Source organism: Falco biarmicus, chromosome 11 (assembly GCF_023638135.1).
Source record: "Falco biarmicus isolate bFalBia1 chromosome 11, bFalBia1.pri, whole genome shotgun sequence".
Classification (NCBI taxonomy): Eukaryota; Metazoa; Chordata; class Aves; order Falconiformes; family Falconidae; genus Falco; species Falco biarmicus.
The window spans coordinates 20,395,820-20,467,207 of NC_079298.1; the positions used below are offsets into that span (position 1 = coordinate 20,395,820).

A 71,388-nucleotide genomic window follows, 5' to 3' on the forward strand; every position below is an offset into this window, starting at 1 on the left:
TTACAGTCATTTAGACCAGAGAGTCTGATTAAAAATGCATCTGCAAATACAGAGGGGAGATTCTCAGTCTTTAAAGAGCCATAAAGCTGTTTTGAACAAGCACCTAAGGATCATTTCCCATCTCCTCCAGTTCCTAGAAACCATGGGAATGAAGCAAACTGGGAAGAAGACGAGCCAGTATTTTTTTTTTAATTCCATTCTTGATGAAGTTCAATATAGTTTCAGAAGTAACAGGTTACTCAGTGCTAGTTAACCCCGCACACACAACCCAGATCTGGTCACTCGTCCGGTCAGCGTTCAACCAAGGCTTCAGGATATTGGTGCCCTTTCAGTTACAGGAGAAAAAACAAGTTTCCCGTGGATTTTGGAGTGAGGACGGGGTTCAGTTCGGCCCCTTCCCCCGCCTGCGGGGCGGCGGCGGCGGGATGGCCCCGTGCGCTCCCCCCCGGCCGCCGCTGCAGCCGCCTGGAGCTGCCCGCTCCCCCCAGCGGCTCGGGCACACGCAACAGAACTGACTTTTCCTCCCAACACTTTATATCGTTAGAACGCATCACTGGAACGTGTCGCTGTTTTGTTTACCTCACGCACCACACTTCGTTCACCTGCACCAGGAGAAGCGGCCATCGATGGCTTTGCTAGCCTGAGCGCGCCCTGCAGCGTCGGCTGCGCCCTGCAGACACGGCCCGATGCCTCAGGCAACCCCCGCGCGGGGCTTCGCTCGGGCCGCGCAGGCCGCCGTGCCCCGCAGTACCGGGCCGAGCCCCGGTCCAGGCAGCGGCCAGCGGGGCGCGGCGGCCCGCAGGCACCTGAGCGCGGCGGCTGCGCGGGGGGCGAGCGGGCGGGGCCGGCCCGGCCCGGCCCTCACATGCGCGGCGCCGCGGGAGCCATTGGCCGCCGCCGGGCCGCGGGGCCGGCCCTCGCCGGCAGCCGGTGCTGTCCGTGCGCCGAGCCATGCGGGTGCGCGCCGCATACGGAGAGCGCGCTGCAGGGCGCTGCTAGGAGCCGAGCCCGCCCGGCCCGGCCTCCCCCTCCCCTCCGAGCCCGCCGCCGCCCGCATGGCAGCGCCGCGGGAGTGACCGCCCCGGAGAAGGTCTGCGTCCCCGCGGCACGGCACGGCCCGGCGTGGCGCGGCCGGGCGGCTTTCGGGGTCCCTCAGCCCGCGGGGCCGTCCCTGAGGTGAGCCGCGCGCGGGGCCGGCGGGGAGGGGGCGGCATCGACACCGGCCCCGGCCCCCCCGCCTCTCCCCGCGCTCTCCCCGCGCCCTCCGTGGCCCTCGCCTACTGGTTTTTTTTTTCCGCCTTCAAACCGGCCTGGGTCGGTTCGCTCGCTGGCTGCCGGCGCCGGTGTGCCCGGGGCGCCTCCGAGCCTGGGCGCCGCCGCCGGGACCCCCCGCCGTGCTTTCGCCTCGGGGCGCGCACCCCGCGGGCCGTGCCGCCGTGCCCCGTGCCGGGCCGTGCCGGGCGGCGGGGCTGGGAGCACGGCGTGCCGGTGGGAACGCGGCGGAGAAAAGCGAGCCCCGTCCCGGGGCCGGCGGTGCGAGCTCCGGGCGGGTGGCGCCAGCCGGGTGCCCTTTGTGTGGGGCCAACCGTGCCGGGGGCTGCAACGCGCGGGTTCAAGGGGCCTAAACCTGTCAATAGAACCCATCCCGGGGGCAACGCCAGCCCTTGCCGGAGGATCGCCCCTGGCTTCCCGAGGCACGTATCCTCCCAGCTCCCCAGTACGTGGCCATATCGACTCCTGCTCCTTGAGGATCCCCGAGCCTGGCACGGCAGCTCCTCTGTCTTGCAACCTCCGTTCCCCCCCGCCCCGTCCCCGTTACAAGTGCCGCCACTGCTGTTAAACAAACACCAATTCAGGCACAGAAAGCTTGTGACTTGCCCAGCATCCTTCAGGGAAGCTGGTCTGCGGTCGGGGGGATGCAGGCTGTGGGTTTCCAGCACGCCAGCAGCCCGTGGCAGTTTCTTCTCTGGATGCTCCCAGTGTGTAAGAGCCATGAGGTAGGTTACTCAGACTTGAAAATGGAGGACGGTAGTGGTAACCACCCTGTTGTTTGGTGGAATAATTCTCAGCAGTACTTCCTGTAATGGTGGTGCTGAAAGTGATGTTTTACTTGGTTTAGCTGCTGGTGCAGAGAGCAAAACATCTCCGGTACTAGCTTTGGGGTACCTGCTACTCATAAGCATTGTCAGTTACAGCTTTTTTTCTAATAGCCTAGAGAAGTATTTTGATTTTTTTCAGCATTATGTCTGTCAGCCATGGTAGGGAAGGATCATCTTTTCTCCTCTAAAACTGAAGGTGGAGAATGGCTATGCCCTCTTGTTTGGAAGAGCGGGCTTTAGGATGTGAGAAATTTGCAGGAACAGCACTGAGATTTTGATCCCGCAGCTCTGAGCTATTAAAAAAGCACTCTCATCCCAGATGGGGTGGCTAAATTCCTTTCTCTGTGCCTTTTTTTTAAATTTTTTTCCCCCTTTCTTCCTCCTCAGTCTTCCTGGTGGCAGAGGAAACCCCTTTTCTTCAAACTTAGGGTAAGGATTGGTGGTATAGAAGGCTAGTGTTACGTTATTTGCTCTTGATTGCCATCTTAAATTAATTCACCAAGGCTTGCTCAGAGGTCAGGATCCTACTCATTCTTTGTGATTTACAAATCCCCTATAAACCTTTTATTGTTAGCTGAAACTGATTTATAAGGTCCTGACCTAGGAATATGCTACTCTGGCTATGTTTTTTTGTGCTGTACACCATTTTCTTCCGTGTTTCTGAGCAAGCATTGCCTTTATAATAAACTCATTTGTTGCTTTGCCTGTGTCTTGCTCGACGTGGAAAACACTAGTCTGTTATGTCTGCTGTATCTGTTTTGCACATAATAAGCAGGGAATATTTAAATATAGATACTGTTATTTGCAGTCAAGATGACTTTGATAAAGATCCAAAGTTTACAAAGGCTATGTGAGGTAACAGGGGGAAGGGAGCAGCATTAAGCAGTAATTTATTTTGTAAGATCCAGGTGTGGGCAATAGACATCTGCTCCAGTCCTGACACCTTTGAGGGGACAGTAGTCTGTCCAGTGTGTTCAGACCTGGAGGAGGCATTGTAAAGCAGCAGCACCAACGGGGAAAGTCTGCGTGCAGCCGTCACGGGAAGGTAATTATTAATAGGAACAAACCAGTACAATAATGATGCGAAGAGAGCGAAAGCATTTAGGTGCTTGCTGTGGAAAGATTAACTAGTGTATGTTGTGCTAACACATAACTGCACATGTAAAATACAGTTCTTGTATTCTGGTTCTATAGCCCAGTATTCCTGTTGCCTCAGACGAGCCCCTTTCTCTTCTGTAGCCGTAGGTAGGTGGTGGTATGGAGATGTCACAACTGTATGTTGTGTGTGGACAGCTTTCTTGATTGCGTGTGCCTGGAGAGTGAGAAAAAAGCGAATGTTGTGGGTGATATGGCTGCAATAGGTCCTGCCAGTGACAGGAGGGTTATAAAATAAAGGCTAGTGAAGAAAAGGTTGTGTATGTCCCTGTGGTCAAAAGCACTTGTGACCATGTGTGTTGTGGCTTGGTGCAGTTTTATAAGAAGTAACTGTACTGAAATTTCCTGCCTTGAAGTTAGTTCTTCTAATTTCTCCAAGTCTTCCTGTTCCTTTTGTGTATTGAGGTCCCATTCAAAATCTGTTGAAGCCAGTCAGTGGGAGTAAGTGGATTTTGAACTGGGGGTCCTGTACCACTGGCTGAGTTTCTTTTCCTCCTTGTGTTCTCGATGCCACTGGCCACTGTGTCGGTTCCTCCTTTTGCTGCATACCAGTGGGTTGGCTTGGGACATCTGGCGGGCAGAGCACTGACTCAGTCCTCAGCCCAAGGTCTCCTTTGCTTTCTTCTCCACCTCTAAGAGCCAGAGGGGAGTTTTGATGCCGTGACATGGACGCTGTGATCACTGAGGATGAATTAGTCGTGAGGCTTAAAGCATTTAATCGGTGTGGGGCAGCTTTACTGAGAAGTAGCTTGAGTCACAAATGGTGTCATGGGGGAATGCAGTGAACTAGCTTGTCAACTAGATGTAAACAAAAGGGAGTTCCGGTGTTAGTATTTTACCAAATAATGAACTCTGAAGGTTTTTCATTTCTTTTCAAAAAAACAATCCGTATCTTCCAGTTAATTCATAATTGTTGTAGATCCCTAAATATTTATAAAACACAACTAGCAGTATTTATGTTATACCCAAATGTTAACATATAAAGTGGAACGAACCAAACGTGCTATTTCAGTTTCTGCTGTTTAAATGTCCCCATTTCTTGCTTAGCACTGAAACAAGACTACACAATTCTCCTTTTGTTTTTTTTCTCTCTTTTCTTTCTGTTTTATTTATTCATTTATTGTCTCTTGTGGTGGGAAGATTATATCGTAGAAAAAAAAGCTATTGATGTATTAAGGAAAATGGCAATAATTTTCCCCAGAAACCTTACATTTAGATAAAGGCTTGTCTGTGCTTTTGCATAACTGACATTTTAAACATCTTTTTATAACAAGCAGTGAAAAGTCTGTGGACTTCACCATGCAAAGACTTGTGCACATGACTAATTTTCCACACATGTATAGGCTCATGAGGACAACGCATGCATGCATGAGGCTCTCTGGGGTCATGGTAAAAGTGCTTGAACTTGAAAGTTTATTCTTGGCTGTGATACTGAGGTTCTGTGGGCCTACGCTTGTAAGTATTTGCCAGACAAGGGCTGAAATACAGAGAAGGATGTTTGTCAAATGCAGTTTTCTAGCAGGTACCAGCGTTATATTTGTAAAACTGATTGTAATTAGTGTTTCAAAGCTACTCTGTACCTCTTGCCTTGAGAACACTTTGAGCTATGTGTTTTCAAAGTCTGACTTGCTTGTGTTGGGGATGGGTTTGGCTCAAGATCTTTTGGTCTAAGCAAATTGAGTGCAATTTTCTTTTAACCATATAACAAAGAATAGGTATTGATTGCTTGCCAAACAATTTTTCCCCTCAGAGATTCCAAAAAAAATTTAGGGAAGAACAAAGCCAGTATTTCTAGTGTTTAACTTCTTGAGAATCATCTTGAGTTTTGGCATGTTAAAAGGGAAAGTGCGTCACAAGTCAAGTTGGCATTTTCTAATACCATCAGTAATACTCATTTCCACATCATTAATTTTAACTGACACTGCTTCAGCCTTTCTCTTGCCACAAATTTCTTTTTAATTAAAAGAATTGAAGCTCTTTTCACTTATTTCTATATCCTGCTCAGCTTTATTCTTCCAGTCTTGCCAGAACTGGTTCCTGTCTCCCTTCAGGAAATGAGATAGGAAGAGAAGCTCAAAGAAATACCTTCCCTTTTCTTCTTCCTCTTCTGCAAGTATAAATCAGGATATGAAAACACAGTTGTTTGTGTAGTCTCAAAACTGTTGCTACCTGTAATTTTCCTTCTTTCCACTTGAGCTTTTTCCTCAGAAGTGATTTATTCTAAGACTGAAGTAGTTGTGATATTCCAGACTTCAGAAACAATCATGATGTAACATACAGCTACTCTTAGGGGAGGAGGAAAGTTATTTGTTCCTTAATTTTTTTTTTTCTTTCAGAGACCCTTTTCTTGGTGAAGGTAACTGATGAAGCAGCAGTAAAACCAACCAGGTTGAAAGCATGTGGCAGCCAGCAGTGGGTGAGGGTAGCCATTACCTTATTCACAGTGGTCCTGCATTTTGTATTATGTATGCAAAATATATATATATCTAAATAGAAAAAGAAATGCTCTGATTTTTGTGATCTGCCTTGCTCCTTGTTAGTGTTAAAAAAAGAATCTTCTCTGTATGTGGTCTTTTAATTAAAAGTTAGGCATCTCAGGTGTTCTGTCTTATGAAGCTCTCCTTTGAAGACTAGGAAAATGCCATCAATGGAAGATTTCTCAGACCCAAGGGGTAGGCATGACTGCTGCTGTTGCTACCTTTTCCTATCAAACATCTCTTCAAACTGTTTGCTGTGCATTTAAATGTGAAAAAATGGCACTATTCCAAAAACTGGAGTTTTAAAATCCCTTTCTATTCACTTGCTCAGGATTTTTCTGTCTTGAGTCACATCTCCTGATGTTTTCCCCTGTATATTGAGACCATAGGTGGGGCCACCTAAATACAGGTGTCTATTGCAGGATGTCTTATCTGCAGTACTTGCATGGAGCTGGTAAATGGAATCATAGAATCATATTGGTTGGAAAAGGCCTTTAAGATCATCAAGTCCAACCATAAATGGAGACCTACAACAAATGTCCTGAAGCATCTGCTGGAGACCCGCGATGCTCCAGATGGACCCCTTCCCTAGATCCATTATGTAAAGATATACACACAGAAAGGAAAAAATCAGACACAAAGGCTCTTTATAGCCCTCGCAGTGAAGCAGCGAGGCAGGCTGCTACCCGCCCCCGTGCAACCTAATGGCTGCAGAGCCACAGCCAAGATACAGGGTGGTGGTTTCCCGCTACCCCCCCACTCCCTCCTTGGACTTCATTCTTTACAAGTCAGCACTGGGATAAGTTTCTCTAAAAAAGGTGTTCTTGATCGCCCTTGGGTTCTACAGAAGCCAAGGCTGCTGCACCTCTAGTGTTTTTAAGTGTGGCCAATGCCACAGATACCAACATGCCCGCTAAAAGCAGCATTGTTTGTTTTTTTTTTGGGTGGACTTTGTTTGAAGCACTTTTCTTGCTGCAGTGATCTTCCAACTTGGGATTATAGTTTTAAGGAGAAAACAAGTGCATAGGATGTGTGTATGAATATGATGTCTGAATAGCTATCTGTTCTTCAGCCATTGTTAGGTACTTTCAGCTGGTGTGAGAACTTGTACAAAGAACACCCACGCCTGGAATAACCCTAGTGCAGGCGTGCTGAAGCTGTGTGTGCTAGAGATGGAGGCAGTTCTGTAATTTTGCAGTACCTTAAGGTCAAAAGAAAAGCTGGTAAACGCAGGGAGATCTTTCATCTAGCTTGATATGTGCACACGCAAAGTTGATTTTATTTTGTGAGCAAAAACTATAGTTTATCAGTCTTAAATGCAGTGATTAAAAAACCCCAAGCTTATACAACGCTAATTTGCTAATCATTGAAAATAGCCTTTCGGTTGAAAAGCTGCTTCTGCGAATATTAATATTTTAGACAGAAGTATTATGTAATAGACATTTTGTCGCCTTTGCAGTCCTGCACAGAGGAACACATTGTTAAGCTGATGTCATTTGGATTGTTCAATATAAATTTGTCCACTAAACCAATGCAAATGTCAGTGAATGATTAAAAAAAAAAGTCCATCTTGCATATTTGCACATAGTGGTTTGTGTACAGATTGTGGAAAGGGAGGATAGGAATTATTTTGGTCTGATAGTCTCTGTATTAAAATTTGAGTGAGAAGTGTGCAAGGTAGTGAACTAGCTTGCTTTGTTTTCAAGTACTGCTATGGTCACAAATGCTTTCCACATGCATTAGCAATTGCCTTCATCAAAAATGCACGGAGGAACCAGACTTCACGCTTAATCTGACTGGTGTTTAAAAATACAAACTGAGAAGCCTATATGCAGGGTTCCTCTCAATGGCTGCCATCCAGAAACTTTAATGTACTTGCTTTCTGTCTAATTAAATTAAGAAATAAAGCCTAAACTACCTAGCTTAGAGGAGGAACTGACAAAAGAGGAATGAAACTTTTTATGCACTTGAGTTTTTTTAAAGTAACATTTGCTGGTTTATAACCCATACTAAATTTCTTCACTGTTTTACCTCCTTAGCATTGTTAGCAGGCAGAAGGGGAAGACTGTGCTTGATAGTTTGGGTCCTCTCCTTTTCTGTCCTTCTGACAAAAAATCTGTTGACTCTTGAAATGAGGAAGTGGAGGAATGCAGATACACAAATGCTTGTTGGTGCAGCAGGAATTGTGACCTTGGTCAGTGCTAGTGCCCCCATGGAACGCGGGTAGGAAAGTGTCTAACAGGAGAACGATGGGAGAAGAGTGGTTCTTGGAAAAAAAGAGTGGACCAAGAATGAGACAGAATTGTACTAATAATAAATCAGGAAAATGAAAAATGCAGTGGTTTGGACAAGACTCTTATTTCCAGTGGTTAAAATTTGTGGTTACGCTTTGTTTATTTTTACTGTGATTTGATTTAGGATGTACCTAGATTGAAAGGTGAATTTAAGAGTGTCCTTGTTAGCATCAATCAGTCTAATCAAAACAGATTTTAAAGAAAGAAACTGCTGGGGCCAGAGTTACAGGAGAACAAAAGTAGTAAAGCAGGTAGGAAAGCCAGAAAATAAAAACGAGAGGCATGCGAAAATACAAAAGAAAATAGTAACACTGTGGCAAAGAAAAGGAGTTAACAAAACCATTGAGATAAGTGTGAATGTGTATAAAATAAAATCTTAAAACTCGAAGTTGTATGTGCTCTGCATGTGGAAAGTGTATGAAACTTGTTAGTTTGATGGAGGGAGTCTCATCTCCAGAAACAAGATTTTCATGCTCACAGCGGAATGGCAAGGTTCTCCCAGTTTGCAATCAGCTTGAAAGCATGTTGCAGAGGAATACGCATGTCCACGCAGGGATCTGTATTAATTACAGTAAATTTAATGAGCACCTATAAACTTACTTGTTGCATTGGTGCAGGCCTGGTTTTGGTCGAATAGTTTTGCACCTGTCTGATTTGTGTTGTAAAATCGTGGTCTGTCCACGTGCACAGTGGCCCAGAGCACCCGGTCACAACCAGTGTGCAGCTGGTCAGTGTGAGGGGCATGCGGTGCTCCTCCTCTGCTGTTCCTTTTGTGAATGAAGAGAGGATGGCAGCCCTCCGTGCTCTGATTGCTGCTGATTTGTCATCTCATCTTCAGTGTCTGGTCATTTACCCGCTTGCTGCCTGAACTGGTAAGATCTTGGACCTGGCTTGCTGTTTGCTAAAGAGCGTAATACCAGAGCTACCACCAGCAGCCCCCTCTCTTGTTGCCTGCAGATCAGACAGTGGATTACCTGTAGCGCTGGGGGATTTTGCCTGCTTGCCCAGCAAGGTTTGATTCGTTAATGTCTTGGTTATATTCCTGCCTTCTGCAACAGAAGACAGAAAGCAGGGAGAAGATTGCATGCAGCCCCTGGCTCATGGAGAGGGCAAGAGGAGGTGGCCACGAAGAGAAAGAAAGAATCACAGGGGGCCCCTGAAATAAAAGGGGTGTTGAGTGACATGTGGAAAGCTGCAGCAAGGCCCCAGTATGGACAATGAACTCTGCAGGGAGCAGCAGTGGGATCCTGTAGGCGCCCATAGTGTAGGAGCAATGCCTAAGGTGCTTTCCAAAGGGAGTGTGGTTTCAAGACCAGCTGGAGCAAATCTGAGCTTGCACTACTGTTGAAAGTGGAGGTCCTGCCCACCTGCCTCTACCTTGGTCAGGCAGGATGCTTCCCCCAGGCACACACCAGGGGAGAGAGTTGGAGTGTTTAGCAGCAGGGTGGCTATAAAGCAGCTTAAGCAGGTTGCAAAACCTCACTCGGAGATAGCAACAAAATCTGGTATTTATCTGGTTAGGTTACATGCTGCTTTGGACAATACTTTTACAGTAGGTTTCTGTGCTGGTTTTGGTGTTTCTTTTTTCTTTTGATGGCATGACTTTTTTGCTGTGTGGTGGTTTGTTGTTTTTCTTATGCAGCAGCAAGGGAGGAAGATGGCACTTCAAAGTGATTGTCAAATGTCTGCTGTTGGCTGGGTACTTGGAGATACGTTTAGAACCCAAATTACTCAGTTGTGCTGAAATTAAACCTCTAATGTCTGGAACTGCTTCACTTATTTTATTAGCTGAAGGTTTTTCCCCCAGGTTCTCTACTTCCCCAAAATACTGTCATTTCCCTCCTCTTTCTTTACAGAATTCATAATAATTTGCTCTATAAGTGCATCATCTGATTTTTTCACTCTGTTAGGAACATTTGTTTCTGTTAAATGCAACCTCTGTTAAGTGCAACAGAAGTGGTGTTTTCCGTAGTGGAAAAGATGTTTGATCAAGTGACTGTACAAATGAAGGCTGCCACATGTAGGTCTACAGTATATAGGACGTGGCATTTGGAGGTTGCACGTGTTATGCCTGAAGTGCCAAGTGCCTGGCTGTGATTCAGGTAAAATTGGCAGTGGGTGATGCCAATACCCTGGTGTAAATGGGGTGTAAGTCTTTCCCTATGCTGAAAGGACCTGGAAGAAAAAAAGAGAGGATTAAAGGGAATGAGTGCCAGAGGGGAACTAGGTTATAAGAGAAGTGGTACATGTCTAACCTTCATACCCACTGTTCCACATACTGACTCTGTAACAATGGGTGCGTATTCTTGTATCAGAGCAGATGTTTCTGTAAGTAAGACATTGCTTTGTTTTAATAAATTGATGTTGTCACTTCAAAATGGGAGAGGGAGTTGAAGGAGGAAGCATAAAGTGAGAATTTTTCAAATGAGATTTGGAATAACATCCAGGAGGATTTCTGTGGCAATAACTGTGGGGAAGATTCCTTCACTGGTCTTGGCTCTGCCCAAGCATGTACTTATGCGCTGATATGATTTATATGAGAATTTCTGCCTTAGGTAGTTGTTAGGTTTGTTGGGTTTTGTATTTTGTTTTGGTTGTTTTTTTAACCAAAGTCTTATGAGTGTGCTTTGTCATTTGTTCCTTCCACCTCTCCTCCAGGTATGATCCAACTCATGCTCAGTCTGTTCTGGTAAGGGGAGGGTGGTGGTGATGGATGTCAGCAGTCTTTCAGATTGTGATACAACTCATTGAAGACAAGCTGTCCTGTTCTTCCATGCCTTCCCAAGTGTGGTGGTGGTGCTTTTCCTTAAGCACTGATGCATTTTCAAAAAATGCAGCCCTCCTACTTTGGAGATGGATGCTGCCTTTGCCTTCTGTTTTCAAAAACTGTTCGTTGCCTTTGGCGTGGCTGCTGAGAAGGGGTTGGAGGGCATGGCAAGCTTTGCTTAGGCCGTTCTTATGTGGGTCTCTGACCTTGTGAAAAAAGGTTACAGAAACAGCCAAGGTGAATGGCCCTGTGGCTGTGAGAGCACATTCAGTCAGAGCTCAAAGTATGATCCAAAGGTCTGTTCTGAAACCTGCTTGCAATAGACCTTTGTAAAGTATCTAGTCAGAGATTTTTTTTTTTTCCCTCTGCGTGTTTAAAAACCAACAGTCTCTGAAAACTCCAGTTCTGGTGATGTATGCTGCAAAAAGGGATTTAGTTCTCCCAAGACCACTTGACCACCCTGACCCCTTTGAAGGAGGAAATTATTTAAGATGCATATTTTATCTGTGTATTTGGCAGTGCCTTCCCCATCTCCTTTATCCTGGATCTTTACTGCTAAGAAGAAACCTGGAACAGCAGGTTCCTGCTGACCTTTAAAATGCTCTCAGTGGAAAGCATGACACAGGGCTTGTTCCTGTGGGTTTCTGAGTGCCAGTGGGTGCCAACCCTGAAAAGGCTTTGGAAAATAAGTTAAGAGGGACGTATGTGCTGGTGGTGGGGTGCTGGTGCTTGATTGATATTTTTTTTATTATTATTATTTTTATTTTTTATTTTGCTGCGGTGGTTTGGGAGCAGCTCAGGTGAGTGAGTGCACTGTGCTTGGTGCTGTGCACAGACCTTTTGGCAGAGCAGCTCACTGCTGCAGCCACTGCTGGTGTGGAGGCAAGGGGCTGGGGGCTGATGGCTGAAGCAGGGGATGCAGCTCGTTGTCCCTGCCTTTGAGCCCTGGCTGTGGAGTGTCCCCCACACTGAAGGGCAGCCCTGGTTCCTGGTGAGGTGCTGCTGCCAGCCAGGCTGGGGCTTGCCAGCCTTATAGCGAGTGCCCTGCTGTGCTGGCGTTTGCAGCCTGGCAGCAGTGTGCGGTGGCTGGCGGTGCTAGGAAGGGCTTGGGCACACAGCAGCGGTGCTTGGGGCGCAGCCAGGGCAGGAGAGGCATGAAAAGGGCAGCAAGGCAATGGTGGCCAGCCTGCTGCACACGGAGAGTCGTGCAGAGTTGTGCCTGTTGCTAGGGGACTTGTTTCAGTTAGGAAACAGCATCAGTCTACGTAGCAACTTTCTTGGTGTTTGTTGATTGGAGGCAATTACTGTAAAATGCTTGATTTATAACGAGGCATACTTAATAAGCAGCAAACTAAAATAAATACTCATGAACTACCTGCTGGAGTCTGGCTGTTCATTTTGCTGAGTTGTTGCTTTCCATCTGCAGGCTCTGCTCTGCCCTGGAGCCTCTGCGTCACTTAAGTTGAAGGTAGCGGTGCTGGGATCTTGGCTGGTGGAACTGTTGAGCTGAAGGAGGAGGGAGGAGAGTCCTGGTTCTTCTCCATTTTGTTCATGCCAGCAATAGAGGTGTTTTTTTCCGGGCAGCTCATTGATTCAGAGTGGGCTGCTTGCCTGGCATACTGCTGTAATGCAGCAGTTCGAGTGTGATCAAAGCGGTTGCATGGAGCATACACAGTGTGCAGCTACCACATCATTGGGGTCTTGTCTGGCTTTTGTGGTGGTGTAGAGAAGTGGCAGTGTAGAAATAGCAGTGCTATTGGTTAAGTTTGGATGAGCCGATGTATTTAAGAATATATGTGGGAAATAGCAAATGGCTAGTTTGAGGGATCTCCACCCTTCAAGAATAGGACACCTCAGAGTATTTCTGAAATTACAAATCTAAGGGTACACTCGGCCTTCCCCAGAGATAAGGTGCTGGTGGCAAAAGAATGACTAACGTTCTGCTTCCGTGTTGCAGACTGCCGTTTCTCTTGACGCCCCACTAGCATCAACACTATTTTTGGCCACTTTGATTCACAGAAGTTTGTTTTTATGCAGGAAGAGTCCGTGGTGCTTGTCAAAATGAGAAAGTGACTGTCAGCGCCTGGCTTGGTATTCCTGTCACTGGAGCCTCCTGGAACCAGCGCTCAGCCCAGGTGAAGCCAGAGGAGGAAGGAGGAAAAGCACAGCCTGATCAGGTACTGAGCCAGGAATGGGAAAAGCTGTCTGATGCTGAGTTGAAGTTGTGGATGATCCTTAGTTATAAAAATAGAGTTCCGTTCCTTAAAAAATTTTGTTAAACATGCGTGATACGGTGGTGGCCCAGTAATGACAACCATGTAACCTGTGGACCTGGCATTGGGTGTGTGTTATATCACAGAGTGGCTGGGGTTGGAAAGGACCTCTGGAGATAATATAGTCCACCCCCCCTGCTAAAGCTGGTTCACCTGGAGCAGGTTGCACAAGCTTGAGTTCTGTAACAGACCTGAGGTAAACATAAACAAATACAACTTTATGTTTTCAGAGGTATTTTGATTTACACATCTAACGTGCAGTACAGCTCAGTATGTGTTTGCCAATACCTGTAGCCAGGCTCCATGTGAGTTGGAAAGAAGGGACTAGGAATACTCTTAACACATTTGAATGCTGAAGAGCAGTTTGGTGTCTGGAGGTTAAACTCTTCCGTCAGCCTCATTCTTTGTTCTAACAGGCAGATATAAGCACCCGCTTTCGAGGAGCCCAATGTTCTGTGGCAACCATAGAACACAGAAAGGTAGCAGTCTGATGGGTTTTAAGACATAACCAACTATCAGCTTGCTAGTTGTGTTTTTATTTCCTTGGATTCCCATAACTGTTCCCGGAAACTGGTATTTGTTCTTGCGTTCAAGTCTTTCAGGTTGTCATACTTAAGAAGACTTACTTAGGTTCATCTTGTTGTATGAAGACAGTCAGAGTAGTTCAAGGCTTTGGTTTATTGTATTCAATTTATTTTTTTCTTACCTAACTGTACTTCGCAGTTTATGTGGAGCTTCTGCTCTGAGGACCATGTTTTGAAACAACTTTACTTTTTTTTTATGCACCTTCAGAGATTCCTTAAGAACAGGGCTGCTACATATGTATGCTCATATAATGCTGGGATGGTAGTGGCCTGCAATTCACTTCTAGAGGGAAGAGTTTTTTGAAGAGGCATGATGTTTTTCACCTTGAGTGATGCTTTTTCTCCAGAAATAGCAGCATCTGTCCCTTAGACTGTCTGAATTCATTTGTCACATTTGTATGTTATTTATTCACCCAGGTGGGAACAGTGGGGGTTTGTTTAGATGAACTGTTAAGAAAATTATTCTTAATGTTCTAGGGGTAATTTCCAGCTCTGTCTGATTTTATCTTCTCTTGTGTGGTGGAAAAATGGAAGTATTTTTCTAGCATGCATTGGGAATCCTTCACTTCTTTGTCTTGGGAAATAAGGATCAGCATTTATTTGATTCAACAACCAGCTTCCTGCTTCCCAAGGAAGAGATAGTGGCTCATTTGCCTGCAAACATCCCTCCTGTGGAGAGTCTTTGTTGGGGAGTTAGAGGAAAGCTAACAGCTACTAGTGAGATAGCTGCATAGCAGGATGAAGAGGGATTATTGAAGCATTACTAGGAAATTCATGGCTGTGTGCAAGACCTTACATACTCCCCAGACAAGCTGACCTAAATTCTGCAGCCAGGCCTTACTGGTTTCTGCATTGATGTGATGTGGCAGGCTAGATAACCTGCAGCAGATCTGATTTAAAAAAAGAAAAACAAAGAAAAAAAAGGAAAAGAAGAGGTCAGAGAAGATTTATATTTGAGTAGAAACACGAACAGGGCAGTCTGTATTAACTGTACTGAATCTAAGTCACACTTCTCTATTCTTGAGTACTTTCCATGTAGTCAGGATGAGTCTGCATTATAAGGATGCTCATTAGGAAGAGTAGAGAGGTTGTTTACTCCTAGATGGGGAAATACCTGGATGGTTTTGTTCATTAAGAGGCTTTTACAGATGGTTTGGGGTTGAGATAGGTTTTAGCAAATGGTGATACGTATCTTATCAATAGTGAAGCAGTTAACCCAACTGACACTTAGTCACCTCTTGAGGGGAAATAGGATTAGCATCTACTTGACATAAATGGAACGGCTTGCACTTATGCTTTCAGGCAGTCTGTTTCTCAAGATTGTGCATGACACACAAAACATGACACAAAAATCCAAACAGAAAATGAAATGCAACGTCTATCAAAATAAATTGGTCGGTCTGACCTGTGTGCAGGATTTTACTGCTGTTACTTCTTGTAGCAGGATTGTGACTTTGCAGTTTAGTTTCTGCTGGCACAGACCTGGTGTGATGGCAGTTACTGCTTCCTCCCTTTTTCTGTAGACGTAAGCTAGACTGATGCAACCTCTCCTTTGCCTTCACCCCTCCCGCGTGCATGCTGTCGTTACCCGGTCTCACCACTTCCTCCTGAGGTGCCCCTACAGCTACGAGAGGAATTTTTCTGCTGGTGCTGCTTAAACTGGGTCCTATGAAAGGAGCGGTTTGTGCAGGCAGAAGAATTTTGCAGCCACTGGAAGGGCTTCTGCAGTAAGGTTTTTGCTGGCATGAGAGTAATCTTGGCTGATACAGCTAAATCAGCAAAATGTTAAAGTGTGGCTAGGGGCTTTTCTGTGCAAGTGTTCTGGTCTGGTTACTGTGATGGAGTGCATATGTGTGTGTATATATATAAAATATATTTGTGTCTGGAAACCTCTTTTGTGGGAGCATAAGCTTTCAGGTCTTTTGAATTTTCTTAGAGGAATTTCTGCAGCTGCAGAATCCTGTAGCACCAGGGGAAATAGCGATATCCTCAAACATAGCTGGTTTGTTTTGGATCACATTTCACTGATGTGCTTTAGATTTGTTTTAAGAACAACTTGTCTATATAAGCTGTTTGTTTACTCTATGCACATAATAAGCAGCAATACCGACCTTCTTCTAGAAGTAATGAAGGGACCCAAGGAAGGTGGATTTGCTTGATTATTTTCTTTAAATTTCTTGTGCCCTGCTTTATCGGCATTTCAGCATGTAGTTCCTCTGTGTGGTATAAGGCAGCGTTCATTCTCCAGAGGCAGGTGAGTCTGACAGATTCACTTGCTATGCATCAGCTCCCTCTGTGAGTTAATTACAAAAATGTATCAATACCAGACTTAATGTTGGGAGGTAACCTGTCGGCTTGTTCTGATCTGTTAATGGAGTGAGTGCCACGTGTAGCTTGTGCCAATGGTCCTTTGTATTTTATGTGTTTGAGCTGTGTGAGCTTGTGGCAGAGGTGGAGGATGAGGCCAGGAGTAGCTCACTTAAGAAAATAAAATCGTCTTTTAACAAAATCAATTTTTGACCAATGGCTACCAAAGGGCAGACAAAAGATGGATGTCCTGAAGTGCTGTGTGTTTCCAAGCATCCTTCAGCCTCTGGGGGAGGGGGTGCCCTTCCCAGATGTGTTGCAAACGGCAGGCTTTCCTGGACATTCGCCTACAGGTTGACTTCTAACCCAACACTGAGGTACGCCCCCCGCAGGTCTGGGTGTGCACGTAGTGAGTTGTGTTGGTGTTGGTGCGGCCGTGGTTGGCACAGTGTTGGCAGCAAGGGCTGGCAGGGAGGGCAGCACTGCCCTGCGCTGGTCCAGCTCCCCAGCCCACCTGAGGGACCTGCCGTGTGCCATAGGGAGCAGTGGGACCCTGCAGGGACTGGGACCAGTGGGGGAAGCACCACAGGCCAGCCCCGTTGCTGCCCCGCTGGGACTGGGTACAGCGAGGGGATTGGAGAGCAAGGGCTGTTTCCCCTGTGGGTGTGTTTCTGTGCCAGAAACAGCAGTTAGAAGTTTATTAATTGGCAAGTTAACTTTATTTAAATTCCCCACGAAACTGATAAACTGTTTTTTGCTTGCAACAATGTTATTGCCAAAGCTGCCTCAAGGAAAAAGTAAATTTTTCCTTAGGTTTTAGGTAAATACATAAATAATATATACATATATAAAGTAGGTAGATACAGATGTCATTTTGATGACTTCTGTGCAATGAAAAGGATGTCTACGTACCTCACCCCAACATTACAGCTTCCACGTCAGGTTGTCTTTTCTTTCTGTCCTCCCAGCAGAATTTTCACTGTTAATGTTAGACGCAGAAACTGGAAAACAGCCCTACTTCAGTGGTTTTTCCACTGTTTTTGCTCCCGCCCTTCTTTGCCTAGTGGGAGGCTTGCCCGTTACCGATAGCAGAGGGCAGTGCCCCTGGGCAGACGTCTGCAAGCAGAGCTGTGGGCAGCCAGCATCTCCTGCCAGCCTGAGCCTGGCCACGGGCACCGATACCGGCTGCTGCGGGCGGGAGGGGGGAGCTGGCATTCATCAGTGATCGGCAGGGAATTTACCATAGCAGAGAAAAATCTAAGCAGGGTCAAAATGCAGCAGTGCTCTCTTGGAACCTTTAGCGGAGTAATGTCATGTTGTGGATTTTCATATGTATTTCATTCTGTTTCCTACTGGATGTGTACCAGATTCAGTAGGCTGCAGTAATGTTAGCTGTGTGTTTTGACACAGCGTGATGCTGTTTTGAAATGTTTACCTGCTTTCAGTTCTCGTGTTTTGGATAGATGGGAAGAGATTCTCAACATATGGTTGCTCCCCCAAGCTTCATCCTTTGTCTTTGGGAGGTGATGCTCTCTCGAATAAGGGAACACCATTGCAGTGTGCTTGTTCTCTTGTTCTCTTAAGAGGCTGGCTGTGAATACTGGAGCACCAAATCAGCATAGTGAGGTTCAGCATCAAAGGGTAAGGTATGCCCATCCTTGTCTGCACCTGATTTCATTTCACAGGGAGGTGAAACACTTCCAACAATGGAGAAACCACGGAAGGGCTTGGGTTGGGATGGGGGAAAGTTGGCCTTGCCAAAACCTGGTGGTTCTTGCGTAGATGGGCCTAACATGTTGTCTAGTAACCTTGATATTGAAAAGGACACACCATAAGAAGTCTGTGACATTGTTGCCTGGCACCTCAGACAGTGAAGATGGGAGGAGAAAGGAAGATTTGTGAGGGGAAAAATGAGCAAACAGCTCTTTACCTAATTATTTTAGTGCTGTTGTGGTTTAGCTTTAGTGCTGTTACTCTGTCCACAGCTTTTTATGGGCCTCTTTTAGAAAAATTTTAAATTTAAATAAATAATACATTTCTCTAGTTTTATTTATTATTTCAAGTGCTATTGCTTGCTTGCAATTATAACATTCTACTGCCTCCGGTGACTGGATATATGAAATCCTGGCCTTTGTTGGGGAGCAATAAACTCCCAAACTTTGCACTCATCTGACTTGGCATTTCATGAAATAGCTCTTGCTCACTTCATTATTGGAAACTATGGAAAAGTTTTCTATGCATAATTGGAATTGATTTGATCAATAAGGCATTAGCCTCTTTCCTATTCCTTCAACTCTTACGTTCTGCATGAGCTGGGCAAAAAAATGTGGTTTTTCTGCTCATAAACTGCATCTGCTGCCTTTTGAAGTAAAATGTTTTTTTCCAGGCAGTCTGCAAAACAAGTTCAAGTAATTACGTAAGGAACTTAGTGATAACATTACCGACGTTTGAAACATTGGGGGTGGGGTGGGGAATCCGTGAAAATAAATTCTGTACAAAAGGAAAACCCCAGACAGCCCCTGTCCCCCTCCCATGTGTTGTTTTGAAGTCCTGCAGTAGTTAAGAACGCTGCACAGGGTTTTGTTTTAAATCTCCTCTGCAGAGGAACTATGGTGGTTTTGGGCTTTTGAGGCAAAGCTCAACCATCCCACCCCACCCAAAAACCCAACAACTGCACCAGAGCTGCGGTCTGGGGTCTGGCCGTAGCTTGCAACTGGATCTGGCGGTCCCGCACGCCTTGCCTTTTTGTCACATCCTGCCACCTGGTGACTTGCTGCCTCCCATGACGCCGGGCTGGGATCTTGGTAATGCTGCTGGAGGCTGGGGGCAGTGCACATTCCTGTGGCTTGGGGGAAATGAGGAGGGCTGTGGAAATAGTGGTGTTGAATGGGATTTTCTTTAGATGCAAGAAGCAATGGGCTGTGATAGAGCTAGACAGTCCCATGTCAACTTACCACCTTTTGTTTGATGAGTAATGGCTGTTTTTTCCCCAAGTCTGTGTACTTCCTAGTTCTGGACAACACCTGACTGGTGGTAACTTGCAGTCGAGATCCACAGCAATGCCAGTATTTCCTTTCCAGGTGAGGGAACAGGATGGGGAGCAGCAGAGAAGCTCTGCAGGCTGTGGATGAGTGTTTGGGAAGGCAGAGGTGGGTGGTGGTGGAGCAGGGAGGTATCAAAAGACACAGCATGGAGCAAAAAAGCATGGGTAATGTTATGGGAGTGTATCGGTTCGTTTCTCCTTTGGATTGTGCCGTCCTGGTATGTGTATTTAGACTGGGACAATCTGGGATAACAGGCTTGGTAAAATAATCAGGTTGCCAAGAACTCCATCACCTTGTTAAGCATCATTTCAGATTTTTGATGTGTTTGTCCATCTTCAATGCAGCTAATTTAAGATATGTGTTTAAGATAAGGGGGTTTTAGCACTTTGTCTGTAGCTTCTCTCCTTACAGCTCACGTAAATTCTTCTGTTTGTTTTGGTTTTGCACCCCTGCTCTGTCTTAATTGGGGTTCAGTCTGAGGGCAACAACTGAGAAACTCCTTCTTTCACTAGAAGGGTATGTCTAGGTTGTAGGGGATGGGAAAATGAGAATTGGAGCTCTCATCTATAAACATTTATCAAAGCTTATTTCAACAGCCATTTTTGTCTTTGTTATAGTAGCTGGAGCTATGCCAACCAAAAAAGCCCCAAACCTGCTTTGCTTTGACATTTAGCTAGATCCTTATATATAATATCCTAATGAGGGGTAGAGTTACTTTCTGTTTTCTTTGTGTGTTGGATAGCACTTACATACATCGTCGGTAGAACTTGGGTGGTTTTTTTGCAGCGTCATTGAGTTACTTTTGCTTGCGTGGGTTACTCACATAGCTGTGCTAGTGGGAAGACAGATGCTTGAAATAGAAAAATATGATGAGGCAAGGGCTGTCAAGTATTATGCATATATTCTGTACCTTACATACTGAAGCCCTGACCTACTTGAGGCCTCTAGGTGCTTCTGCAATGTTTAGCAATGATAAACTGCAACGTCTGGCAGAGGGATTCAGTGTGCAAGAATGACACCTAAAGAAACAACCTTTAATCCTATCCCTGAAATGAGCCAGTTTCAAGGTTTCTTATTTTGGGAGGGGTTGGATGGGGTGCTTTCATTCATGTGTATGCTGGCATGATGTTCAGTGGCCAGCACCTTGTGTTAATAATTGTTGGAAAAGTAATATTGTTAGAGCTGACTTATTTGACCTATTTTTCCTTGCATGTGTGCTGCAGTAATTCTTTGTGTGTGCATATATATATATATATATATAAATATCCCCCCCCGAGATATTCAACATACCAGGAAAAGCCCCAGTCACCAATAATATCTGAAAACAGCAAAGTAAGTCAGAAGACCAGAAAGCCCCCAGATTGTCCCTTAAGAGCAACAAAATGAGCTATAATGTGGTCAAGGAGAGAGCTGTTTGCAGCCAAGGGCACTTGCTAAGGGGGAGATGGGATATGAAAACCCAAAAGCTATCTTTTTTTTTGAATGAGGACAAATGTAGTTGTGTTCTCCAAATAAATACTCGAAGTAGCTATGTTCCTTAGTGTTCCTTATAATATTAAATGGCTGTGTTTCACAGCTTGTCACAAAAGGCCTTGGGGCTTATTCTTGGCTTTCTGGATAGTCTGATCACAGATGATAGAACTAGGCAGGCTAAAGGGTCATGGCATTTTAGAAAGATTTTCTTAAAAATAACTCGCTGACCTTTTAGAGTTGGAGGTATCCCCAAGATAAGCTGTTTCTGATTGATCTGAGGCCAGAGATATGTTTCTTGCTTATTAAATACACCAAGCATGGATAGATTTGTATAGTCTTGACAGGCTGTGTGGATCAGCAGTGGTTGAAAATGTTTTCTGAAGTTTGAATGGGTTAAACAGTGTTACTGGTGTTTCCTCACACCTTTCTTGTAATGTCATCTACCATGTTAAAGGTATATGTAGAGGATGGACTTGTTTTCGTTCTGTATGTCTGTAGGGCGCATAAGGAATGCGCACCTTGTTTTCAGAGCAGCCACAGACTAGTCCTCAGGAGCTGAGTCACTGCTATTTTGTAAGCCGGGTTTGCCTTCCTTTCGCGCTGTTCTGCGTTTTTCTGTTCCCTAGTCCATGATAATGTAGATTTTTTTTAAGTAAGTGTGCTGGTGTCAGGAAGCCTGCTTCCTAGAGTAGTTAGTGTCTTATCCCCATGTGCGTGGTGTGTACTTGGCCTGATTTGATACTAGCAAATGTAATTTTTGAGTGTTCGTTTCTTTCTAGTTGGGTCTTCATCAAATTATGATACAAAGGCACTTTCCTTGCAGCTGTCTTAACATGATCATTAATAAACAATTATTATTAAATGTGGGGACTATTGTATTTAGTCTGTTGTTATACCGTCTTACTTGTATGATCTTGTTTTCAATTTTCCCTACACAATGTTTGAGACTTCCCTGAGCCTCAGATTAATTGACATGTTCTACTTGCATTTTAACCGAGCTTCACTATAGGGATGCCGTGGTAGGGTGGGACTGGGAGAAATGGGCTGCTGGAAGGAATCGGAGGGAGAGTCATGGCTCTATAACTTGAGCATCCAAGTTACAATGTGTAGTATGTGTAACACCTTGAATTATGACGCTGGATTCCACTATTTACTTTGAAAATCACTTAAACTTACTCTTATACCTTAGTAATACTTTATTTATGGGAGGTAAGGTATTTTCCTATGATTGATAGTAACTTCTTATTACTTCCTTTTAGTTGGATCATTTTTTTTTCCATTGGGAGCTTATAGGAGGAGGTAAGGTGCCAGAAATTTTCAGCAGTGTCATCTTTTTTATTTTTTAACAAAAAGCTTTTCTGAAAATAACTGCGTATCAATGTGTCTATCAAACTCTTCCAAGGGGCCTGCTACCTGTAATTTTTTTACAGCTTTGCTAGGTTAAAGTTTGAAGGTCTGATTGTTTTAATTGATGCTTTTGCAAAACTTCCGTAGCTGGAAAACAGACAAGTCACGTGTGTTTCATGTTACTTCTGCATGGTTAAAATCAAGGGCAGCAGTGTGGGCTACCACTAGAAGTATTCCCAGGAAAACCATATGGGAGAGACTAGGGGAGAGAGAACCCAGCAGAGGCTTTTTTTCCTGTTTCTACTGTAGCTCCAAGGCTGAACATAATAAAAGGGAAAAATGGAAACCATCCTCATGGAAAAAGGGTGGTGTGGTATCACTGTTCCTGATAGTGGCCAGGAGTGCTGTGGAGAGGGGAGAAACAATAGGAAGCTTTTGGTTTCCTGGGTGGAGTTTCACATGTGACATTGACAATTGGGAGCCTGATACGAAGGCAAAGGCGTCGGGGCTGGTAGAAGCAGCACCTTCCCTGAGAACTGCTGGACTTCAGTCTGGGTGTTCCTACAGGAAACTCCACCCTCTCCTTCTATCTCTGTCTGGTACGTTTTCTAAGCTTTGATGTCCTCGTCTCGTTAACTGCTGGCAAAAAGTTACATGTGTGGGAGATATGCAAATGTGTTGTAATGTTCTGATACAATTTTAGCGCAGGAAAAGAGCAAGCTCTGTACATGCATATCACCAACTGAGCTCCGGTCTTGCAGCTTAGTTTATTTAATAGAGCTGTTACCTCTGAAAAGGGGTTTACATGGGTGTGAGGTATAGGAGCAAGTTCTTAATTTTGTAAGCTTAAAAAGCAACTCCTATCAAGCCATGCTTCCATAAAACTAAATTCCTTTATAGGCGGTAGAAACTGTCTGTATGAGTGTAGGGAATTGGATTGTTTAATGGCATGTTTATTGAGGATTTCTGATGATGTGAATTCTCTCATTGCTTGCAGTGCATACCGTCATTGGAAGAATACTGGCTTTGCTATGAATAACTGAGGTGGACTTCATCTTAATGTAAAAATTACAAATACTGTTTTGCTTTATGGGTTGGGGGTTTTTTTGTGATTTTTCAGGTTCAATGAGAACATGATCTTTTTGTGGGAGACAGGAATGAACGTACTAAAATCCTTTCTCATATGTAGGGTTAAGTATTGCACTCAGGAGGGTAATGTTCCAGTGGAATTGTAGTCTTTTCATAACAATTTAGACTTTGGTAAAGAAAGTGGATGAGTCATTGCAGGGGTTTGATAGCTGGAAAGATTGATTAATAATTAATTTAAAGCCAAGAATCCCCTTTCCTCTGTGTCCCTGCTTTCAGCCATTCAAAAGATCATCAGATTCCCATATGTAGTTTAGCATTTGAGTACTATGGACATGTTTGTTTTGATGTCTTTCCCTGAACTGCAAATGTTGGGTTTTCTTTTCTTACTTACACGTTATTTATAGAGAGATAAATGTCATACTTGGTTTGAGTGTTTTGATGAGGTTACAGCACTTGGAAAGAGCCAAATGTTCCCATTATTTTGGTGTGAGTGTTAGGGTTAATTATACTTGCTTCATAACAGTTTTGAGTTCCACTGGTATACTAGGTGCCTCATGGGCAAAGGTATTTTTTCAGTGTTTGTATGCTCTTGCGTACAGGTTCGTTTGCTTTACCTCAATAGGTTTGTCTCAGTCAAGGCATTACATTTCTACAGATTTGTGTTTGAGCTGGGTGTCTTAACGGGAAGCCCTAGATCCATGGTGCCTTTTTGCCTTTATGCTGGGATAATAGTAAAAGTGGAGAATGCTCCAGAATGAATGCAATGTGACCCTGAAGGGATGACTCTAAATTGGCCTTTTGAATTCAGTTAAATTAGCATAAATAATCTCTGTTTGAGGAGTTTTCCAAGTGCAGTAGGCCAAAGTCAAGGGGTCAATCAAAACCCATTCGTGAAGGGCATGGAAACTTCAGCAAGTTTTTGAAATCCTGGAAGATGTAAATTGATACCCTCTGAGTGCTCCTGTCTGGGGCAGATCTTTGATACAAGGTACATCTTTTGGCTCTGATCCTAGAAGAGGCAATAAATTGGGTTTTGTAATTTTATTAATTAAAACCATGCTATGTGCAGTCCTGAGCATTTTTGGTACTGAATCTTGAGTGTTTAGTGCATGGTGCATGTACATTGAGGTCTTTGTTGCTGGCAGTGTGCAAAAAGCCACTCTCCAACCTTTTGTTAATTTTTATTCATTTTTAAGCATGAAAGGTGAATGAAAATGTGTAGTAATTTTACCTGGAGCTGTTGCTGTCATTCATAATTTAAAGCTGAAATGCTTCACATTTCAGTTCATTGGGCTCCTTGATCAGTAAATCCTGAGCCGTGGCTCAGCGATAGTCTTCTGATCAGGCTCCTCTGAAAGGGCAATGGCTGTCAGACACTTGGCACTGAGATGTAGCTGCAACCTTCTGTTGTTGGTGTTTGTGACATTGTATTTTGTTAGATATGTGGGGTGCAGCAGCTGAACCTTGTACTTTTCAAGGCCTGAGTCTGTGAAGAGTTGTCTGTGTTTTCCAGCTTGCAGATAGCGATACACTTTGGCCTACTTTAACCGTGAACTTTAATTTGCCTTAGTCAGAATTTAAGATTCAGTTGCACTGCTGTATAAATTCTTTGTAACATTTATCCTGTGGCGCAGAGGTACCTTGAGTAGTGTTTTTTGAGTGGAAAAAGAGTGTGCAGGACTGCTTTGCAAGGATAACATTGGAGTTAGACTCCAGTTAGTTTTGTAAAAAGAGGTGGTTTGACCTGTGTAATAAAACAACCATTTGCCTTGGTACAAAATATGGAAGGGGAAGGCTGTTTGGTTTTTTTTCTTTCTCTCTCTTAATTTGTGTTAAAAGGATTGAAAGTGAGAAATGTGGGGATGATGAAGAAACTGTAGGTACACGGAAGGATATGTGATTTTATTTATAAAACTAGACCTCCTTGAATGCTTGTTTTACGCCAGTAAAACCTCCTTGGGTAAATGTTGTGCAGGATTGAGTGAGTGTTCACCTGCTGGGTCATAGAGAGTAAGATGGGAAAGCAGTTTGCTCTGGAGTGGTGCTGCGAAGAAGTGGATAATTTCATGGCTTCAAGTAGATAAAACTTGCTTGGTGGCAGTATGGGTAAGTTGAATTTGACAAGAAGTGGGAAGGGAGAAGGATATGTGTGACTAGGGCAATACTTTACATCGTGGAAGGAAGAAGCAGGATCTGGAATTCATAGTCTGACATTTCTGGATGTGTGAAGTAAGCCAAAGGAAGCTAGTGGGTGTTGGGACATGACTTATTTGCTCCAGTTTGTAGAGTAGGTGTGGACAGAAGGACAGTGAGAAATCATTGGGCTTTTTTAACCTAAGAGGCAAAAATTTGTGCATCAGGCACTGGTCAGAAGGGTATGTGGCAAGGTACTCTGACCTGCCCTACGTCCTAGGGTTTGAGCCTGGCGGTGCAGCTGTGTGCAGTTCACTGCTCCAGAGCCGCTTCGCTCTGGATTCCTGCCATTGGAGATGTCTTAACACGGAGAAAGCCCTAAACAGAAGTACTTGCAGTTACATTTGCTTTTCCTGTGGGATCACTGCAGCACCCCTGGACGGATGAGATAGGGGTCAGAGATGACCTGTGTTTCCTCCTCAGAGACTTGCCTGCAGAGATGTGTGGGCAGAGCGGTGGTGCTGTAAGGGGGTTCCAGGGCAGGGCGGGTGGGTCTGGCTGTTGAAACTTGCCCCCAGGAGCAGGGTTCACCAGGGCAGCTTGCCTCCTATGCTTGGTCCAGAGCCTGTAAAGCAAGAGTTAACCTACACAAAATAAGTGGCTAGGCAATGCTTCTGCATTAAACATTGTTACCTTTTGTAACGGTGTATCTCCTGCTAATTACCTCACTTCTGAATAGTTGAGATGTGAGATTGATTATTTTATTTTTTTTTTTTTTAAGCTGAACTTGAAATAGTCCCTGTAGGGTTTTCAGGCTTGGCCACAAGAACATTACTTGTCATGTGGTGTCACATCAGCTGAGAAATCCTCAGACAGTAAGCCTGCATGGATTTTCTGATACTTGCCTTTGTCCTAGCCTTGCTAGCAATTCTTCTATCATTCAGGCTGGCTTCTCTTGTATGTTTGGGTTATGGGGGGTGGTGGTAACAAAGCCTGTGAAACATGACTATTTCATGAAAAATATTACTCTGCAATATTCTTTCAGCTTTCCTAATGGGATCATTTTTTGTTGGCTTCTAGTTAATAAATACAGTGCCCTGTGAAAATAATGGGTTATTGGGATTGTATGGATTCCTATGGTGCTCTTAGTGCTGTAGCTTTCACTAGCTAGCTGTGACTTTGCTTGTGTGCACAGCAGAGTTGTTTACATGTTGGGAATATGCTAGAGGCAAGGAGAAAGGAACAGCTTTAATGTGATGCAGCTTAGATGCTCAGTGGGGGAGGCCTTGGAATTGTTCATAACAGGATCAAATGTCGATCAATGTTTCAGGAAGAATAAAGTTACTGTTTATAAGAAAACTGAAGAATAGTATATTACATGCTTTCCAGCCATCTTAAAGCCGTCTCTTTTTGATCCTGCCTAGGAAAATGCCCCTCTCCTGTGGTTCGTTTGAGCCCTGTAGGGTATCAGTGGTGCCTGGTAGAAGCATCTATCCAGACCACTCCTGTTTGGCTCTAGCTGCTTCTCTGGGCAGCCTTCGGTAAGGAAACAAGCTGCCAGCAGCTTTCTGCTCTTCCATGAAATGCCTGGCGTTCGTGATGTTGAAGGTGCTGCCGGAACGTTGTGGCTACTATTAGATTTGTTTTAAAGGCAGATCTGGTATTTACTGACTCCACAGAGTAAGAAAGGAGTTACTCTGCGTCAAGTCATGAACATGAGAAAATGGCTTCTCCCTTATTGCAAGGTATAAAAGCTGGAAGGAGAGGACAAAGACAGAGGAAACAGCTAGAGGACTGGAAGAAGAAAACAGCTGAAAACCTCCTCCTCTCCTCCAGAGCTATTTTTTGTCAGTGACAGAGAACTGTGGGATGAGCAAAGCTGATCTGTATCTGCAGCAGGCAGTGGCTCTGATCTGAAAGTGTATCCCCAGGAAAAAACAATGAGAGCCTAGCTGCGGGGGAGGGAGCATCTGAAGTCGAGGCACCTCTGCTGGATCTGAACCTGCAATTCCTGTTCCAGGCTGCTTTGCGGTGTATTCAGGTGATGCTTGAAATCGTAGAACAAGGGATTGTCACTTTTTGTGTTAGGTTGTGCCCGGTGTGTTTGCTGTCGGGGTGGCAGGCTGGGGTTTGGGAAAGAACAGCTGGGGGATGCAGCTTGCAGAGAAGGGGTAGGGATGGGGGGGAGGGAGGGAGGGAATGGAGCGGAGTCTTGGAAAACTGTGTCATAAGAGGCTTTTCAAACTAAGGCTAGGTGCTTGTTGGAAATGCTTTTCTAAAACAAACCTGGAAAATACCTAGTCATGAATTTATTTACAAGAATTCCAGCTTTTCTGATTGTGTGGTTTCTTGCATTCTTCTTAGAATGGTTTGGTGTTGAACCAGCATCCTGATGTGTTGTGTTGTCTGGGCCTGTCTCCCAAGGGAGATATTTTGGACAGTTACTCCCAAGTAAATCCTGTGTGTGGTTCTGGAGTTAAGGGCTTGTCTTCACATGCCATTGAGAAATAAATAATACTTGAGTCAGCTGAAGGTGTGAATTTAAAGTTAATGGCTTCAACTGCCCTACGTCTCTGAGACTTAATAATTGAAAGTCACTCAGATTCTGGAAAAGAGCATCTGTAGAGAGTCTCAAACAGTTTAATCAATTTTTTAATTTGTATGGTTTTTATCTCGAAGTAATCCAAAGTGCCTTCTGCAGAGAAAGCCTCAAAGTGGATTATGTTATATAGGAAGGCTGTTCTTAAGGATTTGGAGGGTTTACGTGGATGCAGATGTATTACTAGTCGGAATAGCACTTGTATTTTAAAGGCATTCTGTACTTTCATCTGCATTTAATAATCAAGCAACTTCTTCAGACTCTGCTAACCTTAACCAGAAATTATGAGAGGAATGTGAATTGACTTCGGTCTCTGCAATAGACCTTTGAAACACTGTTACAGCATCTCAAATTTGTCATTAACTGTGTCATGACTGAGATTTTCAGGAGAAATTTGTAGTTCATGTATTTAATCTTTCATAGGGAATGGAATGCACTTCTTAGGTGGGTAAAGCTGCTGATGTCTTGTGAGATTTTTTTTTAAGCTGATGGGGAGGAGGAGGAAGTAAGTTAGAGGAGTGAGTCCTCCTAGTAAATCTTGGACTTCCAAGCCAAACCGAGATTCTTCCCATCCCATACAAAGCTTTTTAAAATATGTGTATGAAGCAGAGCACTTTGGCAAAATCTGAGTAGTAGAAAAAGGCTGAATGTTTCAGTATCTGAGGCTTTTTGCAACCTGGATAGCTGTGTTTACCTCAAGTGTGAGAGGAGAGGACAGAGGAATCCAGCACAGGGAGCGTACACTTCAGACTGAACTGTCTGCAGACTGGTCGTTTTGAATATCTGCTGCCTAATTTAGGGGGAATTTGTTGCAGAAGGTGTGGGTAGGGCTCTGTGTTTTGCTTTTTAATGTACTGCTACAGACTCTTCCCCCCTCCTTCATTTTCCCTCCCATTTTGCTGTTTTAATAAGAGGAATGACTGAGCCACTGTATGTGTTTTTCCTTAGTCGTTTTTGGTTGTACCAATACCCTGCAAGAACCCAACCCAGGTTATTTCCTTTTCAGCTACTGAATTTAGATTCTTGTTAAACATCATACGGAATTTTTACTCTAACTAAATGCATGCAAGTATGTGCTTCAGGAACTGTGTAGGACTCCTGATATGTAAAGTCCATCGTGTGTGTTGAACTGCAGAATTACATCTGCATACTGCTACTGCCACCTTCTAGGATACCTAACAGATCCCTGTGTATGAACAGTTAGCATATTTATTTAAAGTTGTGAAACTGGAAGGTTCTGAATGTTTTTCCTGCTATCGTGGCAATTACAAAACCAAATGTTGTGGGTTTTTGCTGAATACGTTTAAGTTTTATTGCCCTGTGAAACGCTTGGTCCTAGAGGCTATGGACTGATTCCATACTGAAGTTTAATCAACTGCATGTGCAAATCCAGGTACAGCATAGATGCTTTTACCTTAGGTAGACAAGGAATGTTGTCTCTGCACTCAGAGTGTGTGTGCTTTGCGCTGCCTTTCTTCTCTGCTGAGGCTGCAGAGGAGCACTGCAGTTTCTGTGGTAGTGACATACTGGGATAGGACTGAAGTCAGTTCATTTTTGCCTTGTTCATCAAACAAGCAGCAGATGGCTGGTCATATGCAGAAGCTATTAACCTGGGTGAGAGTCAGGCTGATGAGGAGGAGCCTGAATATGTTTGTTATCCAGTCTGATTGACTCACCAGGTTGGTGGCTTGGTAAATGCCTTACCTTTACAGTCAAGGAATACAAGGAATTAATATAGATCTTTTTAAAAAATATTCTTTGGAGATGTCCAGAATAGCTAATCGGCAAACATACAGGTTTGTTTGCCTTTATTGCTTCGAAGGTGCTTAATGTCCTGTTGGCATCATGAGAAGGTGTTAAGTGCCTTGGAAATTCAGCCCCTTGCAAGTCAGCTCATGTTTCAGCTCTTCAGCCCAGATAGCTACTGTGGACTTCTGTATCACACAACTGGCCGTTGGTGTTTGCCATGGGACCATGAGTGTGACCCAGTTGCAAACAGGATGTGCAAATAGAGAGCAGCCCCAAAGAAATTATATTTAATGCTTCAGAAGAGCGTATTTGTCATCATGGGGAACTTGACGTTATGTAGGAAGAAAAATATGAGTGGAAAGCAGAGATCTCTAGAAGAAGATACTAAATAGCTGAAAAGCTAAAATTTTGGTTTTAAAAAAAAAGTGAACCGCTACACTAACAGCCCTCTGACTTCAGGACACATTTAGAAATTTCAAAGTGAAATACAGTAATTAAGGGGATAATGACTACATGAGAATTAGCGCACATTAGGAACTAGGAAGTAAGTTAGAGAATTAACTTTGCATATTTTCTACAGCTGAATTATGTTAGGAAACGAATAATTCCAGTTACTAGATGGAGATAATAAATTAACTCATGCAAGAAAAGTAGAAATATTTGTTAATACTGTTCTGTATTGGGGAAGGTGCAGAATGTGATACCATCAATACCATTCCAACACAGAATTACATCCATCTTAATGAATAAAGATTTATTACCTTCTAGGGACAGACATATGTAAATCAGCAGTGCTATGACTACGTTGTTCAAAAGAGCTTGCTGAAAAGTCTGCAGGCCTGCGGACAGTTTTTAATAAATGTTGGTATTGAGGGTCTTAACTGTGCCAAAGTAAAAAACAGAACGGTGGGTGACTGACTTAACCATATTCCAGCTAGATTGACATTAATCCTCATAAAAATATTGGAAAAGTTAATGGAATACTCAATTGATAAAACATCAGGCAGACTAATACTAGTCTGCATCACTTCAAGGGAAATGTCTGATCATATGTGGTGGCATGCTAGAAAATTAAGATTTACTTGAGAGAGAGACCTGTATGAGGTGTAGTAAAGCCGTATCTTCAAAAAGCATCTGATACAGGGGCAGGGAGACAGTCCAACCCTTGTGGTCCCCTACTACTTCCTAACTCCTTCCATGTGCTACCTATAGTTCCCTTGCTTGGCAGCAGCAAAGGCAGTCAGTTAGGACTTTGACATACCCCTTTGGGACTCCTGTCCTGACACGTTTAGGGCTATGTGGTATTGCAAAAGTAAACGAATTAAGAACTGACTAACTGATGTTTAAAAGTTAGTCATTGGTGGTGAATCATTATCAAATGGGAATGCTTCTAGAAATCTGTTTTAATGATTGAGGTGAGGCCAGATTCCATTGAACCTTTTCATCAAGTACTTGGAGACAAGGACAGGATCTGGACGGATGCAGTTTGCAGGCTGGATCATGCTAGGCAATGTGGTAAACGGGGACAAGGCAGCTTGTAGGGAGTAATCTGGGGATCCTGGTGAGTTGTATCAATCAAAAATGCATTTTAGTGTAGCCTGATGCAAGATCATGGGGCATGCAGATGTTGTACTTCAAAGTAGTGACAGAATAGGAGCTTGGGGGGAAGACTACTTGAGGGTACAGTGAGCAAACAACTGGACATTACTGCCTTCTTGCAGGGCAGCAAAGCTGTGGAAGTTTGGGTGTACAAATAGGGCTGGTGGGCAAAAGGAGGTGAATTGTGTGTGGTTCTGGGGTACTGAGCAGCATGTTGAAAACGCGAGTTCAGAGAACAGTCAGAGGAGATATTTGGAGGCTGGGTGGTGTTCAGGTACCACAAGGAGAGCCCGAAAAGCTCATTCTGTTGCTGAACATGTTGCTTCTTGGTAGATAAATGGGGTGACTTGATAATTGGTGGGAAGCACCTTGTGATGGAGGGCGTACTGCAGGCTAAAAGACAGCAAAACCAGGTGTAACACAGAACTAATGACTGGGAGCTGAAATCGGGCAATGGGAAATTAGACAAGCATTTGTAATGGTGAGAGAGCACAAGCACTGGAACAAATACATGACAAAGGAAAGTAGTGGATTCCACCCAAAATGTTCCCAGGGCTGAAAGCATTTCTGGAAGTGTTATGTTAGGCAAGCAAAGATTTGGCTTAATTACATGTAGTCCACTGGGCTAAAAACAAGAATAATTGAGTCTGGTGGTCTGTGGTGTCCCTCTGGCTGCAGTACTTCATACATGGGACTATACAAACCTGCAAAATGAAATGTTCCTCATATGCTGAATAATTGAGCACCAGCTGGTGCCTCTGATGGGAAGTACATATATATATATAGTGTGTATATGTATATATATACATACATGTGAGTCATATACATGGATGGTGCTTCTTGGCCTGAGATATGTAGTTCCTCTGTTAATATATTTCAAGAGCAACAGAAGAAGTTGGAATCCGCACATGATTGCTGAGAGCTTCCTAACCATGCATACAGTTCCTCACAGACAACTTGGGTGCATTTCCACTCAGCTTATACTAGGAAGAAATTCCTCACTGCAGGGTGGATTAGCTTGGGGATAGCGCTGTCTGACTCTGCTCTCCTCTCTCTGAAACTGATCTTTCTTGCATGTAACCAGTTTTGGAATCTTGGTGCTGCTCTTCTCTTGCAAAGTAGTAGCTCAGATCTTACTGTTCCCCTTCTTGGAAGGTGTAGCTGAGGAAGTGACAAGAAAAAGCAGAGTAGAATGGAGTAAGTGCAAGTGGGAGGCTCACAAGCAATGAGTTTATAAGCAACATTTTTGAGGGAGTTTTGGTGGTGGTATTTTTTTTCCTTTTTATAATGGACACCTAACCTCTGGAACTTGCTGCTGCATGACACCATTGTGGGTAAGAATATGATTGTAGGAAGGATTAGGCACCCAGGAATAAAATTTAGTTTCATGTAAATCTATAAACCCTCTTGTTCTAGGGTTTTAAAACATTTTGTAATGATGGGGTCTAACGTAGTGGGCAGATTATTCTATAATTGTTTACTAGGAAACTTCTTTTGCTGTAACATCTGCTTCTAGCTACTTTCAACAACAGGAACTGGTGATTCAGAGGTCTGTTTCTAAATTTAATATAAGAAGGAGCATAGTGCCGGCTGAAGGAACACAGAGGGTGTGTGTACGAAGGGGTGGTGGTGATAAAGAGAGAAAACACCCTGCATGCTAAAATGTGTTATTGAGCCTCTGATTGCAGGGCCTACATGCTGATCTACAAACAGAATGCGCGTGGATCAAAGTAACAAACTGCTTTTGAGCATTCAGCTTTTCAGTGATCATGCTTGCACAGTGTCCCTCCATTGTATTTAAAGTAAGTGATCTGCAGAGAAAATGCACGGTCTTTATTTGAGGATTGAGCTCTTCAGAAGCTGAGAGGGGAATGGAATGGAGCAAGGAGATCTAAGATGTGGAGAGAAAAAAAGCCATAATTGTGGGGTTTTTTGTCAAGCAAAAGTCTCCAATTTCCTTTATTAACTACCTCCTGACACTTGTTTTGGAGAAAGCTTTTTTCTATTCTTAAATTGAGAGTTAAAAATGTTTGTCTTTTTTTTTTTTTCTTCCTTTTTCCCCTCCCAGTGTTATGGGGAGGTGCACACAGGCACACTCATAACTCTGTGTGTGACAATTGCATCTAGTAGATACTAATGGACATAAATTGTTGACGGGGACATATGGGTACAGGCATAATGACTGTGAAGGCTGTTGTTCTACTTCCCTTTCATGGTCTCCAAGCACTGGGATAGCTGCTCAGCGTTGTTGGTAGTGTCTACCTCGGTGTGCTCCTGAGATGTCACCTGAAGAGCAGAGGGCTCTTCTGTGTTTGTCACTGTATCCACACAGAAACACATGTACATGCTCAGAGAAAACCAGTCAGCTCCTGGATGTGTCTTGTGACCCACAGCTTTGCACTATCCAAAAGTCTTGGGTAGTCTTGGTGGAAAGTGCAGCAGGGAGGGAAGTCTTAAAACAAGAACACGAGAAAAATGGTATTGCAGTAAAAGTTTTATAACTTGAGAAAATGTAAAAGATGAGCATTTTAGCATCTCTGTCGTTGTAGGTGGGAATGGTTATTTTGTGGTCATGCCATTCGTGGTCCAAAGATGGGACCAGTGAGTGGACTTCAAGTTAAGTGCAAGGATAAAAGTAACAGCTCAGTCCTGCCTTCCTGGGCTGTCTAACTTGATATAGCACTAATCTGGAAAAGCATCAAGTAGGGATACTGGACCTTTGAACAGAGAAAAATACAATGTTAAAGTCATAGATGCTATGAATTAGCTCTTAGAGAGCTGCATCAAGAAGCACAATTTATAAGTGTGATATTTTGTGGTTCTTGTATGAATGCTATGTATTTCCCTGCATGCAATCATTCCAACACAAGTTAAATTCTTTGTTGTAGAAAAAGCTAAATATTTTGGTATGCTGAGTCTGAAACACAGATGATATACTGTGGCAAAAGACTCTCATGGGATTTTTTTACGAGAAGGATTTTATTTGTTAAATGAGTTTTCAGTAGTTCTTCAGTACATGCTATTGTGTTGCTTGTGTGATGTCTTACAGTGTCACTGGTCTGATCTGGACTGTGATGACTGAATAAATTGCATCATTTGCTAACTGTGGAAAGACTGCTTGATCTGTAAGACACATTTGTGTATATGTGTGTTTTGTAATATAATTGTAAATCATAAATTAAACACATTTGGTTAATGCCAAATACGAGCTGTATTCATAGTTCTTGGTGTTCTTTTCTGCCCACAGGAGTTTCAAGAGTCACAGGGGATCATAGAGGAAACTGAAGCTGCTTTTGTACTTTGTTTGCGGGGGGGAAAGTAATGAAATAAGTTATGTAGTCTAAGACATCTTGAAAATGTAGACTTTAAGTGGTCTTTGGGCTTCTACCAAGGAACATGCTGCTGGCATGGACACATGCTTTTGCTCATTGCTAATAAACTTTCATTCTGAGTCTGTATTACAGTGAGGAGGTGGAAGGATCTTTATTCAGATCTCTGTTCAAATTGCAGCTATTCACAAACAGCAACTCAGAAGCAAAAAATCACTTTATGTAACTGGATAATTTCAAGTGTGCCATCATCACACAAGTTTGGGGTTTTTTGTTAACTAAAAGCAGTAGATTCCATAATAAATGAGTCACAATAGCATTATTGCTCTTATTTGTGGAACTTAAGATCTTTTGGTCTAAGCCTTTTGGCCTTTACTTCTATGAGTGTTTTAATTTTTGACGGGGGCTTTGTTTTTGTTTCAAAGCTACTTCATGATTACTCATTTTGTTTTTCTTGTATATATACAGCCAGTTGTATCTTCTGCCTTTGAGGTGGAAGTAAAGCTTTATTACAACTTGCTTTTCTTAATTTGACAAAGCAAGTATCAGTGAAGTATGTCTATACAGAGCAGTAAGAAGCATTATCCCCAGATTAACTCTATGTGGAAACCTCAGCTACGCTCCCTGAGGAAGAGTTCCAGAGAGAAATAGTTTGTGAACTGTACATCCACATGGAAATAGCAAAATTGCCTGCTTAGGTCCTTCAATGATATCTTTGTTAAATCACTTTTTAGAATGAAGTCATGTATTAAGGAATAATTCCAACACACTGATAATACTTGCGAACTTTTTTAGGATATTTTTACTTTGTGACTTTTCCTGTGGTCTAAGCGTTGCTAATGTAGCAGACTAAAGGTGTTTTATTCCCATTTCTAGCCCACAGCACGGACTTAAAGGTTCTTCCTTTTATAACTGGTCAAGCTTGAAACTTTGCCTTCCTCAAACACTCTGTCATGTTATACAGCGTGAAGTCCTGTGCAATTCAGCTGAATTCTCGGGCTGTAATCTTTTTGAGGCAGGTTTACACAATGCATAATGCAGTAAGGCTTTAATAGAGAGTGGGAAATTGAGCCTTTTAAGCCATGCAAATATCAAGTGCTAGAAGAGTCTAGCTCTTTGTCCAGGAATCACTTTTTTTTTGTTAGTTTGAATACAAAGGAACTCTGAAAGACCCTAGGAGCTGAGCACTGCAGAAGGAGCATACAGCATATGATGCAAGTATTGTGAAAGGTAGTGGCAACTGATGCATGGCATGATGAGGCAGAGAGAGGATGCCCCTAATGAGTCAGGAGCAGGACTGCTATAATGGTCTGTCTTCTAAAGCATGTTTTAACCTGGCAGTAGCTTTGCCAGTCGTACAGAGCGAGCAGCACAAGCCATTAGCCCCATTTTGGGACAAGGCTGCAACTTTCAATCAAGCCTAAAGACCACTGTCTGATTGCCAGCCAGCTGTTGTGCTGGCTCTTCCCTTTCTTGGCTTCAAACCCGAAATAACAGTCATCTCATGCCTGCTTACGTGTGGTGAGCAGCGATCCAACTTTGATGTATCTGCAAAGGCCTTGTGATCTGGGGCCACTTCACAGTGAACATGGATGTGGCTGTGTCCACGTGCAAGAACTTGGAGCTTGCAGCAGTAGCATGTCACCTGCCTGCTCAAAGTCACCGTTTTGAGTCTGTTACGATGTCAATGGGTGCTGTGCGTGGGTGTCCCAAGCTCTGCGATGAGGGTAGAGAACAGACCTTCGTCTTTGGTTTCCTAAAGCAAGTCTGTTCTTGGGAAACTGAAACCAGTGAAGGCTTAAAGGAATCATTTAATTAGTTGTTAATCCAAAGTTGCTCGGTGGTTTTATATCTTAAGAGAAGGGGGTTTATTGTTAGTCTTTAAGGAACTTGAAACTGAGATTAGAATTGCCGTTTAGCCTAAAAGGGAACAAAAACTATCATGGAGTTCTGGGCCTTGATGACATTTTTCTTAATTTTAGAAAAGATACTTGAGGCATAATTTGGCAGGCAGAGTTCTTGGTCAAAGACAGGCTGTTACAAAACTTTATAATAAATGAATAAATGAAATGGATGGTTTTGTTCATGTTTTGGTCTGGACATGACAAATCCTAAACTCTTAACTGACGGTTTATGGGAATGTAGTCATATGTATATTATTGTTGTACACCCACATGCACAGGCAGTAGTCCAAGTGTGCAGATGAGATAACAGGAACATATAAATAAAGCAGTTGGCTAGTTGTCCTAATGTTCTTGACTAGATCCTTGTTAAAATAGTGCCAGTCAAACTTATGAATAAATCTGGTATATGGGAGATTACTTGCATTCAGCTATGACGGGATGCAGGTCACTGTGTGGGCAATTTGTGGCCATTTTGTGGTTTTGTTTTGTGTTGAATCAACAATTTGAAATGCAAACCAAGAGCTCAAGTAATCCCTGCTGTCCCCTGATAGTTGCAGGTTGCCTCCAGGCTACCCTGTTCCAAGAAGGGGTGTTTGTCAGGCCCATAGGGCCATATCACCTGATTGCTCAGGAGTATGAGGAGGTCTGCATGGCTGAGGGAGAGGAACACTGTAGTTGTCCTATCTCCCACCACCACTGCACCAGGGCTGGTGTTTTCTGGTGTTGTTACAAGATGGAAGCAAATGTTGCTTATATCTTGTAACTTGTTCCTGCTTCATCTATGTGAGTAGGTGATGCCCTGTCCATCACACGTGCCTATAGAAATACAGCTGGAGATGATGTTAAAGAGCAATTTGCCTTAGGACAAGTCCTGATTCTCCACCTTGTTCTGTACAGGACACCAAGGCAGCAAGGAGGGCTGGATTGCACCTCTTTCTGAAAGCCTTGCGTTATGCTCAGTGGAAGGCACATGAGAGCCAGGACTCTGAAATCACAAGCTCAAACTTCCCATTTCCCCTGGTTTTGAAATCTTGGCATGCTGGTGGAAGGGCTATAAGATTAGTTAGAAGGAAAGGACCCTTCTTCAGGGTCAGTATGATGCTAGTGGTGGGTTCTGAACTCGCTTTGCTGGTTACCTGCACTTGCACAGAACCTCGTGGGGACCTGATTGGGGTCTGCCTGAGGGTGTGAAAATTACTTGGTTTGGCTGTGTATGGAAGCAGTGGCAAACAACAAAACCTGACTGTTTTGTTTTCCTCCAGTTAGAGGGCAACTCTCCTTTTATTTCTGTAGCAGCTGGGGAGTGGTTGTTGTGCTGCGTTTAGTGATGAGTAACTTGCCAAAACAAGTTCAAATCACAAGCATCTGGGGTAAGGGAAGCTGCCTGCAGAATAAGAAAAGTTGCCTCTGGACAAATTTCCCCATTTGGCCATCCAAGCAGATAGCACATCGGCTGTAAAAGTCAGACAGACAGTGACATGGTACATGACTGCATGTCTGTGAGGGTGGCTGCCAAAAACATTATTGCAAGTGCGTGGGGAAGGCTGTAGTAGTTGTGGCAAGGTGATAAGTGCCGGAGCAGGAGTGGCATCTGTCCGTAGATGAGACTGAATAAAATGTCTCCTTTCTATATTTTTATTTTGTTTATTTGAGTTGAAGTGAAGTATGTACCCAGAAAGCTTCCTTGTCTGTTCTAAACCAGATTTGACTGGAAAAGAAAGCTTTGTTTTCTGTTTTACTGGAAAGGTGGATTTCAAGATCTGTTTGTTATGTTTAGTGCCTTATTTTTGGGATAAGAGTCATCCTTGAACCAGGTGGAAGGCATATGGCTAAGTATATAGGAATGCGGTAACTGGATTTATCTGGACATAATGTTAAGCCTTTTGAAAGGTAGCAGTGTAAGTTTGAGTATACTTTTAATCGTGCTGCTGTCCCATTTTTTTTTCTTTTTCTGGGAGCCTGATGGGGTTTGGTTTTTTGCTTTGAATTTTACAGCCACAAACATGCTTGTCATTGCCTAACAAATAATCACTTCTAGATTGTAAGCCTTCAAGGGCAAGGGTTGTTTGCCCGCTCACTGCTGGAGAGCTCTCAGTGCAGAGGTTACAATTCCAGCTGGGTCAAATCATAATATAAATTTAGCAATAGTAAATATTTAAATTGGAGGATGTATGGATGAGTTGGTGCTGGTGAATGGCAGCAAGCAACACAGGTAACTGAGCCTTACTGAACCTTTTTGCAGAGCTGGAAGCTTGCTTGTTAGAGCAGGAATGCTGCAGTCTCGGGGAAGACAGCAAGTCTTTTGGAACATTCTTTCTTAAGGCAACTTTGAATGGGGTTTTTAGAAATTAAAGCATAAAAAGGAAGGAGGTGATCTGAACTCATCAGCAAAATTTCAGAACAACAGCTTCCAAAATATGTGTTGTAGCGTAATGCCTTTTTTGTTCTTAAGTACACACACTGAACCAAACAATTATGGGACTAGATGGGCTAAGTAAATAGCTTACCTCTTACAGAAAGCAGCTTAAGTTTAGAAGAGGAAAAAGAAATAAACCTAAATAAAGCCCTTTGAGGATAAATGCTTCAGCTGCAGGCATTTTTCCTGGCATGAACCCACTGGAGATTCAGCTATTGGAAGCTTGGCAGGAATGCGGTAGCATTAATAAGTCATCCTTCATCTGTTGATCAGAGTTTTACATGAGAAGTCATCGTTATTACCCATCTGGCAGGATGTCCGAAGCATAGAAGATCTCTCTGCTTGATAGCAGTGGTTTAATCTTTGCAGGTAGAGCCGGGAGCAGGTTATCTGTGGTGCGGTGTCTGCCCAGAGTGGGGGGAGACGGGATGGTGGGAGGGGTGTCGGAGGCTGCTTAGCAGTTGTCTCGAGCAGTTTGTGACATGGCTTTACAGCTATTCCTCAGCTTGAGTGAGGAAGTCTCCCCTTCTCCCTGGGGAGAAAAGAAGCTGTGTGACATTTAAGTAGGAACGTACTTTGACTATTGTCCCATAAAGAGTCAGAGACTCTTATTTGAAAACTGAGGGTGCAGTCTATTTATTGAGCTGTAAACTTGCTTTTCTCTCTCTCTTTTTTTTTTTTTTTTTTTTAATCAAGGCAGCTCTATGTTGGCATAATGGGTAAAAAGGAAGGTGGAATTAAAGTGTGCTTTTTTCATGTCCTGATTTTCAGTTGCACTTGATGCATCTTCCTACTGCTCTTGCCATGGAAAAGATCTTGGCAGAAATAGAGGTAGTCTGATGTGCAAGTAGGAGGCTGGTTACATGTGGCCTCTTGTGTCCCTGGGTGTTTTTTGGTTTTGTTTTGCACGCATGCATGTAATTTGCTTTTGTTGTTTTAATTTCTTACTTTAAGTGTGACCTTTCCTAGGTCATTTTTAACTAATGAATGTAATGGAAGCGTCACTGCAGGTACTTGAAAATACAGTAGCTCATAGGTGTGCAAATCTTATATATGAAACTTAGATTTAACATGTCTGTGTGTGTGTGCTGTTCTGTGTGAAGAGATGAACCAGCTCAGGTAGGCAGCAATGGAGCCTGTTCTTTAGTTAAAGGAACTTTCTGTCTGCTCTTGGCTCAGTATCTCCATGAGGATGTCGCAAATGTTCCAGTGCAAGGTTGTTGGCATGTCCATTAAAAATAAAAAGAAGGAAAGTATTCATTGAAAATAACTTCAGTTACTCAGTAAACCTGCTTCCATTCTGTTGAGAATACAGTTTAGAAATTAAGTAAAGCTAGACTTTAGTACCATGAGTTAGGGTGGAGAGGTCATTTTGCCCTTAAGAGGGGCTGTAAAAACCTACAGCAACATGAACTTCAGGGACGTGTTTTTCTTTGGTAGATGCTCCTTCCTGTTCTTTATGTACGTTTAGGGTGTGTAGCTAAAAGTACTAATATGTCCTGTAATAAGATTTGTATCTTTACATTCTGTGGCTTAAAATCATCAAGCCAGCAACTCTATGCCAGGTTCAATTTCTTGCCATTTTTGAAGTTGCCCCAGTTCCAAGTGAATCCAGAACAAGATGAGTCAGACCAGCAGTGTGTGTGGCTGTGGATCAGAAAGGAGTATTTCTCAGAGGAATTGCATGCATTGCTGAGTGCCACCTCTACCTGAGATCAAGCTACTTTGTATAACAAACTCTGTAGCCATGTGGATTTATTTATGTAAAAGCAAATTTAAGTAACATCTTAGGGTCAACCATTTTTAACCATTCTGTGTTCAGATTTCTAAACTGAAAAGGAAATATAATTTTGTTACATTTTCTTCCTTTTTCTCTTTCAATTCTTTTATTACCTTTTTTTAAAAAATTGTATCACTGGGGGGTTTTTTTTAGTGATGAAAAGCAGCCTCTAGAGACTAGAGTTACCAGATGTGCTTTTATTTTGGTGCAGCTTGCTTTTGCATCTTGATAAATTCCCAAAGTGCTTTGGTCAGTAGAAGCACCAGATGTTTACTGTGTATTCCTGTACTTCTGATAGTGGTCATGAAAACACTGCAGAAACATCGCTGGCTAAAAGATAGGGCAACAGCAAATTTTGAAACGGCAAAGGAATTCAATGTGTAACACTTGAGCACAAGCAGCTGATAGAGTTTATTGGATGGTGTAACTTTTAATCGCACTGTACATGCATGTCAGCGAAGGTTGAATCAACTACAGTAACTTTCAGTTGTGTCTGTGTTTGAGTAAAAGTGCTTACTGTTGAACTGGGGGTCTTGCACATACAAATTAGGCTGTCTTTTCAATATTACTGGTTTGGGTATGTTTTGGGAATTTGGTGGAATGAGATACAAAGTGTCCACTCACTGTTTTTCGCTCTAGTCTGGCTAGGTAAAACAAAATGTTTTCAGAAATCTGATCACTCAGCCTTAGCATTGTTACTGCTATCGCTGGTACTGTCAATAAAAGAAGGGTGAATCCGTATTGCATTAATGCTGGCGGTTGTAACAGCAATGTAACGTACAACACTGTAACAGCAATGCATGTGCCAGGGTACGCCGAGGCATGTTCTTTGCCTTCTTCTGCAAGGTCCCTCTTACTCTGCTGTAGGATTTCTGTTCAGTTGTGCAATGCAAGATTTGTGTTCTTCCCAAAAGAAATTGCCTGTCAAATGCCCGTGTGTTTGCGGACTGTTAATTACAGATATGAAAAGCGTAAATTCAGTATTTGCCTCTGCTGGGGTCTAGCCTCATTAGTCACCCCTCTTGGTTTCTTGCATATTGCCTTGCTAGGTGGTTTGGTTTATAACTGTAAAATCACGTGGATAACTGACTTGAACTGTAACACATACGGTTATAATACTGAGCTCTGTACCCGCTACAGAAGGATGCTCAAGGACCACTCTCCTCTCCACCCTTGTTTCCTTCTCCCATCTCTCACGCCCTGTATGGTCTGCCATGCTACTAACTTGTGCAAAGTGAGGATGGGGCAGTGTTGCAGAACATTCAGCTTAGGATCTCTGAACTTTTCAAGGTCAAAAAACTGACAAGCTGTATTCTGAAAGATATTAGGCACCTACCCTGCGCTCTGTGGTCTGGGGATAAGTATGAATAAAACCCGAAGCTTGTACTTCTTGTCAAAGCAGCCCTCTTGTAAGAGCATTCTCAGGTGTACTGCAGTCCTGGCGGGAAGTTGCTCACTTTGTGCTCTGTGGACACAGAACTCTCGTGTAGCAAACACAGAGTTAATTGTGTTAATAATCTTTGGTTGCTTTGGGGAGCTAGTCAGAAGTACAACGCTGGGCTCCTGTTTTGGAGAAGTCATCCTTAAACAGACCTCTCCCGTCATTTACGGCAAGGCAAGAATGAGGTATGATTTGAGAGTTTATTGTTATGGAAATTATAGCCACTAACAGTGCTTTTTAAATATCACATTGATTACAAAACCATCTGTGTAGGAGTGGTGTATAGCACTAGACCTTCAAAGAGCAGATAAACAAGGAAGATTCAGTGTAAACACTTAAATAGCAGCATCTAAAAGTAGGTTAGAGTGTTACACAACCTGAAAAAGCCCAGCTTAGAAGGGCAGAATTTTTGAAGGTTTAAAAAAAGAAAAAAGTTTTATATAGATTTAATTTTTTTAAATGGGTACTGATTTGACATTGGTTACAAAGCAAGAATCTTATTTTTGTCTCCAGTTTACTGAAGCCTAATATTTCTGTGTGCAGTCTGAGAGAAATCAGATTTTGATAATTCTTCATTTACTGAGTTACTGTCAGGTTGATGTTGTTCATAAAGATGATGATTCCTTGGTGGGGGATTTATTTACAGTCTATATCAGAGATTATATATTCCCTTTAAGGGAAAGTTCAAAATTAGCTGTGCAATTTGGGCAGTGGGATGGGGGAATTGGGGAGATGGGTTAGTTGTGGGGATTTTGGTGAGGGTTTTTTTGTTTGTCTGTTTCTCAAATAATGTGTCTGTGAGTGGTCCTAATTAATCCTCCTTAATCATGTTAAGTATGTTATTAAATAACAGCATCACCATTTTCCACATATATTTATATGGTGAGACTTGGTTATAATTAAAAGCTTTTGTGGAACTCCTGTTCCTTAGTTGGGATGTTTTTCTCTATAGAAATCTCCTTCAGCTTTGTTTTCTTTGTTTTCTCCTTATGTAGTTATCATCCATTACACCCACAGAGCATCTTGTGGTATGCTGTCTCTGAAATACTACCTTCAGGGTGACAGGCAATTAATTTTAAGAAAGTCTTATCATACAGATAAATGTCCCATCTCATAGAAGTTTGCTTAGCCTGGAATATCAGAGAGGCCAAACAAAATAACAATTTGTTCAGTCAAGGGGTAGCCAAACAAAAATAAACCAACCCAGATCTTACGGATTGATCTAAAACTGGTAGATTTGGTTGATGTCAGATGTTTAGGGAAGAAATAGTGAGTGTGAATTCTTGTCATTCTAATTTGGTGGAAGAAAATAAGGGAGATCTTTTTCTGTGCAGGTTCTTATCTTAAATCTCTTTCTGATCTTCCTGAGACAAAAGCACTGATCAGAAAGTGTCTAATGCTGTAAGCTGCAGCGTAGTCCTTGTGTGCTGGTGTTAATGTTCTGCAATTCCTTCTGTCGCTGAAGAAGCAGCAAAGCGTTTCATACAGTAGAGAAACACTATAGAAATACAGTGTTGTATTTGATCATTAAATGATTCCTGGGCTTTTCAGACAATAGGGGCACTCAACACACAAATCCATGCTTAGCTGAATTTGGGGATTTGATTTGCAGGATGCTTGAGAAGAGAAGCTCTAATCGCAGCTGTACCTAAAACTGGTTTTGTAACTTGAGTTGGGTCAGGTAGAGCAAAGCACACTAATCCCCTGTGGAATAAAGCAGCAGAGTTAATTCCTCTTTTTCAAATGGGCTGCAGCTTCTCTACAGCTATCCAGAGGCAGTGCCTCAGCCAGCTGTTCCTAGCCAGGACCTGCAAACCGGGCTAGGAATAGCTGTAATATTCCCAGCTACAGTAGCGGGGACAATTTCCCTCCATTACTAGATTCCAACCTTCTTCAGTTTGTTGTAGATTTCTCTTAATATCAGAAACTGAATAACCAGTGCAGGTGATGAATGTGTCTGTGTGCTCGGCATGCATAAATCCATTCATAGGCTCTTTTCTGAATGTCTTTATGCATTATTTTACAAGGGCTTTGGGGCTTCTTACACTTGGTTCTGTGGGGAAGGATTAAAAAAAGGCTGGTGCCATCTTTTTGGTCTTTGCAGACTGTGGAACAATTGATATTCGCAGCATCCTTGGCTAAAAGGAATCTCATAATCCATTCTTATCACATTAAGTTCTAATTGCTTTAATAGGATACTGCAGAAGTAGAAAAACAAAGGAAGTAGAAATGGGTGGTGGAAAGAGTAAAATATACAGCGGAAATAAATTTAAACCTATGGTCATTTGATCAAAAGCAAGCTAGCAAAGCCTTTTAGTTATGGGAAAACTTTTCTTCTCCCTAATTTCCTGTGGGAAGGAAGAAAACAATTTTGTTCATGGTAGCACTTTTTCTTTTCAACTAGAAATATTTTGTTGGTTTTTGTTCTGGGTTTTTTTTGTTGTTGTTGTTGTTTTGTTGTTTTTTTTTTTTTTAAAAAAAGAAATTCTTGACCAGTTGCGGTGACAAGGCTAATTCAAGAATCTTTTTGTTTCCTGTAACAAAATGGGCTTGTTTGGAGTCTTGGGAACCTGAAAGTAAAATGAGAGGTTCATGTGCTACAGTTCTGGTTTTATTTGTTTGTTCTAACTTTGGATTTGCTTTAAGTTTAAATACGCTTTTAAAACAGGAGGGCCAGTGAATTACAGGGGCAGACAGATGAAGTTTTTATTAGTAAGTACAGGAAGAAGTAGGATGTAAATGAACATTAGTGACATACCAATCTGCTGCTTCCTTTTCCTCTAACTTCTGTATTTAAGCTAGAACAGTTTCTTATGAAATAACCCAAATATGTCCACTTTGTATTTCAGCATTTTTAGTCTGAAATATGTCAGAAAAATTCACCAGGTTGATCACATTCTGAGTTCTTTCTATTACAACTTTTCTTTAAGACTAATGAAAGGATCATAATTGGGGAAGAAATATGATTTATGAAATTAGTTGTTATCCTTGCTGATTTAACATAGGCCTGTAACTTAGAGCAACTATATTGTCGTTGTCAATTTTTTATTTTTGTATTCCGCTTTCACTGTAACTTATGGAACTGCAAAATAAATAAACTGGTTTTAGTTCTAGAGCTCCATATCACATAAGCAATGAAAAGAAAGGTAGTACTATGCTGCTTTCAGAAGTTTTTCCACCTAAAATCTTAGAAGGTAGCAAGAAACAGTTGTGCTTGGAACAGTTGTGTTTCTTTAGTTTAAAGATTCTATCCCCACCCCCCACCCCCCAGGAGAGATAATGCACCCAGTAGGTAGCTGGAGATAATGGATGGAGCTGGGAGAGGTTAATGTTATCCTAGAGCATCATCCAGGTTACAGAACTGGAGTCAAAGGGTTTGGGAGGAAAAAAGATTATTTGCTGGAATTAAAAATCTTCCTCATATTGTGTAGCTGTGCAGCCCTAAAGATTGTGTGGCAATAGGCTTGAATTATAACCTGTGCTTATTAAAACTAAACTAAAATATGCTATTTTAAAAAGGAGACTGTGTCCTGGAATTCCATATTTGGAATTGAAAATTATTTCCCTTCAAGAACGAGTTTTTTAGTTTGGGTCTAGATCTTGGTGTACCAAAATCCCATGTTCTGCTGAGCCTCAAGGTCCACTTGGTGTCTTGTGAGCCTTGAAGAGGGCTGGGGAAAAAAGATGCGTGTTTTCACCATGAGAAATTAAGATGATTTGGCTTTCCAGATGCATATACTTTATTCTTCAGTTTGAGCTCCCTGCTTACAGATTTTTTTTTGCATTGGAGTTGTGCATAGAGCATGTACTGGTCTTGAGGGGAGACCACCTATGTCAGCGAGTCACAGACTGCCATTTACATTTTTTTCTTTCTTTCTGTTTTTTCTCTTTTTTTTTTTTCTTTTTCTTCTTTTTTTTCCTTTTCCTTACTACTGTGTCATCACTGCAGCTTATCATGAAACCCCAACCCCAGTCTGGCACCCTTAAAGGGAGGTTAAAATTAGTGATGAAAATACTATCTACCTACTCCAAGGAATATTCTGGACAGTAGGCTTTAAAAGTAGGTTTTAAAAGCCTTAAATAGTTTCAGTTTAACTGTGGAATAAAGAAAACCCAAAAACATTACAATACTGTAGAGACTGGATTTCTAAGCATCTGCAAAAATAAAATAGAAGTTAACTTCTGTGGTTATTAGTTTAGTGAAATCAAATGCCAATGCATGTAATTATGGATTTAAGAGAGGAAATAACAGATTTATTTGCAGCCTATCAGTCAGAATGTGCCTTATACTGTGTGTAGTTTTATAGTTTTTCATTTTGTTGATTAAGACTCAGAGCATTTAAATATTTCAGACGTGTGAGGACAGAAACCTGTATTCAGCTCCTGGAATTGATTTTTACTAGCTAGAAAAAAGACTGCCTCTCATTTTTATGAGACACGGTGTTAGACAGTAACACCACAGAGGATTTTTTTGTGTTTTATAACGGCTGATCTCTGCCAAAACAGTAGCTTTTCTGTGAGTATCAGTAACTTGAAAGAAAAGGCATGTTCAGAGCATTGAATGTGGTACTTCTCAGTGTAAAGCTCCTGTTACACCATGCTGCCTACAGCCCCACAAAGAGGATTATATGGGCTCTGTTGTGTCTCCTAACCTTTTTTGAAATCATTTTGTGTGTGTGCAAGACAGAGGTCTGGTAGGGGTGATTTTTAGCTTTAGCACTTTTTTTACTGTTCTTTCTAAATCTAGATGGAACCACTTTGTGTTCTCTCATTTCTTTTCCATTATTTCAGTTGCTTAGAGCAGCCACATCTGCAGCGCTGGAGTTTCAGTGCTTTATCCACGTGTTCTCATGGCAGAAGCAAAAAAAACCACCTTCATTCTGTGAAAGGAATTCTGCAGGTTGTGCCCCAAACCGCAATGAAGTAACTTCCCACATAATTAGGTAGTGCAAAGTTGAGGGAAAGGCTACCCCCAGAGGAACAAGCAGTAGCAGCTACCTATGTTCGTTACAGCAGTCATCTCATTCCTCTTTCCCGTCCCGCTTGCCACCTTCTCTCTGCACGTTGCATGGCTCTGTGTGCAGAGGCATGGCTGTAGTAAGCGTGTATGACTTGTCCTTGCTAAGCATTTGGCTCTGTGCTCTCCTGTTGAGCTATTGCATTAGTAGCCTAGTGGGTGAGAAGTTCTTGTGGCTGCCAAGGTGGGCGAGACCACAGTGAAAACAGCCTGGAGATCCATAAGAGCATCTCTTCCAAACAGCTTCTAAGAAGGAAAAGAAAAAAAAAAAATCCATGCAGGAAAAAAACACCCACCCACCCCACTGCTGCTGTTGTGCTGTTGTTCTGTCCTGGGCAGGTGGCGGTTGTGCCTTTGGACTGAGGAAGGTCCTGTTGTATCTGTCTTTTCGCATTAGTACAAATGACTAAAGCTATTCTTTTGGACAGGTGGTTATTTAAATGTCAAAGGTAGCAGTTCTAGGGCAAGGAGTAGTGCTGTGACTCAGTCTAGGTAAGCCTCGGGAGACATTAAAGAAAGTGGGAGTTCGTAGCTAACTTGAAGAAAAGCGCTGTGAGGCTTTGATATCTGTGGGGTGTTACTGGTCTGCATCCTTCAGCACTTGCTGTAGCAACTACAGCCCCGTGAAGGTGCGTGGGGCAGGGCTCAGGAGCCATGCTGCTGCGAGGAGGCTCTGCTGGGGCTGGGAGAACTGTTAAGAGCCTGACAACCTGTGTTACTGACAAGGGAGGAGTTTTTGACATTCATTTGCTCCCTGGAAAATAAAGAGAGAACTGGAAGTTCCTTCTGCCTATTCCCTGAGGAACTGAGCCTTAACTTTTACATTTTGGCAACTGTGCCAACAGCACCAACTGAGATGAGGAGAGTTTATCTAACTGCAGAGTGAGATAAACACCTGTCCTCTGGCTGTCTTCACCAAATGCAAGGCTAGGTATGCAGTACTGGTAAGAGCTCCTGGGAGGAGAGCATGGGAAGCCAGGGGCTGGATCCCTCCCTGTGGTGGAGACGCTTTTATCATGAGCTCTGTGCCGGGCTCTGCAATGGCAATGACCTCTGGCCTTTCCTGCAGGCCAAGATCATGGGAGCTGCGTGCTGCTGCGGGGAAGGAGAGGGGCTAGTGCGTGCCTTGGACCACACAGGCAGTAGCTGATGTTTGAGTTCTGCATATAGAAATGTCTGTTATCCTCTTCAGAGAAATGTAGGCTAGAAATAATCAAACGTGTTGTATATTCATTGCCTGTGATGCTGTCCTTTAGGGTCTGTAAGGTGCAGGTCTGTAGGAGCTGGTATGCTACAAGTTAAAAATAATAAACCTGATGCATCTTTATACTGCCTACTTTGATCTCCTTGTGCTCTGCTAAGCTGTTCTTCTCCCAACCAAAGGGAGCCAGACTCTGTGTGTTAATGTACATCCTGTCTCCTTCCACACTCCATGTGTGCACACAAGCTGCATATTTTACTTTAGAAACGGCAAATTTGGGTCACAAGTTCAGCAGTTAAAATGATGATGTTACCACATCCTGCTTGCACAGGAAGCTTATTTTTTAAAAAGCTGATAAGTTGAGTCCTCTAGATTTTGTCAAAACAAAAAGCAAAGCAAGCTATTTAAAGCTGCAAAGAGGTTTGGATTCTTACTCCATCAGTTTGCCACTTTGTCTCACGGTGTAGATGTTTAAATTAAAGTGAAAGCCTTGCAGCCTGCTCCTGTGCTGCCTGGACTAACCAGCTTCCTATAATCACCAGGCTGTGATGATAATTGAAAAATATTTTTCTCTCATTATATGTCAAAAAAGTTGTCAGTGTTTTCTGTTGGTTAGTTGGGTTGTATTTTTCTGAGGAAGGATTATTTCTTCATTAATTGGGGGAAAAAATTTATACGCTACCATTTGGTCCAATGAATAGGTGAAAACTGTTTCTCCCTGTAAAACATCCAAACACATTAAAAAAATTGTGCTGGATATTCACATAGCAACTGCAAGACTTTCACTTGTGCAGTGATGCATCAGGGAAAGGAGCTAATCAATCTGGATGCTTGGTAGCAAGGAGTGGGAGACATTGACTGTTACTGTATTAGATGAAAAGAAATGAGAGACCTTGCTTATAGTGTAACAGGGGGCCTAAAATGTGCTGTGCAAGTCATGAGCAAGGTGGAAAGCATTGAACAAATGCTATTTTATTTAAATGCAAGGTACTACAAAGTAATGTTACTCCTGGGTTTCATGTGTTCAGACTCAAGCTGTCATTTTTACAGAATCAGATTTTGTGCAGTGTAATCAATTGCTGCTATTTATGTTAATAATACATATCAGCTACAGCACTTTACCTTTCAGATGCTGCAGCTGCACAAAGCAGGCCTTGGTGCTTGTACTGTGAGGTGGCAAAGGTACATAAATACCATCTGGCCTGAAGTGAGGAGAATTCTGTTCTGATGCTAAAGTAATGCATCGTTTCAGTACATATCCTTTGAAAAAAGAGCATTGAGTGGAATGACGGACAATGTGTGACAGGCAACAAAACATAATGAGAACTGGAAACTTCTGAGGATCTGTAAGTTATGGTGTGATTGTTATTAAATGGTAAAATAACCTGCTCACCAGTCGTCAACACTGATTTTGTCTTTGTTCTCTTGTAGGAATGTTTACCCTTGCAGAAGTTGCATCACTCAATGACATCCAGCCAACTTACCGTATCTTGAAACCATGGTGGGATGTATTTATGGATTATCTAGCTGTTGTTATGTTAATGGTTGCCATTTTTGCTGGAACCATGCAGCTGACCAAAGACCAGGTGGTCTGCTTGCCAGTTTTGCAGTCTACTGTAAATTCAAAAGCACAAACCGGCACATCAGGGAAGGCTGACTTTACCACTGTTGAAACATCTACTGGTCCAGGAGAAGCAGCGTCAGTGAGAACGGTTTCCTTTGGAAGTGCCCCTACTGTAACACCTGACATACCTCTGAGCAGAGCTACCTCTTCTCAGTATCAACCCACTGAATCAGGCCAGGAGCTGAAGAAGGAGCAGAAAGATTCTTCAGGTCGTAAAACAAATTTGGATTTTCAGCAATACGTATTTATTAACCAGATGTGCTACCATTTGGCTCTTCCTTGGTATTCCAAGTATTTTCCCTATCTTGTTCTCATCCATACCATCATTTTAATAGTCAGTAGCAATTTTTGGTTCAAGTATCCCAAGACTTGCTCAAAAATTGAGCATTTTGTGTCTATATTAGGGAAGTGCTTTGAGTCCCCTTGGACTACGAAAGCATTGTCTGAAACGGCATGTGAGGACTCTGAGGAGAACAAACAGAGGTTAACTGGTGCCCAGTCCCTGCCCAAGTATGTTTCCACTAGCAGTGATGAAGGAAGCCCAAGTGCCAGCACTCCCATGATAACAAAGTCTGGCTTCAAATTTTCAGCTGACAAGCCGATGATCGAGGTTCCCAGCGTCACTATTTTAGATAAGAAAGACGGAGAACAAGCCAAAGCGCTGTTTGAGAAAGTCCGTAAGTTCCGGGCTCACGTGGAGGACAGTGATCTGATTTACAAGCTTTATGTTGGCCAGACCGTCATCAAGACCGTCAAGTTCATATTTATTCTCTGCTATACTGCAAACTTTGTCAACACCATTAGTTTTGAACACATCTGCAACCCGAAAGTGGAACATCTGATTGGCTACACGCAGTTTGAATGTACACACAACATGGCTTACATGTTGAAGAAGTTGCTTATCAGCTACATTTCCCTCATTTGTGTCTATGGTTTTATCTGCCTGTATACGCTTTTCTGGCTGTTCCGAATACCTTTAAAAGAATATTCCTTTGAAAAGGTCAGAGAAGAGAGTAGTTTCAGTGATATCCCTGATGTCAAAAATGATTTTGCATTTCTCTTGCATATGGTAGATCAGTACGACCAGCTGTACTCTAAGCGATTTGGTGTCTTTTTGTCAGAGGTAAGTGAGAACAAACTACGGGAAATTAGTTTAAACCATGAATGGACTTTTGAAAAGCTGCGTCAACATGTTTCCCGCAATGCCCAGGACAAGCAAGAGTTGCATCTCTTCATGTTGTCGGGGGTCCCCGATGCAGTGTTTGATCTGACTGATCTGGATGTGTTGAAACTGGAGCTGATTCCTGAAGCGAAAATCCCAGCGAAAATTTCCCAGATGACAAATCTTCAGGAACTTCATCTGTGCCACTGCCCTGCGAAGGTCGAGCAGACTGCCTTCAGCTTCCTCCGGGACCACTTGAGATGCCTTCATGTGAAATTCACAGATGTTGCAGAAATTCCTGCGTGGGTGTATTTGCTCAAAAACCTCCGTGAATTGTACTTGATAGGCAACTTGAACTCTGAAAACAATAAAATGATAGGGCTTGAATCTCTCAGAGAGTTGAGACACCTTAAAATTCTCCATGTGAAGAGCAATTTGACCAAAATTCCCCCTAACATCACAGATGTGGCACCACATCTGACAAAACTAGTCATTCATAATGATGGCACTAAGCTTGTGGTACTCAATAGCCTTAAGAAAATGACTAATGTTGCGGAATTGGAACTGCAGAACTGTGAACTGGAGAGAATTCCCCACGCCATCTTCAGCCTCTCTAACTTACAGGAACTGGATTTAAAGTCAAATAGCATACGCACAATTGAAGAAATCATCAGTTTCCAGCACTTAAAAAGATTGACTTGTTTAAAGCTGTGGCACAATAAAATAGTCAACATTCCTCCCTCCATTACCTACATAAAGAATTTGGAGTCTCTTTATCTTTCCAATAACAAACTCGAATCCTTACCAGCCGCAGTGTTCAGTTTACAGAAACTTAGGTGTTTAGATGTAAGCTATAACTCAATCGCATTGATTCCAGTGGAAATAGGTTTGCTTCAAAATCTGCAGCATTTTCACATCACAGGAAACAAAGTCGACGTTTTGCCAAAACAGTTGTTTAAATGTGTTAAATTGAGGACTTTGAGTCTGGGACAAAACTGTATTACCTCAATCCCAGATAAAGTTAGTCAACTGTTGCAGCTGACTCACCTGGAACTGAAGGGAAACTGCTTGGACCGTCTGCCAGCCACGCTGGGGCAGTGTCAGCTTCTCAGGAAAAGCGGGCTCGTGGTGGAAGATCACCTCTTTGACGCTTTGCCCTCGGAAGTTAAAGAGGTGTTGAACCAAGACACAAGCATTCCCTTTGCTAACGGGATTTAGGCTGAGGTGAAATGCACCGGTAGCTGATTTCCAAACGGCAAACGCTAAAAATTATGGCAGTTGTGAGACCATGCATTTTAGAAAGGAGGATTCCTTGGAAGGCAGGACTACTAGCAGGATTAGAAGAGATGTAACAGAGTGTTCAATGTTTGCAGTGTTTTAAAATATTATTTCCAAAATTTTTGAGATGATAAAGAACCTTAATAATCTCAATTCTTTTTTTCTTAAATTGTTTGTAACTTGGATGCTGCCGCTTTTGAATGTTTACAAATTTGCTTGCCTGCTTAAAGTAAATGATTAAATTGATGACCTTTTCTTACTATGCAAGTTATTCCTTAAGGTCTGGATTTACTTTAGTGCATTATGGGGGGTGAAAAACAAGGATAAATGTATACGGTATGGTTCTAACAGCACTTGAAACACATGTTGATGTGCGTGGTTAGTGTTAGCCATCCCTGGCAAATGAAACCAGTTTGGCTGTGCTTTGAACTGCACCAGAACCACCATTTTCCTGCATTAAGGTATGTGGTCTGCATCGGGCCAGGCGTGTTTGCCTTCATTCTTCATCCTCAAGGCCTCATGTTACTGGGTGAGATCTCTTCTGTGGTCCAGTGTGCTGCTCCTTCATGCTGGCAAAGACTGGTCGTGTTCCTGCAGCTGGTCTCCCCCGCAGCTTCCATAAGGCTCCTCTGTCCCACAGCAGTGGGTGGTAAAAGGGAGAATACTGCCACTTGGCTTTCAAGTTGGGGATAGTTTTGATATTTGAACTGTTTCGCAAGGTGACTTCAAAGGCCATTAAACACCAAGTGACTTTACTGCTCGTATTTTGCTCCTCTTCTGAGTTTTCAGCTGGAAAAATCAAGGCTTTTTATGAGTTGGTGATTGTTTTGTTTCTCAGCCCTTGCTTAGAAACTGAGGTGTCTGTTCTGTTTATTAGATCAAAGACAGAGACATAAGAGTTAACAATTTACCCAAATGTGATTTAGCTTTATCACTTACTGTGGTGTGTCTTCCACACCTGGACTTTAACCACAGGACTACCCTTCTCCCCAGCCCCAGCCCAAGTAATTTGGTGTTTTTGAACACTGTTAGAAAACCCTGTGTGCCACATAAGTCATCAAATAAAGAAGAAAGCAGACAGCAGTGAGCGTGGGATTCTTTTGAGGGGTGTTTTTTTGGTGTTTTTGTTTTGTTTTTTTAACTGAGTTTGCATTGCCAGAACCATTAAAGACATATAATCCATTAAATCTGCATAATCATCAGTTGTAAATCTTGGCCATTTACATTCCATGTGTGCAGAAAAGAAGTACTATGCTGGGAGATGATTACATGGTTACTCATGGATTAAACACAATTCCCTATTGTAGTGCGGTCAGGACTGAACTAGTCTGTAGTTCAAGGGACTGTTCTTCTCACACAGAAATCCTCATGCACAGCAATTTCTACTGTAACTTCACCAGAGCTGCCCTGACTTCCACCACTATTAATGAGGGGATAGTTTAGGCCTAGGGGCATTGAGCAGTCAGGAACATTTCAAATACTGCTCTTACAAATCTTGCACATTTTATTGTTAATCATTTACTGTTGGTCATGCTGGGAGGACTGTTCTCCGCTGCGGGTAGCGGTCTCTGAGTACGTACCTGCACGATATGCTTATGTATGTCAGAAGACCAGTTTATGAATAGTCATTTTCCCACTTCTTTTTTGGGGATAGTCTGTTTTTCCACTTGCCAGCAGGCAGTAAACTTGCGATGTTGACAGTTCTGCAACACCAAGTCACAGGTTTGGCGGAATACTTGCAGTTACTGATCTGTCCTCCGCTGGGAAATTTAATGCTAATCCTCTGATTTTTTTTTTGAAGTAGAAGTTAAGGCTGCAGTAGGTGATTTTTTTTTAAGAAACTCATGTGTTTATTTTTGCACATAGATCACTTTAAAATTGCTGGACTATTGACTCTTTAGAAAAACTGTGGAATATACTATTGGTGTATGCTTTTTATTTGCTGTTGAGTGTCATTTCAGCTTCCAAGAAACTGTGCGTAGGAGGGACGAAGAGTCGGAGGATGACGAAGTAATTAAAATATTTAGAAAAATATTTTTCATCTTTTTTTTTTTTTCGTATTTTAATAGAGGAGTCGCACAGAATGCGGCTGTGGATTGATCCAGCTTTTAAAAGTTGGTTTGTTTGGGGTTTTTTTGGTGTTGCCAATGCTCCTACTGTCCCTACTGATGTTCAAAAAAATAAACCCATGTCCACTTCATATGAGTATGGTATACATAATTTAGACCACTGTTTCGACTAGTTATTAGCCAATTGTACTTCTTTAGACAACTTCCTCCAAAATAAGTATATGTTAAAGTTAATTTCAGGCTTGTGATGCTTGCTCAGCATAAACTCCATTCCATTCTTGGGTTTTAGGAGACCTTTCTCGGAGTGGAGAGGAACTGCCCACCATCCCCATGTCGCCTCACCCCAGTCCTTCCTCTCTTTGTGACTGTAATGTTCCTATTTCCTGCGTGTCAACTGACACAGTCTTGCTTTAAAGTCTTGGAAGTTCATCTCTTTTCCATGTAAGGCATGTGAAATATATTTTGCATTTCTATTTGATTTAATAAATATGTTTATATCTTCCTCAAATCTATTTTTTTAATGGGGGAAAAATGTTTGCATAGTAAAATCTCTGATTTCAAGTATCTTATGCTGAACTTGTTCTGTGGTGCCTTTAACCTAAGAAGGAAGAGGTATGAGTTGCTGCTCCTGATAATCCTGTGGGTATGGTTTCTGACTGGAATATACTACTTCAGGATAGGTTTTTTTTTTCTTTCTTTCATACACATAATCTAAATGACCTACCACTGTTTTTATTTTGTTAATGGTGTTTTGCAGAATATATGCGTGGCTCTGAAAGAAAAATTACTGTGTTGATTCAAATGAGAGGAAGTAGGAAATTGCCCATTCTGTTTGCCCCTGCCGCTCTAATGCATTTCTGTGAAGATCCTTTAGTTTTCCAGTAAATTGTCCTTTTTGGAAGATGCTCCTGTGATGCAGGCAGAGCTCTGGCTGTCCTGAGCAGGCATCGGGCCTTTTGGTGTAAGGAAGGATGCTGACACTCGTAAAAGGCTCTCTGCTGCTAAATAAATGGTTTTGCTGTCCTGAGCTGCCCTCTGTGGTAGCAAAAGGTGAAGCCCAGACACTGTAAGTCATGTCTAATTATGGGGGTTCCACTTTGTGGACTCCTCTATTTTTAATAAAAATCTTACAGAAATAGCTGTTCTGTATATTGTGTTTCCATGGATGCATACAGAAATTAGTGGTGTACTGTTATGTGAAGGCAGTGGGCTAGACTGTGATTCCTTAAAGTCAAGTTAAACAAATGAGGTGCTCCTACAGCTGCTGTTAACAGTCATTCTGATTCCTTGCAGGAGCAGATTTTGGCTTTCAGACTTACTGGTTCTCAAGACAGGGAGCCATGCAGGGAACCTGACAGTCCTGAGTGTAATACTTCTCCAGCTTGTTGTGAACATGAAATAAGGCTTCTATCGGGTCTGTGGGATGTAAACCCACGAGGGTGCTAAAGATGAGAACAAAAGCCTTGAATTTGCTGAGGCATCCCAGCATCGATGGCAGAGCCATAGGGCACAGGTGGCAGTGGGCTGAGGATAGCTTTCTGGGCTGCTGTTGCCCATCTGATGCGATTATTGCCTGTGCAACAACTGACCTTGAAGATAACACGGAGTACAGCACCGCTCTTCAGTCCAAAGCAAGGAGGGAGGCTAAACCCATGGCTTGAGACCTGCTTTTGGTTTTGGTGCAGCCTTCTCTTCACCTGGGGAAAAGGTTATTAAAAAGATTTACATTTCCTGTATATATAAACTGGAGACTCTTTAGTGGAGGTGAAATGCATGAATAACTGTGAAAAACACAGGTCTGGTAGAAATGAGGTCATATAGAAAGAATCAAGAGGCACAGACAGTCTTGTCATTAGCTGCATGGCAGAGCCCTGTCAACACGTTTATAATGTGTGATCCCAGAACAATTTGATTTACACAACAAACTATCATAGGAATGGCTAGAAGTTATCTCAATATGTGTTTACACGTGCCACCCTGCCTCGTGCAGAAATAAGGCTCCCTAACGCATTCCTGGCAGGTATTTGGCAAGATGTAGGAACAGGTTCGACACCGATGGAGATTCCAGCCTCTCTAGGCAAGTTGTTTCATTAATCATCTTTCCCATTGAAGAAACACAGCTAGTACCTTAGCCAGACAGCAACTGCTGATGTTCCATTTAGGCCAAACCAAATTATTAGAAATGTATTAATCTATTTGCTTGTAGACGTACAGACTGAGAGACTTCCTCGTGGATGTATTGTGTCCCTAGCAGCTTGGGAGGACTGAAGTTTGGGGTTCCTTTGAGAAGAACTCTGAGGGACAGGTAGCATCAGTTTGGCTTCAGATACAGTGCAGAAAGTTGCGTTCGCCAGTGATGGCAAGGCCATCCGCAACCACGGTGCAGTGCATTTATGGCTGGTCTGCCTCGTCTTGGGCTGCTGGTTGGCATCCTTGCCCTTAGAAAACCCAGCAAAGCCTGGGTGGTCTGTTTGGAAAGACATTTTGTGAAGGCATTTAAGTAAAAGGTTTCTCAGGCAAGTTTGTTGTGGGCACATGTAAGGTGATCCTTAAGATTACCATAATTGACAGATCTGAGACAAATTCTGTAGTGTTTCTAACCTTGGCATTAACCCCTTGCCTCCCACTGTGAATTGATAAAATTGCTGCACAAACTACTGATTAGTTTACAGTGTTCCCTGAATGACTGGCAATTTTAGCACAACAGAAGGCTGTCCACTTGTGCTTGTACAGTGTGTTCAGCACTTAAACCAAAGGCATCAAACATTGACATTGCAAAACCCTGTGGGCTTACGCCGTGACCAGTTTCCCAGGACAGCAAATCATTCCCCATGCTGCCAAAAGGAGGGAAAGCTGTGTTACTGAGTACAGTTGTTTCTGTAGCAAAGATGAAGCTTTAGAACTAAGCTCAGAAACAGATTTTCCAAGCTGATTACAAACACATACCCATTCCACGATAAAAGTCATGAGAGATGTCATTTCTGGCAGATGCTGAAAATAGTTGCTGTAACTCAGCCAGGCATGGGTGAAGAAGTGGCAGTTCTTCAATGCTGCACATCAACACAATACAACTCAAGTGAGAATCTTTAAAACCACATGCACTGGATTTTGGCCAGGCTGCATCTCTCTCCCTTCCCTGAAAAGAACAGCCCCTAAGCCCTTTTGCAATTATTACCACCAGGACCTTTGTTCTGTCTTGCCTCAACAGCACATTGCCCCTTGATGCTGGAGGTAACGTAGGGTTATTGGTTTAATAATGACTGTTTGGGAAGAATGCCATCATCTAAATTAACACCACAGTCGCTTTGCAGGAAGTCTTTCAGCACAGAGCAGGTCTGTTCCCATAAAATGAACATGTTGTGCCCATAAACAACAAAATCTTGATTTGGGACTGGGTTGCATAGACCATTAGGAATAAACGCACGAGCACATTGCTGTTCTGCTAACCGGTTCTGGGTTGTTTTGCTGCTTCAGGTGGTTTGTAAAAGTAGATTTTAAGACCTTTCCCCTAGCACTGTCCTGCAATGTCTCTGGAGCCAATGTTTGCTGGTTTGCCCCAGAGGGTATTGCTGGAGCTGCCCTGGCAGAGCTGGGGTGGGAGAGGGCATGGGTGCCACCACTGCTGCCGGCACCCTGTGGAGGCTCCCCTCTGCTGGGGCAGCGGGATTTCTCTCACCCCTCCTGGGTGATGATGCCGCATGAGATTGTGTCCTTAGCTACAAAACAGAAGGAATGCTGTTGAATGCAACCTATTGCCAAGTGTCATGTCTGAAAGATGGGGGTCGTGATAACAGCAGGAAATGCAGAATAAGGAGGGGAAAAAAAAGGGGGGGGGGGTATAAATAGCCCTGAGAGGAGGTAGAGCGCCCACCCCCATCTTGTAATTTCAGCAGTTTTTGAAAGACTGTGTAAAATCTGGAGCACAAGTTACAGAGGCTTGTCCCTAGAGCCAAGCTGAAACCCTCAGAGCACCCTATGGCTCTCTGCCTTTTCTTTCTTTCTTTACCTCTTTCTTTCTTTACTTCTGTCCCCCCCTGTCAGACAGGACCTTAGGACACCTGTGTGGCTGCTGCTTGTGTGCTGTCCTTCCCCTTCTGCTGCCGTTCAAGTATCTGTGATAAGCTTGTCCCTGCAGAACTGTCAATGCTTGTCCTGGCGCGGCTGTAGCAGGCTGCTCCCCTGCCCTGGCTGCCAGCTGGGCAGTGCTCTGCAGGGGGGTCTGCAGGGAGACCCCTGGCACTATCAGGGGCCAGAGCCTAATCTTGGAGCTGCAGCTTCTCCTCCCGAAGGGGTGCTCCCTCCTCCAGCTGGCCGGTGACTCCCGAGTGGGGCAGAGCCCTGCTGAAGCTCCCTCCCAGCTGCCAGGCTCCCGCTCCAGGGCTGCTGCACGGAAGCGCTACAGAGTGGGTGATGCTGGGCCTGGTGGGGTCCCGTCCTCCTCCAGGTCTCACACAGCCTGGGGGAACCTCACTTTTCCTGCACTCCTCTGAGGAAAGGGTTTCCATAACGCCCTTAAGTTGCCATTTCTATAGGCATCCCCATGGCTTCTGCTGTTTTGTGTGTCCTAACAGCCTCCCCTATCTTTGTTGGAAACGTGGTTGTGTGTTTCTTACCCTGTTTGTAAAGGACGCAGAGAGCACCTGACAGCCCCTCTGCAGTGAGTCACCCCTTGGAGGTTTTTTCTCTGCCCTAGGTTAAACCCCTTGCTTCAGCCTTTCTTCAGGGGTTGTTTGCATGTGTGTTTTGTAACTCCCGCTGCTCTCTCCTGAGTCCTCTCAGTTTATTGGGTTTGGTAAAATTAGCGGTGTCTGTAACGGGACGCGGGCTGAGGCCTCCCCCAGCATAGGGCTGCTGACCCTGGGGACACGCAGCCAGAACAGGACCCCCCAGGAGCAGCAGTGTCACGCCGCCTGTCCGGGTTGTCCAACCCTCCAGCTTGCCCCTCCTTGAGTAGGCAGCACTCCACAGGAAGGGAATTCAGAGGCAGTTTTACAAGGTGACTTTGGTCTTACGGCTGAGCAGGGAAGAGTGTCGGGGTGTCACACAGCCTCAGGGTGACCCTGCCCAGGGGCAGGTGACTGCTGCTGTCCTCTGCTGTTTGGCTTCTCCAGGCCCAGGGGATGTATCTGAAGGTGGTGGCTGGTCTCAAGCCCTCTGGGCTCTTCCTTATCATGAGTTTTGTCGTGGGCTTCCCACACTGTGGCTGTAGTGCAGCTGCGAGGGTGTCCGATGGATGTGAAAAGCTGGGCAAGCGGAGACTCTGGGTATATGCCCTGGTCTGTAGCGCTGTAATGCACAACAGAGCTGGAAACCAGACAGGTGCCTATCAGGACCTCGAGTTTTAACCTATGAAAACTGGGACACGTGCTTAACAAAAGGCAAAGGCCAGCTGGGTTGTAAACTGATTGCTGCCAGTATCGATGTTTATGCGTATTTGAGACCTAAGAAAATGCTAGCATGATCTGACCCCAGAGAATGAGATTTGTTTCTAGCTGCCTTTGTACTAAAATCTTAGTATTATGTATAATTTGCTTAACTAGTAAATTAGCTTTTAAATTGAGCATGTGGAGCCTGTGTGAGGTGGCGCTGTCCCTGTGAGCCAGCACTAGTGTGGATGAACAAATCACACACGGTACTTGGGAAAGCTCCTCAGTCCTTCACAGCTATTTATGGCTGAGCACATGTCCCTCTCACCGCAAATTTCAGCCTTTGCACAGAGCATGGGTGATTTCCCCAGGTGCTGGTGGCCTGAAACCACAGTGACCCGGTGCCCTCTCTGCTGGACAGGGGTCAGCTCCAGGAGTCCACGCAGGCATCATCTAAGGAGCCTTGGCATGTCCTCTCTCAGGGACTGTTCTTTTTTCAGTTTAGGACTAGCAAAGCTGGCAGGCTGCAATTTTGAACTAGAACTGTACAGAAGAGGCCTTAATTAAATAATTTCTCTGAAGTAATTAAAAGACTGCAAAATGATCATGTAGACAGCACCATGGTTTGAAACCTGCCTTTCTCCCTGCCGCCAGGCAGTCAAGCTGAGCTCGGTCACCTCTTCCCCAGCAGAGCAGGTATGCTCCCAGCCAGGGTGTCTCTGCAGGAGCTACCCCACAGAAGAATTACACCCACAGTGACAGGTAAGTGCATTTTCAGAGGAAGGCATTCCAGGTTACCATCCCATATAGACAAGGTCCTAGTGCCTGTGGGGCTTTGTTCATCTTTGTGCTTGCATTGATCAGCCTTGGCAACGTGTTTAACTCTGAATGTATTTGTTTAATTAAATGCTTTTAACATTCGTTACAGGACTGCTAATTGCTGACTCCTCCAGAAGAGCTCCACAGCAGACGGGATGTGAACCACCGGTGAACAGCCTGGGTGGGAGTCAGAGGGTCCCAAAATAAGTGTCATAGCTTTACAATCTGCTGCTCTTTCCTCACCAGACTGAGAAAGGGCTGGCTTGGAGGAGGCGTCAGGGATCCAGCATCTCTGGAGTTTTGTTAGGCTGCAGTCAGTGCTCCTGAAAGCCTGAAGGGCTGCTGCTATTATTAGCAAAACGTTGGCAGTGTGATTAGCTCTGTGCAAGACTTAAGTTCAAAGAAGCTTAAGGGATGAACAGGCAGATGCAGACTGGACTTAGGCACTACATATTATGGCAGTCCTATGGGATGTGGAAATAGGTGTGTAGACGCTGCTTCTCCACGTGTTGTCCTGCTGGCCATGGCACTTCCAGTGCTTAACAGCTAACGCGCCTTGGTGTGAGCTACTGTTCTTGCGTGTATTGAGAGCAGAGCGGAGCAGGTGTGGCAGGGAGGGATTCCCCATGCTGCGATGTGCTGCGGAGCCGGGCAGGTTTGCAGGACTTGGGGTACAAATGCCCTGAGCCCCAAGGCTCCGCAGCCCCACTGCTTGCAGGGCTGGCTCTGTTCCTATCAACAGCTGTGAACTGCACATCTTGGGAAAGAAAAACAAACCTAAACACTTGGTTTAGTAGAAAAGTATTTTGGTGTGGTGCTGTTTTGGAGGTTTGCAGCTGTGAAACTTCTCGCTACGGAATATTGGAGGAATATTGAAATTTTGTAGTCTCAAAAGGAAGCAGAGGAAGTTCATGGGAGTACCCTGGGGAGAATTAGGGAATACGTGGATTAGGGAATACCACCTCTGCCATGGCGTGGCCCTGGCTTTTGCCCTGATTTTTCTGTGTTATCTGCAGCACCTCCTCTGGCTGCTCTCAGAACCGGAGGCTCTCTGATGAAATGCCCCGGTGGAGAGCAAATGGCCGCTGTGCACTGTGCGAGCCTCCTTCCTCCCCTCGGGATGCACCACAACTACAGCATCTGCTCCAACCCCAGAGCACAGCAGCGTGGCTGCCAGCCACGGGCATGGCTTCGATTCCTCCATCATGACAGCTTTATTACAGGCTGCTTGGGATAACTTTCTGTGATAGAAAATACCTAATTTCTCTGCCTGGCTTTTGTCCATCCTCCACAGCACATCCCCCTTCTGCTTTTTCCAGACTGGCCTGCAGTGTTGTCTGGGCACAGAGGCACCATCTGCTTGAAGGGAAGAGGCATTACTACTCCATGCAAGCTACAGCCTTTGATAAATACTTCTTGGGTTGTGTCACACAAGCAGGCCCAGAGCGCGCTATGTGCCCCAGCTGCTCGCCGTGCCCTGCTCTGGGGGCTCCTTGCTGGCAGTGGCCCCTCTCCTTCCTGCCCTGGGCAAGGTGCCCTGTCGCTTGCTAGCTCCTGTGTGGTCTGAGCTCGTACAGCCCTCAGAGGCTGGCTGCAGCATGGACTGCCATACAGGAGACAAAGAAGGAGCTTCAGACATTGCTGGCAGAGGGTACTTGAGTCCCACAGCTGCCTGAACAGGGCAACGAGGGACTGTCAGGCACCCACGCCGTCCTCCCTGGTTTGTGTCAAAGACGAGCATATGCCCCTGGCCTGACACCCGGGGAGGAAGCAATGAGCAGGTGGTGCTTGGGTTTTGCTCATGTTGGGGCTCCATCACCTCACCAACATGCTGAGGGTTGCTGGGGGTGTGCTGACAGAGCAAGCCAGGCATTTTGGAGCTGGCTTTTAAATGCAAAGATGTTTCCAGCCTGAGCAGAGCAGGGTGGCTCTTGTTCTGTCCTGGAGCAGTCACCACATTTGGAGACGCAGCTCTTGTTGCTCTCTGTGAGTTCTCACACAAAGGCAGTGGCTAAATGGCTGTCAAAGGCTGGGCTGGTGGAAATCTCTGGTTTCTAACGTTGCAGACTTGGAAGTCAGGCACAGCTTGTGAGATTAATGTGATGATTACAAGGAGTTTGGAACTGGTCCTAACACATCACAAAAAGCAAAGAAATCCTGCAGTTCAATGTGCTGTTGTGTCTCTCCACCGCTCAGCATTCAAAGCTCTGTCATGCAAAGGGTAGGGTTAAATGAGCTTCAGTGAAACCATCCTCCAAAAAACCCAGGATGCTTCTCAGAGCTTGATCACTAGCTGGGGTGGAGGTGAACTGTTTCTGCCTGACCCCTTTTAATGGACTTTTTTCTGTTCCCAAAATGTTTATTCTTAATTCCTTTGGCTTCACATCCAAAACAATTCAAAGCTTGTTTTTTTCCAGATGCCTCTTTTGAAAACTGCACACTTGAGCCATTGTGCACGGCAGCTCCGATTTCAACCTGCTAAAAGTTTGACAACAATCTCTGCAGTCTTTATTTTCTCTTCCCTGTGGCTTGGATTTTGTTTGGGTTTTGAGTTTGGTATTTTTTCTGGCAGAAATTTCTTTGTTACAGTCAGGCTGACAGTGGCCTACAACATCGTTCTTGGATTAAAAGACATATGGCATTTGTAGGGGTCTTTTATATGTTTCTGAATCCCAGTTATTTCCCTGTAAGAAACTACAGGCTGTCCTGGAGCTGCTGAAATGAATCAATTGGGTGAACGCTTTTTCTTCTCTTTTGCTGCCAATTTGAAACAGTGAAAAATCTGGCTAAATCCTTCCTCCCTAATAAAATCTGGTGCAAAACTTCCACTCGTTTGCAGGAATTGTTCTACCACAGCACCCTACCAGTATTTGGAGACCACTTTCTTCCTGAAAGGATTTTACTGTACATTCATGCTAACATCATCAGAAAAAAAGCCCCCTCTAAATTCAGGGCTGAGCTGTTCTGGAGATGCTGCCATCCTTCATTAACTAATTTGCTGGTTTATTAAAACCAAAGACCTGTGGGGTACATTTCTGTGCCAGACCTTCTCAATGGGCTAGTTGTGCAAGTCAGGGCTCAGTGCTGTAAGGGTTGCACAATCCAGCCCTTCAGCTTCTGTAAGAATACCCTTTTACAAACTTTAAGATCAGGAGAAGGACCTGCGATATTTTTACTTTGGTGCAGCTCTCTAGCAATGAAGAACTGTGTGTGGGGGGTGTTTGTTTACTGGGCAAACACAGCTTCAGAATCCTGCAAGTGAAACCGCCTTTGTTGATTTTCACTGTCCAAGGCATGCCAAGAGCAAATGCAAATACAGTATAGAATGTGGATCTTCAAATGCTATTGGGGGGTAAATGTTTACAAGGACATGAGTAACAGGCAAAAAAACATGCTTGTGGCTGAAAAAATTCCAAGCTTTATGTTTTCCCTGTCTTTGCCGATCTGGTTCAGCCAGGGGAACAGCAGCAAGCGCCTGGTGGCCAGCCCTGCCCTGGTGCCTGGATCCAGAACTAGGCAGGGAGCAGCTGTAAGACTGAGCAGGCAGGTCACTCCTCGTATCTGCTTTGTGTGTTTCGCTGAAGGCTCAAGAGGCGAGCCAGCTGGTGATATTCATTCTGGTGGCATTGAGAAGCAGACACTAGCCTGCTGGGAAAAGGTCCAAGACCATCAATTCATTTTCGTTTCCTATGCATCAGTTAGATGGTGAGAGTATCGATTTAATCCAAGAGCTAGAATCAACAAATCCATACCCACGGCTGCTGAAATATAGCTTTGCTTTTCTTGTTACTTAGAGCATCTGGGAAGTGGCTTTAAATGGACAGCTTCCTCTTTGAGGAGGGACATGGTGATGGTCCATGGAGAAACAATTGCTCTGGCACAGCCCTCGCTAGGCTGGATGGATCCTGGCCAGGTGGGACATTACCTTTGCTGTTGTGGTCAGTTTACAAATTTCTTTAATTTGCTGAAGGAATTGGGCCTGACAGGGCTATAGGACTTCACAAACAACTTTAATTTTCTTTTTCTCTATTCTTACTCGGATCCTCAGGTGAACGTAATGTGAGACGACATGAAGTTCTGACTCAAAACTCCCCATCCTACAGCTGACATCCTAGGTGACCCTATTCCACGTTTAACAGGCTCGTTTCTGTGTTTTAAATGAATACATGGGGATCCCTGACCTTTTCACTTGAGGTAAACGTGTATGCCAAGGGAGGGTATAATCACAGCACATGGTGATGTTCCAGTGCTGCCTTTAATTTGGCTGGGCTGACTAGCAGTGGCACAGATGTCAACAAGGAGTGTTGAGACTCTCTACTTTAAGTGTCTGTAAAAATACGCTTCCTAATGTTGTTGGCACGGCCCTGCCTGTGCACACAGGAACCCCACCTTCACTTGCTAGTAGGTGGCTCTGATTGCCTGTGCTTCTGGTGCCAAGGAATTTTGCAATTTTTTGGTGTAACTTGGATGGAAGGTGGTATTTCAGTGTTTTTTCTGTGTTTGCTGCTTTTGCTCTCCTTCCCTTGGTATGTATCTTGGAAAGTTTATACATCTTAATGAAATTATGCAAAGGGGACGCATTGCCCAAAGGAAAGGAGAAAGTGGAAAAATTATATAAGCTTCCAAAAATAATATGGAAACAGGGTGGGGTTTTTTCTGAAGTACTGAAAGCCTGGTTTAGATGAGCGAATTAAAATTGCGGTCATATACTGAAAAGACAGTATGAGTGTCTGCTAGGAAGGCCCACCTGACTGGGACCCCCACCAGCACAAGTGTTACCACAGAGTTTTGCTGCTGTAGCCAGGGGTTTTCCAGGGGACAGGCACTGGGATGGCCCCTTGCAAATGCCATCTGATGAATCATGCTTTTCTGAGGTGCTTATGGAGCAATCTTTGGCTCTGCATCCTAATTCCACTGAACAAGCACCATGCAGGAAAAATTCCTTATACATAGCACGAGGAGGAGGCTAGAGCCAGTCTAGCTCACATCAGTTCCAGGGGCAGCTGTCTAACATGCGGTCTCTGAGCCACACGGAGCTGGAGCTACCCTTTGCACGGGGGCAAGAGCTGGGCAACCAGAGTGCTTGGGGCCAGTGTCAGGCTTTACCCATGGTGTATCCATTTCCAAATCCCAGTATTTTGCACGCAGGAATGTGGCAGGAGCCAAGGCAGACCCATTGCTTCGTGGAGCTAATCCTGGAGCTCTGGAGCTGTCCTGGGGTATCTGGGCCTAACATTATGCTAGATGTGTATGTTTGCATTTGATTTTTGCTTCTCGTGGAAAAATACATAAGCACATATCCCTCACACTAGCTCTCTGCTAGCTCGCCTGTAGCTGCTGGAGCCATAACTGGGAAAGGAGAGAGAAAAAGGAAGACAGATGTGTCTCAGCCACAGGGAAGATCTGGGTCAGAGCCCATAACAAAGCCAGTTCACCAGTGCCTATGGCTGGAGGTGAATGGACTGGGTGGTAAATGTCCACAGGAAGGGGGAATGTATGCATTTCTTTTTTGTTTGAATCCTGATTTGGCCTTCCTGTCCCAGAATGCTTAACATAGGCGACTTAGAAAAGAAAGATACAAATCTACACAGCTCCCTCCCATAGCTACCTAAGATACTTCTGGGCTGTGTGCGGGGGAGTCTTAGCAGTGAAGGGGGTGAATCCATTAACTTGGTTGGAGATGAGGTTACATCTCCCTTGGTAGCAAAAACAGGTGAGAAAAGCTGCCTTTGAAGCCCCCATCACCCTCCGATGTTCACTTCTGTGCTTCCTCAGAAGGTCCTTTCAGGACAGCTCATTCAGCTGTTTGTGTGGCTGCACATGAACTAACTGGAAGGATCAGATTTTTAAAAGCCCTCAAAAGGGAGGGGTTGTGCACCTGTGCAGAAAACCCATGTTGTGCATCTGTATCAAGATCTATAATTGTGGTTAGATGAGGTTATCTGCATTAAAGTGCTCCTGGGTTGGGACCACAGACTATGAGGCTAGCTGGAACTGCATGCCCAGAAGGTATATGAGCATGGAGCATGGAGCTGAGTGAAATCGACGTTTCACTGGGATTTTTGAGAGGCAGCCAGCACTGGTTTCAAAGTGCTCTCGAGTATCATGGAGGAAATGTTGACAGACACTGCAATCCTCACGCTGATGAATGCGCTCAGGCTGCGGAGAGCATCTCAACATTCACGCCAGGACTTGAGACCCAAAGTAACAAGTGCAATGGAAGAGGAGGAGGAAGCAAAAGCTGATACTGAGCAGATACTTTCTGTTGCTTTCTAGACGAGCTGCTTTGGGCTCAGCAGAAGCAGCTGTCTCCTGGAGAGGCAGAGCTGCGCTGTGGAGCAGAGCAGGCAGAGTTACCAGTGCAGAGGTCTTTTTTCAGACCTTGGAGTAATGCTTGCCAGGGCAAAGCTGAGGAGATGTAAGACCTTCATCAGTGCCAAGCCCCTCATCTCCCTGACACCCTGGGAACTGCTGCCCTGGCTGCTGACACGCATGGGAAGGTGGCGGGGGGGTGGGTGGCACAGCACCCACCTTTTGCAGTGAATAAACCTACCCCCTGTCTCTGGACCAAGGCTCCAAAGTGGGTTCAACAGCACTATTATTGAGCTAACAGTGTGTAACCATCAGACGTTTCACAGAAACCAGAGTGTTTGAATGTGAGGCTCCTTAGTGCAGGTTAATTCAAAGCACAACAAATGGAAAGCACAGAGGAGCATTATTTTAAGCATTAAATTTTCAGATTGTACTAAACGCACACTACATGCCCAAACTCGATTCAGAAACATGTGCAGCACATGCAGGTTTTTTGAGCCTTCGTTGGTAAAGTGTTTGCTGAAATTTCTGTCATCCTTGAAGTGCATGGGAAGCAGCACGCATGCAGTCTGAGAAAGAGGCTGTAGCTATTTTCTTCTCTTACACATTTTAAAGGATTCTGTGTACAGTCCGTGTTTTCATGAAACTATGTAGTGATTCCCCTATAAAATGTCGAAAACTTGAAAGTAAACCGTTATGTGAAAGTTTGACTCTGTACCATGGTGTACACACTATATCATAAATCCAGCAAAATCAGATGGCAATTTCCCCTTCCTGCACTATGGGGAAATACCTTCTGCAGACCAGCTCCTTTGGTAGTACGCACCAACATAACACAATTTAAGGAAAAAAGTGCTGAGCACATTCATGGCAGGATGTATTGGGCCACGTGGAAATTGTTCCTGGCATGAGCTAATTTGGAAACACAGGAAAAAATGTCTGAAATGCACATCAAACCATATACTGACATTCTGGTGATTCTATCACAAATCTTGTAACAGTTAGTGTTTGCTGTACATGTCTGACGTCTGACTTGAAAGCATGGAAACCTGAGCTTCAAGTAACAATAAAAATTATAAATTAAAAATGAGAAAAACTGTTGTTCAGAGTCATGATGAAAAGTTCAAGAACAAAGCCCAAGAGCAAAGGCTTGGAAAGTGGCCTGCAAGTTCAAATAAAGATACCCTCAACCTCCCCTCCTTCCTTTTTTTTTAAACTTATTTTTAAATTCTTGAATGAACTCACAGCAGTTTTGAGGGTGCACGGGCAGCCTCCTACCTCTGTGAAAAGTTCCTGCAGGAAGCCCACATCGTAAACTCTTCTAAGCTTACTGCAGCACGGAAGAAAGCGAGACATGCCGCCTTCTACCCGCTTCCCTACAAAAGCTGTAACAAATATGTTACCACGTCCCACTAACTGTGCAGAGAAAGAAGCTCAGACGTCAGAGCGGACACAGCAGCCTGCCACGCGTTTTCTTCGGCTCCTACGGCAGGGGTGAGTTTCCGGTTTCTGAAGAGCTCCCTTTACGGGGAACTGCTTGGAGTAGTGCCTTCTCATCTGGGGCTCTCCTCTTCAGGCCTCTCTTCGTCTTTCTGTAGCAAGCCCATGGATTTGTCTATACAAGCCACAGTCACAAGGAGGACTAGAAGCCAAGAACTTTGGCCTCAGAAGTCCTCAGCCACTTGAACTGTATGAAAAAAATCACCCTACAAGATTTCATGCTTTTTCACATCTCTCTTGTTTAGCATTCTTGTCTTCACAGTAACACTATCCTAGTTAATGGTGACTTATTTTAAAGGGAATTGAACACACCTTTATACTCGAGATAAGTTGTCTGACTGCTGCTGTGTGCTGCAAGTATTATTTATCGTCACATTTTTTATCTTGGAACCTCACAGCTTCTCATACATGCTACTTCTATCTAAAAACTGTTTTGAATGTAAATGTACTAGCCAAACTTTCTAGAAAAACGGTGTGAATAGACCCTTGCTGTGAAGGGTACACTGTTATTTCAGCTACTGTGTGTATGAGAGAGATGGCATATGCATTTTAAATCTACTTAAATGCGAAGTTTCTTGTAAGGAAGCTGGGTTTGTGCCCTTTCTAATACATAAGTACCTACACAGAAAAGTTGAAAAGTATTGCCAATTAATATGTATGTTTGTGTTAATTATCTGGGGGGTTTTGTGGGTTTGTTTGGTTTGGTTTTTTTTTTTTGAAGGACAGGGAAGGTTAGGCAGGGAGTATGGCACAGACATCTCTAACATTGGGGCAAATAGACACGTAATAGGCAACTGAAAGAAGTGCTCCAGGACATCCGTGGCATGACTGACAGTGAAAGGGCAATGAGCAATGACAAATCCTGTTCCTTCTTTGTTTAGGGCACCCACGCAGCTCTGACTCTTCCAGTGCGGAGGCTACAGGGCAAACAGCCCAGCCAGAGTCCTACACACCTCCAGCAGCACTTTCCTGCAAGATTAGATAACTAGAGCTGGCCTCCAAGGAGTGTAAAGTAAAAGTTATACATCTAAAAAGCAATAAGCATAATGGCTCATAAGTATTTGCATGCAAGAGAAGTAAGGCACTTCACTGATAGTTTGCCAATTACTAATAAGCTGCTCTGCAAAAAGATCCTTTTTCCTCTAAGGCTGTGTGATAATGAAGCTGATATCCTTTCTCTATTCCCAACGAACCAGCAGTTCAAAATCATGCCAAAAAACAACCAAAGCCTGAAATGGGTTCTACTGCCCTCACTTCCGATGTTCCACTGTGACCCAAAAGTTATAGCAAATACTTGTTCCAGCAAGTGCGCACTGCTGCTTGTGGGATGCTGATGGGGCTCCAGTGGGGCTGTAGCAGCATGCAAGCTCCAGCAGGTCTGTGCTATGGCACATTTGAAACCTTCTAGTCTTTCCCATAAAGGAGCTATATGAAGAGGTTTGTTAAGTTTGGTTGACTTTTAATCTATATTCTAAGTGAGGTTTTTTTTTTCCTGTAGGAAAGGATAACATGATTAGTATGTTTCTGCATCACAATGTTTCCACTCTGTCCTCCACTCCCTCCTGCTGAATTTTAGGGTGTTTTTTACGCTTGTGTTGTACAATATATACATATAGACATTGTAATACTTCAGCTTTGGAAACCCCGTATTATGGCTCTGATTTATGGTATGATGACAGACATAAGAGCCCACTGAAATCAGCGTGGCTCTGGATGGTTACCATGGTTCTTCTGCGAGGCTCAGATGGAAGGATCTGCTTCTATGCTAATATCTAAGAAGAAACAAAGAAAATTAGATTTCATGTTCTAGAAAGAATCGATGCAATTTTCATGTTCCTGCCCCACTCCACATTGCCCTAAAATGCAAAGAAAGCCATGTCCTGAAAATATCAAGTGTCGGTGGAAATGTATGTTAAAAATTAAAAAAAATATTAAAAAAATACATTCCACTGCTGTGAATGCTGTTTTAACAGCATTGGAGAGATGTGCTGTTGGAGTGATGTGCTCCTGGAGACTTAAATATTGTGTCAATCACACTTGCTCTAAACAGAGTTAAGAGACAGAGAGCTTTCATCAAAGCCAGAAGAACACCACCACCCCCCCTTACTGTTGATGAGATTTAGATTAACCCCACAGCAATGAAATACAGAGGATTTGTTAGCATTAGGCCTCCACAATTGCTAGTACCTGGTTGCTAACCCAGTGTCAGCAGCAACTGAGGGTCATTTCACAGAATTTCTTCAGGTTTTAGACAATGCTTTAAATGAAAGGGTAGAAGAAAGAGGAGGAGAGGGTGTGGTAGTTACAGCATTGAACTACAGAAGAGCTGTATTTCACAGTAACTGTGCTGCTGTGTGTGCTTGGAGAAATCACCGATTGTTCTCTTATCGCTGTACTGCTCTGAAGAATTTAAAAAACCTCCATGAAAACAAACCCAGGGAAGCAGCAGAACATGAATTCAACAGCAGAATGGGATTGCACAGGGAGATTCTACACTGAACTGAAACATTCATGTTTTGGATCATTGAGAACGAATGAAGTACAATACTGGTCTGTTCCCTTTCTCTTCTTATGTCTCCATTTTGTTTTGCTTTGCTTAGCTTAGATTTTTTCCTTTTTGGAGTCCTGCAGGGAGGAAAGAAGGAGCCTTTGTTTCAAAAAGCCTGAAACCAACAGTGGCCCATTGATCATAATTAAGTCTAAAATAATACGCTTTTGCTGACCTGTTTGTATTGAATCCAAAAAATTGTGTGTTATACCTGCTGTAGCCTTGGTGTGCCCCCAGATCCAGTTTCTTCTCCCTGAGCTTCTGGTTCTGGGACAATAACTTTAAAAGCCCGAATACACCTGTGTGTTTGCAGGGCTGCATGTGAAAGCATCTCCTCTTCTGTCTGGTGCCTGAAGTGCTTGTTGGTATGAGAACAAATTTTTCACAATCAGATGTTCTCTTTGTCGTGTACCTTCACTTCTTTGACAGGCTGCAGTCCCCATAACAACATCTCTGTTGTCAATAGCTTTCTCTGATTGTGAAGTGACACACAGGAGAGCAGTAAGTCTTGTAATAACACTGGGAGGTTGCACGTAAGTTATAAGTAACCTCACCATGATGTTCATGGGCCCAGTTCAGAGCTTCCTGAAGTCTATATGAATAGTTGCCTGATTTCAACGATCACTGGTTTCT

The 71,388-nt window shown here is 43.6% G+C and overlaps 1 protein-coding gene across 6 annotated transcripts; it reads left to right on the top strand.

Annotated features, from left to right (window-relative positions):
- Positions 1–897: 897 nt before the first annotated feature.
- LRRC8D (leucine rich repeat containing 8 VRAC subunit D) lies at positions 898–54,712 on the top strand. 6 transcript variants are annotated; one of them, XM_056355773.1, is made up of 3 exons: positions 898–1,176; positions 12,830–12,969; positions 49,509–54,712. In XM_056355773.1, the coding sequence occupies exon 3, from the start codon at positions 49,511–49,513 to the stop codon at positions 52,079–52,081; it is 2,571 nt and encodes an 856-aa protein (XP_056211748.1). In that variant the 5' UTR covers positions 898–1,176; positions 12,830–12,969; positions 49,509–49,510; the 3' UTR covers positions 52,082–54,712. The 6 variants fall into 6 exon arrangements, with proteins under 6 accessions (XP_056211748.1, XP_056211752.1, XP_056211750.1 ...); XM_056355775.1 differs by lacking the exon at positions 898–1,176 and adding an exon at positions 1,820–1,997; XM_056355776.1 differs by lacking the exon at positions 898–1,176 and adding an exon at positions 11,394–11,493 and having other exon boundaries at positions 12,834–12,969.
- Positions 54,713–71,388: the final 16,676 nt, after the last annotated feature.

Bases quoted from the DNA above. Each gene is read 5' to 3' on its own strand.
- LRRC8D (XM_056355772.1), top strand. From the start codon at position 18,739: ATGACGCCGGGCTGGGATCTTG. The intron at 18,761-49,508 runs GTAATGCTGCTG...GTTCTCTTGTAG, and splicing joins GACGCCGGGCTGGGATCTTG to GAATGTTTACCCTTGCAGAA.